We start from the raw sequence: 72,089 nt of genomic DNA, 5'->3' as shown, positions 1-72,089 counted from the left end.
TTTTCTAGTTCCAGAAAAGCTAAATAATCTAAAATGAAGTACTCATTGTAATAAATTTATAGTGACCCTAACTATTAAAATAACATCACCCATTATCATCTATAACTAGCTGCTCTGTCCCCTAATGCCTGAATGTTGGGTATGTCACTTTTGTCCTATTCCTCAGGGTTCTCTGGTACTCTTAAAGGGATTGGGGGGTTTAAGGTTCTCTGCTGATGACTCTATCAACCACTGATGATGTTACCCCAAGTTTGGGGGTATCCCCTGCAGTTTAGTTCCTTTAATCACCAATAGAAGGATTAACTTTATTAATTTATTTTTTTGTGGGGCAATGAGGGTTAAGTGACTTGCCCAAGGTCACACAGCTAGTAAGTGTCAAGTGTCTGAGGCTGGATTTGAACTCAGGTACTCCTGCCTCCAGGGCTGATGCTCCATCCACTGCACCACCTAGCTGCCCCCTGGATTAACTTTTGAGAAGGATAATGTATTTACTTCAACAAATATACTATTTATTCTCCCTGTATGTGGGAGGCTTAATTCCTCTCCTTGCTTATACCACCTCATTCTCTGGGGAGGGTATTAGGTTCATAGTTTAGTTCACTTCCTACATAGCACAGCTATAGTTTCAAGTCCAAAGTCACCCTCCTAATTTAGGTTCAAGTCCCAGGCCCCCTGGCTTCTCAGAGTTTGCCTGTTAAATCTGGTTGGGTGATTTATTTACTGTGTCAGAGAGATGCTAGTTGGACATATCTGTGGTAGCCACTAAAACGTGGTTTTATTTGTCATGTCTCTTTCTTCAAAGAAAAGGGGTCAAAATGTTCTGGAAGGATCAGGGTACAACTCTTTATTTGCATTTATTTTGAAGGTTTACATGGGGAGAAAACTAGCTACCTCCTCTCACCTTCCCAGGGAATGAGTCTAAGCCATTACTCACTAACTTATATGCTTGTAAGTTAGCAAAATAAATAGTAAAGCCAAGAGAAATATGCCTTTGCTTATTAGACCTGTGATGTATTCCCTTCTAGGTACTACCAATGAACAAAAGAGACCCAGAAATAAGAATTTGGTTGGAGAGATACCAGAAGATTTATGACTAGGACAGGAAGAGAAACTTCACAAGGGGATGGGTGGAGAAAATGCTTTTTTGTTGGAATAGGACCAAACAGAGCATATAGGACTATGGCCAGAGTTTTCAGCAAGCTTTAGCCTTGAGATCTCCCATGGGATGAGAGAGGCAATTATAAGCTTCTTGGACCTTGAAGTCCAAAGGGGAAAAGATATCAAGAAAGGCATGTGTTTCTTATCTAGGAAAGCAAGAACAAGGAAATCTTGTAGGTAAGTGGGCTTGTCAGGAGAAAAGAAGGAAGGAAAAAAGAAGAAATAAATAAAAAACAAAGGTAGAAAGAATGGAAGGAATAGAAGGAAAGAAGGAAGGAAGGAAGAGAAAGAAAGAAAGGAAGAAAGGAAGGAAGGAAGAAAAAGATAGAGAGAAAAAAGAAAGAAAGAAAGAATTGAAGAAAGAAAGGAAAAGAAAAGATTGGAAGAGAAATTAATCCTTGGCATCATGACTCAAAGACATGTTGAAATTATAAGCACTACAATACTAGGAGCTGTCACAAAATACGGCCCCAGAACCCTTAGTGTAACTTCAACTGAAAGAACTCTGAAAAGCTTCTCTTTCTACCCTGACCCCTATTATCTCATGGCCTCTAGGCCTCAAATTATGACTTAAGAGGTGGAGGAACAATTCCATCAGGGTCTACAGGCTTCTTGGAGACTTCTTGGAAGAGTGGACAAGAGTCTCTAGCAGCAGTATCAGAAGCCATGACTAGCACTTTATCACTCGTTGCCATAGCAACAAGGGAGCACCCTATCTTTATACCTAGCAAATTAAAATAATTTTAGCACAGGCTCCAGCCAGGTATGGTTAGGTTGAGGTCATAAGAGCTGGCAACTTTGCCAATACCTGTCCTTTATCTCCATTTGTGGTTTGCCCTGGGATCATTGATCTGTGGTTGCTTGTCTCCTGTAAGGGGAACCTAGGTTTCTACTACCTTAATTACTTAATTAATATTAATTAAAATAATATTAATTCAATAATAATTTAACTATTTACCTGGCATTTCTGGAGAACAATCCTATTTTTGGCTAAATTGTTCTCCCCAAGAGAGAGTATAGGAGGAAGAGGTAAAAAGGGTATCCAGAATACAGACACAAATCCTGTTTTGGGACAAACTGTTTTGTTCCCATGCACAGAAAAGGGAATACCAATTAATTTAAAAAACAACAACACAGAGAATGATTATATTGGGTTGAGAGGCCAGTGTGTAGACCTAATTGGGATATTTATAACAGTGCTACTCATGACCTGTTTCATACTTTAGTGCCACCGAATACAGCCTAATTAAGGTCAAATGGCTTTATTTATTTTTTCTAGTGGTTTTTCTCTCCACGGGTTACTTTTTTCCCTTCAGACAGTTTGATACTGCACTATCGCTGTTACCACATTGAATTCTCGAGGAGCTGATATCTAACTGCTCAGGTACCCAGAAAAGGGGAAAATGCCATATGACTTTCAAGATCTCATAAGGCCATGTACCAAAGGAAAGAAGAAATAAATAGGGGGTACCCCATGTCAGACATAAGGGATAATCAGTACAAAGTCACAGAGAGGAGAGATGGATTGCTGTGTGGGGTTCAGTGTTTGAGATACAAAGAGAAAGTCAATGGGCCGGATTATAAAGTGCAGTAGGGTTGCAGTAGTAATGTACAATTAGTCTGGCAAGACATGGTGGGACCAGGGTAATTGTCTCACAGATGAAAGGTGGTATGGTGGAACTAGAAATGACTTTCTTAAAGATAAAATCTCCAGCTATTTCAATCAATTAATAAAGAACTAATTTATTTATTACCTATTTATGTCTTGGCCTTTTTACCTTAAACATCTCTTATGAACTAAGAACAAAATTTTGATATTGTGAATGAGTTCAGTCTTTGAGTACACATATGGAAAGTATTGATTTTCTTTTTCTAGGCCAAATATATAAAACTAGGGGATAAACATTATTTTGGGGGATAGTTAGAGTACTGATGTTCCTAATTAAGTTGTGGGATCCTTTCTGGTTTAAGATAGCTGAGCATATTTTCCTTGGAGAATGAAGATATTTCTATAAATACAAATTCTAGCTATTTTAAAGCTGGAAGAAAACTTAGAAATTATCTAGACGAACCTCATTATTTTACAGATATGGAAACTGGAACTTAAAGAATTAAAGTAATATGCCCAAGGTTAAAGAAGTAGTGCAAATTAATAATAATAATGGATGCAAAAAGTACTTTGAAGTTTATATTATCTCAATGAAGCCTCACAACATCCCTGTGAGGGAGGTAGTACACAGTTATTTTTGTCCCCATTTTACAGATGAGAAAACTGAGGCTTAGTGAGATTAATTGACATGACCACGGCCATATGGATCTTCTAGTTATATGGGGAAGCTAGATGGCATAATTTATAAGGTACTGGCCCTGAAGTTGGGAGGACCTGAGTTCATATCTCACTTCAGACACTTACTAGCTATGTCACCCTGGGCAAACCACTTATCTACCACTGCCTCAAACATCTGGGGCCATCTCCAGTCATCCTGATGTATGTCTTGCCAATGGACCCAGATGGCTCTGGAGGAGAGATTGAGGCTGGTAACTTTGCACAGCCATTCCTCACTTAAATCCTATTCATTGCAAATCATGATAGCTACCATGGTCTTCTTTGAGATTGAAGGACAAACAACAACAACAACAACAAATTAAGTCTCAAAGACAAGATTTGAATCCTGGTCTTTTGTTTCTAACTCCAGTATTATTACCTCTAAATAATTCTGCCTCCATAACAGATTTATATTCTATTAATAATTCTATTTTAATTCTATTTTATTAATAATTAAGCTTTAAGTGCATTGCAAAAAATGTAACAGAGAAACAGATTTAATGTCACTCACCTAGTGTCTAATGAAATTACTGGATCTTCTTCAGTTAAGAGACATCTATGCCTGTTTGGTTTGGGCTTTATTATAATGTTCATGGGAGAGATTGCCAAGTTTCATCTATGAATGTGTAGCTCTTAGTTAAATCTGTTTTTCTTTAACATTCTATTTCCTTATAAAGGCAAATTTGGCCTCCAATATTCCCTTATGCAACTTTCTTTGTGAACAATAAAATAAAGCAAAAATTAATCTATTCCACACTACAGTTCATGTGGGGTTCAAATACATTGTTGGCCCTTTTGAGCATCAGACTGCACAGTAGAGATAACTGGAGTCAACCAAATGAGAGGGTCACAATTTTTAAAATAAGGAGATCTTTGAAAAGAGATGAAAAAGCTTTAGAGATAAAATCAATGTCAAATCCCTTTATTAAGCTGACAGAATGATGCATTTAGGGCACACAATTTAGAAAGCTTAAGTAGGTTTGTTTTTACATGAAAGAAGAAAGTGTTAAAGTACTCAAGAGTGGATGAAAATGTCTTAACCATTAAAAGACAAAGAAACTTCTTGTTAATTTTTCATTCTTTCTCAATGACATGTAATCCAGAAATTGCTATAAGTTCATCTTGGAACACATTTGTTGTAAACTATTTACAACATGGGTTGACCCTGAGTAAACCACAGGACCTTGTTGGACCTCTCATTCCCAATATTTAAATGAAGGTTTTGGACCATGTGATCTCCAAAGTCTCTTTAAATTCTAAAAGAGAAGGAAATTGTGTAGGTGAGGAGAGTGCTAGGCTTAGAACCAGTAAGATCTGGGTTCAAATGTCACATCTGAAACTACTTGAGCTACTCAGTCATGGAGAGCAGGAGCAATGATCTACCTTGATGAAGGGGACCCCTCACAAGCCTTATGGTATTCTTTAAAAAATCTCCATTAAAACACAAGGATAATACAAAAATATCTGGGAAGATAAAAGTTTAGGTGTCTCATAATGAATGCCTCTGGCAGCACATAGTATGAAAATGAAAATCCATGCAACTGGATGGGCACAAGGTAAAGAATAATCTAACAACTGAGAAACCTTTGTTCACTTTTGCTGACACTTGAAAATAGATTCATCGTTGGCAACTGACCCATATTACCTTCAAAATAAAACAACAACAACAACAAAACTTTTATATTTCTCTCAAAAGGCATTACAAGTTATCCCAGTTTTCAATCCTGCAATCATACTTGACTCTTCACTCTCTCTCTCATTTCCCAATATCCAATCAACTGTCAAATCTTTAATAATTCTACCTCTGTGATATTCATTCTTTTTTCTCAATTCATATCATTAACATTTCGATCAGGTTTTTGTTACCTCCCACCTGGACTAAATGCAATGTTTTCTTACCACTCTCCCTGCCTCAAGTGTCTCAGGTCCTTCTGAATCCAGGGCTGTTGCCTCTATTCACTGCACCACCTAGCTGCCCCCACTAAACATTTTTGTGTTGTTGTTGTTGTTAGCTGTTCAATGACTTAAAAGGACCACATTTTATCTCAAAAGAGAACCTGAATTATAGGCCTCTATTTCAGGCTTGCCCCTAAAAGCTCCTAATTAGCTTCCTTGCCTTCAAGTTTCTCCCTTCTCTAATCTCTCTTCCACAAGGTGGCCAAATGAACATACCTGAAGTCCAGTGGTTTCTATCATGTTACTCTCCTACTCAAAGAGGGGCGTCAGTGATTCCTTGTTTCTCTGCCTGGAGGCTGAAACCAATCCTATCATTGTCAGGCTGAAATAAATGACACTGGGCTTAGAACCAGAAGAAGTGCATTGAAATCCCAGCGCTATCACTTTATTGTTCAATATCAGATCATTTACTTTACCTGTGTGGGATTCAGTTTCTCTATCTGTTAAATGTAAGAGTGGGAGTAAACTATATCTTTTTGTTTGACATTTAAATCACCCACAATCTAATTGCGAGTTCTTAGTCTCTAAAAACTCCAGACTTTGTCTGGAGCCAGTTATCTGGGTCCAGAAAAACATGTTTTTAGTATTATTTCACATTATAACCTCCTTATGTACTCTGTGTTCCAATTACATTAGGCCTCATACATCACATTTCATAACCCACCTCCATGCCTTTGCTTAGCCTGTGCCCCCATGCTTGGAATTCTCTCTTTTCACCTCTCCTTGGGGTTTGTAGCTCTCTTCAAGCTTTGGCCCAAGTGCCATCTCATACATGTGGACTTTCCTTATCCCTATAGTTGTTAGAGCTCTCCTCTTCCCTCTAAATTATTTATATTTAACATCTGGACCTATAATTTCACTGGTAGAGGTAACTCCTTGGTGAGAAAACATTTAGAAATCTAAATCAGCATCTTCTCTTCAATGTATTGTTTTAGAGAGCTAATTTATGCCCTGAGAGATTAAGGGATTGCCCATGGAGATGTTACCAATAAGTGTCAGATGTGGGGAGAGTGAATCTAGGTGCCAAAGTTACTGAGGCCTGTTCTTGCTATACCACACTATCTTTCTACTTGTTTTTTACATTGTACATGTTTTATATTAATGGTTTGGGTCTTTTTAAAAATTTCCCTGGTTGAAACTAAGTTTCTTAAGGGCAAGGGGTTACTTTATTATTGTCTTTTTATCTCTGATTCCTAGCATAGTGCTTTGTACATAGTAATCATTAAGCAAGCATCTAGTATGTTTCAGGCACTGTGCCAAGCTTGGAAGTTAAAAGAAAAAAAATGAAATCTACCCATGTCTGACCTCAAGGAGCTTACATCTATCAGTGGAAACATCATGTTGTTGTTGTTGTTGTTCAGTTGTTTCAGTTGTATCCAGCTCTTTGTGACCTCATTTGGGGTTTTCTTGGCAAAGAGACTGAAGTGGTTTTCCATTTCCTTCTCCAGCTCATTTTTACAAATGAGGAAACTGAGGCAAACAGTTATTTCCTTAGGGTCACACAGCTAATATCTGAAGCTGGATTTGAACTCACAAAGATGCATCATCCTGAATCCAGTCCTGGCACTCTATCCACTGTGCCACCTAGCTTCCCCAGAAATATCATACATACATGTAAATAAACAAAACATAGGTGAAGTAATACAAGAAAATTTCTGAAGGGGCTGGGTAGGAGAGAAGCACTAGAAAATCATAAATGCTTATGAATAAATGATGGAACAAGTAGATTAAAGTGGTGTGGCTACTCTTTCCACGCATTCAAATCACAACCTAGCCACACATTCTTATCCTACCTTGTTTTTGAGTCTTGTCTTTCCATAAAGCCTCCATACAAAATATTCTTCATGTCTCTGAAGCCTTCTAGTAGGATAATGTCCTCTCATATCTAGCTCCCAGGTGTAAAAATGAAAAGTCTTATGGGCAGATAGGACATTGATTACTGTTTAGCATTTGTCTGGATAGAAAGGGCATGAATAAAAATTTTCAAGTGCTCATTTTTTTTACATCCTAACAATTATGTGATTGAAAGCTTTTTGAAAACTTTTAAGTGTTAGACTCATTTAAATTAAAATGTATAATTAGAAAATCCATTATTCTTCAGCTTAGTTTCTCTTTCTTCCATCTGATTTCCATTCTAAAGCACCCAAATCATCAGCTATTTCCATTTTCTTGGAAAGCATACATTTGCACAAGAAACCATGGAAAAATGAGTTTGCCATGTAGAAGGAAATTTACAAGGATTGCTTCTAATGTTTTGCAAAATAATGGGTTTTCAAAAGTCTCAGTGAAGTTTTTAAACTACTAAAGTTTAATTTATTTAGGCCATCAAAGCTTTTGTTGTTGTTCAGTTGTTTTTTTAAGTGTTCTCCAACTTTTTGTGACACCAGTTGTTTTTTTTTTTGTTGTTGTGTTTTGTTTGTTTTGTTGGTTTGTTTGTTTTTGTTTTGTTTTGTTTTTTGGTGAAGAGACTGGAGTAGCTTGCCATTTTCCTCTCCAGGTCACTTTACAGATGAGGAAACTGAGACAAATGAAGTTAAGTGACTTGTCCATGGTCATACAGCTAATAAACCTCTGAAGCCACATTAAACTGGGGAAGATGTTTTCCTGACTTCAGGCCTAGAACTTTATTCACTGTGCAACCTGCTGCCCTATTAAATTTAATTAAAGTTTAATGGCAGTAGAGGCAGCATGTCATAGTTCATAGAGAGTTTGCCTGGAAGCCATGAAGACCCATGTATCTGGCTAAGTCACAACTTCTCAATCAGTACTAGAAGCAATTCTTTAAGACATAAATGTGGAGAAGGTGCAATTTACATTAGTAGAAGGTGATTCCACATATGGTTGTTTCCTATACCAATGAAATCATGGGTCTGACAAGGTCCTATTTCTTTGGTATAATAATGAATGAAAATCTGAAATCTGATGAAAACAAAGACCTTATTGTACTTATTTTTGAATATGTTAATATATGATTAAGTGCTCAGAAACAGGTTTTAATTAGCCAATACTTGTTGTAATATTTCTATAATTTGAATAAAGTTTTTTCAGGTTTCTGCAGATGTCTTTGCTTTTTCCTTTAGTGTATTTTCCCCTGGGCTTTCTGTGCATAGTATTGGGGATTAAATTTAAAAATTAAAATAAATTTTTAAAAGGGTTCAGCCTCCAAGCATTTCCACATCTGTTTTTAGTTATACCAACATACATATCTAATAAGAACATTTTAACAAAGCTGATCCAAAAAAGAAGAAAATACAAAACAGAATATATTAATGATCACATCTACAGAATCTCAGAGCAATGCAGCAAACTGCTAATATGGGTCTCCTCTGTTAAATGGCTCCATTTCATATAACCATGGCCTAAAACCACTAAGTTAATCAGAACAGAATAAGAATGAGATAATTAAGCTTTCATAGATAGATTATGATGACACATCGTATTTTTTGATTAATTTTCAATGGCTAATTCTTAACATTTCTATCTGGCACTTTATGTGCTTATTTAAAGAAAAATCCTGACAAGAATAAGAAGTGTACAGAAGTGCTGACTTGGGGAGAAGATGGCACCTACCCCCAAATGGCATCAGTTGAAGGACTGATATCTTCTTTGGTTTGAGATTTTCTTCTTTAATAGGCAGTTTTTAGAAGGCAGAATAAAAGTTATTGTTTTGTCATTTCAGTTGTTTTTCAGTTATCTGACTCTTTGTGACCACCCATTTGGATTTCCTTGACAAAGATAGTAGAATGGTTTGCCATTTCCTCCTCCAGCTCATTTTATAGATAAGGAAACTGAGGCAAATAGGGTTAAATGGCTAGCCCAGGGTCATACAGTAGTGACTGAGACAAGGTGGTTTAACTTAGGAAGATAAGTGCTTTTATAGATCATCCTAGAGGTTTTCTTTCAAGGGCATTACTAGTGTTCTCCAGCCAACTTGAATATGTAATAAAAATAGGAGCTGGAGAGAATGATATTCAGTTTGCTATTGATTTTTATGACATTGCTACCCTCAATGGGAGACAATCTGTTCAATATCAACTATTTTGTGGCCCTTGACTAATGACAGTAAAGCAAGCAATGAAAGTAACAGAGAAATTTCTCTTCCATACAATGTCCCTTTAATGAATTTGAAGATTATGATCATGTTACTCTTCTTTAGGTCAAATATTCCTAGTTCTTTCACTGATTTCTTTTATGACACAATTTCAAATCCTATTGCTATGTTGGTCACTTTCCTTTAGACTTGCTACAGATTGTCCTATTATTAAAATATGGTACTCAGAATGGAATACAATATTTCAGGGGATGGTTTGGCCCCTTTTAAAGAAAACATTTTCATTTATTGTTTTCCTCAAAGCAGGGCCAATTCCCATGTACTGTAGCATCATGGGCTATTTAGGAGGAAGGAATACAGTCTCCTACTGCCCCCAGTGTATTACCCTAAAGCTTGAGATCAATAGGTGGGTCTGGTCATATGCAGAATATAGGACTTGGGCTCCCCTAACTCTCTTCTTGGGGTATATAGATGGTTTAGTGGTGTCTCAAATCAAGAAGACCTGAGTTTCAATATGACCTCAGACACTTGCTAGCTATTCAACCCTTGGCAAGTCACTTAACCCCATTTGCCTCAGGTTCCCTCATCTGTAAAATAAGAGCTGGAGAAGAAATGGAGAATGACTCAAGTATTTCTGCTAAGAAAACCCCCAAATGGGGTCATGAAAAGCAGGACAAAATGACTGAACAACAACTCTCTCCTTAATTATTAAAGTACTCTTCTGTTCTAGGTCCACTATTATTCCCTTTGCTTAGTTTCTGACCCAAAGTCCTCACTATGGGCTACTCTTTGCCCTGCATTCTGATTCCAACTCTGTGCTGCTGATTTTTCATCTTCTATGCCAAAAATTTAACCCATCAATTACACTGGTCAAACATTTAGCTTTTTTTACAAATCAACATTTAGTTACAATATTTAGAAAAAATGAGCTGTTAATTTTCACTGCACATTAGTAATAAGTAGCATCACATAAAGGAAAACTGGACATTATTACTACACAGTGATATATCATAAATTATGAATCTTATTTAGGTAGAACTAATGTTGAGTTATATGTGTTGAAATTGGGGCATTTTCCCCAAGATAGTGTTGAAGGCATTAAGAAGGAAGTAGTTGTTCCCCTCCAACCCAGACAGAAGCCACAGTCTGAGGACATAAAGGCCTAGAAGTCAGAGTTGAAGGGTGTCCAAATGACAAAAAGAAGATCCAAAAGTCCCCTTCTGGTAACCCTAGACACAAATAATTTGGAAGCAGCCCAAATACCCTCATAAATTGCCCCTATGAGAACAAATGTATATCATTATGCTGTCCTTAAGAGTATGCTATAAAGAATATTGAAGAAAGCATACTCATCTTCATTGTCGATATCAAGACCATCAAACATTAAAATCAAGAATGGTGGTAAAGAAGGCTATATGACATCAGTATGGCCAAAGTCAACACCATGATACAGCTGATGAGAGAAGGCCTAAATCTAATTTCCTCCAGATTATAATACTTTGGATGTTGCTAATAAGATTAGGATAATCTAAATGGCATTTAGCTATCCTGCTCCACTTATAATAAAATGTTTTCTAGTAAAAAAGAAAAAAAAAGGAATTGGGGAAAATATAAGAGAAGTAGGGGCATGGAGGCTGAACAAGATGGCAGAGAGAAGACAACAAGCTGCCTGAGGCTTTCCTTTGGTTCCCTCAAAAAGAACCATTGACTCAAGCTCTAAACAGATTCTGAAACTACAGAACCTACAAAAAGACAGAGAGACACAAATTCACCAGCCTGAGAAATTTAAAAGACTTGAGGAAATTTGGTCTCACTCAAGCGGGGTGGGAGGGGGAGCAACCTCAGCACAGTGCAGGTTGGAGAGGGATGGGGCAAGTCAGGAGGAAGCAATAGGCCATAGCAAAGCAACTGAGGCCCCTTGATCTTGGCTTGGCGGGCTGGTAGCATAGTGGGACAGTGGAGAGATCCACCCCTAACCACCTGAGAGGGCAATGCTTCCAGTCTAGGGGCCTCCCATAGGATGGGTGCAACCAGGCCTGGCCATCCCAGCACACATCAGGAGCAAGCACAGGGAGCAAGCCCAGGGCAGTGAGAAATCGCAAGCCATAGAGGTCTCAGAGTAGAAAGCCAGTGACACAGGCTCCTATCTCCCGCTTGAAACAGTGACCCTAGTGCCCAAGAAGTGGACCTCACTTTAAAAAAATAATAATAAACTGCAATGTGAGTAAGAAACAACAAAGAGCTCTCCCAATTGAGAGTTTCTGTGTCAACAGGGGAAGAGCCAAACACAAACTCAGATGAGGACAATACTTTCAAAGTGCCTACATGTGAAGCCTGAAAAGGGAAGATGAATTGATCCCAAGACCAAAAAGACTTCTTAGAAGAGCTCAAAAAGATTTTAAAATCAATTGAGAGAAGTAGAAGAAAAAATGGGGAGAGAATATGAAAGCAACATAAGAAAATTATGAAAAAAGAATTAGCAGATTGGAAAAGGAAGGACCAAGATTAACTAAAGATAACAATTCCTTAAAAAAATTCAATTGGCCAAATGAATAAGGAGGTGTATAATCTGAATGAAGAAAACAATGCTTAAAAATTTGAATTGACAGCTAGAAGCTGTTGACACCATGAGACACTAGGAATCAGTCAAACAGAATCAAAAGAATGAAAAAATAGAAGAAAATGTGAAATATGTCATTGGAAAAGACAACTGACCTGGAAAACAGATCCAGGAGAGACAATTTGAAAATTCATTGGGTGCCTGAAATCCATGACCAGAAAAGAGTTAGACTAGAAACCATATTCCAGGAATTTATTAAGAGAACTTGCCCTGATATTATAGAATCAGAGGATAAAATCATACTGAAAGAATCCACCAATCACCTCCTGAAAGATACCCCAAAAGGAAAACTCCAAGGAATATTGTAGAAAAATTCCAGAATTATCAGGTGAAGAGAAATTACTTCAAGCAGCCAAGAAAGAAGCAATTTAAATATCATGGAGCACTGTCAGGATTGCTCAGGGCCTGGCAGCTTCAACATTAAAGGATCGCAAAGCTTGAATAGGATATTCCAGGAAGGCAAAAGAGCTTGATTGCAGCCAAGAATCTATTACCCGAAAACTGATCATTCTCTTTCAGGAGAAAAGATGACATTCAAAGAAATAGGGGACTTAAAGGTTTCCTGATAAAAAAGGCCAGAACTGAATAGAAAATTTGATTCTTAACATAAAAGACTCAAAGAAATTTAAAAAGGTAAATGGGGAAAAAATGGTTATTCAATAATGTTAAAGTGTTTATATTCCTACATGGGAAAATAATACTTATAACATAAGAACTGTATATATATTGGGCAGACATAAACCATTATACAGAAAGGGTATAAATATAAATTGTGTATATATGACGATATAAAGAAAATAAAGGGGTTAAAATTAGATTAATGGGGAAAGAGGAAAGGGGAGGTAAAATGGGGTAAATTACACCATATGAAGAGTGCAAAAAACCTATTACAAGAGAGGGAAGAAGGGAGGGGGTGAACATTGTTTCAACCTTACTCTCACTAGATTGATTCAAAGAGGGAATAACGTATATGTTCATTTGGATAAAGAAACTTAGCATATTCTTTAAGGAAGTAAAATGGAAAGGGGAAAAGGGGGGACTGATAGGAAGGAGGGCAGAAGCAGGGGAGAAAAGGGTAAAGAAAAGGGAGTGGGGCTTATAAAAGGGAGGGCACTTTGGGTGAGGGAGGGGTAAGAAGCAAAATGTTGGTGAGGAGGAATAGGGTGAAAGAAGGGGGAAAAGTACAAAGGGGGTAAATAGCTAATAATAACTGAGATTGTGGATGGGATGAACTCTGCCATAAAATGGAAGCAAATAGCAGAGTGGATTAAAAACCAGAATCCCATAATATGTTATTTACAAGAAACACATTTGAAGTGAGAGATACATTACAGCGTAAAGGTAAAAGGTTGGACCAGAATATATTATGCTTCAGCTGAAGTAAAAAAATAGGGGTAGCAATTCTTATCTCAGACAAAGCAAAAGCAAACATAGATCTAATTAAAAGAGATAAAGAAGGAAACTACATCTTGCTAAAAGGTACTATAGATAATGAAGTAATATCAATACTAAACATGTATGCGCTGAGTGGTATAGCATCCAAATTCTTAGAGGAGATGTTAAATGATTTACAAGAGGAAATAGACAACAAAACTATACTAGTGGGGGATCTGAATCTTACCCTCTCAGAATTAGATAAATCTAGCCACAAAATAAATAAGAAATTAAAGATGTAAATATAATGTAGAAAGGCAGAAATAGCAAATGCAGCCTTCTAAGATCATGAGGCAATAAAAATAACATGTAATAAAGAGCCATGGAAAGGTAGACTGAAACTTAATTGGAAACTAAGTAATTTCATTTTAAAGCATGAGGGGATCAAACAACAAATCATAGAAAGAATCAATAACTTCATCCAAGAGAATGACAATAATGAAACAACATACCAAATCCTATGAGATGCAGCCAAAGATTGCTTAGGGGAAATTTTATATATTTAAATGCTTACATCAATAAAGAAGAGAAAGGAGATCAATGAATTGGGCATGGAACTTTAAAAGCTAGAAAAAGAACAAATTAAAAATCCTCAATTAAATAGTAAATTAGAAATCCTGGATAATAAAGGAGAAATTAATAAAATTGAAAGCAGAAAACTATAGAATTAGTCAATAAACCCCAGAGCTGGTTTTATGAAAAAAAGAAAATATATAAACTATTGGTTAATTTGATTTAAGAAAAGAAAGAAGAAAACCAAATTACCAGTATCAAAAATGAAAGGGGTGATTTCACCACCAATGAAGTGGAAATTAAAGCAATAATTAGGTACTATTTTGCCCAATGTATGCCAATAAATTTGACAATCTAAATGAAATGGATAAATATTCACAAAAATACAAACTGTCCAGGGTAACTGAAGAGGAAATAAAATCCTTAAATAAGCCCATATTAGAAAAAGAAATTGAACAAGCCATTAATGAACTCCCTAAGAAACAATCTCCAGAGACAGATGGGTTTACAAGTAAATTCTGCCAAACATTTAAAGAACAAATAATTCCAATATTATTCAAATTATTTAGAAAAATAGATGAAGAAGGAGTTCTACCAAATTCCCTTTATGACACAAATATAGTGGTGATACCAAAACCAGGCAAACTAAAAACAGAGAAAGAAAATTATAGACCAATTTCCCTAATGAATATTGATGCAAAAATCTTAAATAAGATAATAGCAAGGAGATTAAAGCAAGTGATCATCAGGATAATACACTATAACCAGGTGGAATTTATACCAGGAATGCAGGGCTGGTTCAACATTAGTAAAACTATTAACATAATCAACCACATCGATAAGAAAACTAACCAAAATAATATGATTATCTCAATAGATGCAGAGAAAGCTTTTGAAAAAATTTAGCACCCATTCCTAATAAAAACACGAGAGAGTTTAGGAATAGGTGGAGCTTTCCTTAAAATAATAAGCAGTATCTACCTAAAACCATCAGCAAGCATTATATGTAATGGAGATAAGTTAGAGGCCTTCCCAATAAGACCAGAGGTGAAACAAGGATGTCCATTATCACTTCTATTATTTAATATTGTACTAAAAATGTTAGCTTTCGCAATCAGAGAAGATAAAGGAATTAATGGAATTAGAATAGGCAAGGAGGAAACAAAACTATCACTCTTTGCAGATGATATGATCGTATGCTTAAAGAATCCTAGAGAATCAACTCAAAAATTTCTTGAAACAATGAACAACTTAATCAAAGTAGCAGGATATAAAATAAATCAACATAATTCATCAGCATTTATATACATGACCAACAAAGTCCAGCAACAAGAGATAGAAAGAGAAATTCCATTTACAGTAATGGTATACAATATAAAATACTTTTGAGTCTACTTGCCAAGACAAACTCAGGAACTCTAGGAACATAATTACAAAACACTTTTCACACAAATCAAATCAGAGCTATGTAATTGTAAAAATATCAATTGCTCAAGCATAGGCCGAGCTAATATAATAAAAATGACAATTCTACCTAAATTAATTTACCTATTCAGTGCCATACTATTCAGAATACCTAAAAATTTTTTATCCAGTTAGAAAAAATAATAAAAAATCATCTGGAAAAACAAAAGGTCAAGAATATCAAGGGAAATAATGGAAAAAAATATACAGAAGGTGGGTTAGCTGTACCAAATCTGAAGTTTTACTATAAAGTGGGAGTCATTAAAACTACCTTGTACTAGCTAAAAATAGAGTGGAGGATGAATGGAATAAGTTAGGCACAGGAGACACAGTAATAAATGACTTTAGTAATGTACTGTTTGATAAACCCAAAGACTCCAGCTTCTGGGATAGGAACTCAGTATTTGACAAAAACTGCTGAGAAAACTGGAAGAGAGTATGGCAGAAACTAGGCATAGACCATCAACTTATACCTTATACTAAATTAAGGTCAAAATGGATACATGATTTATACATGAAAGGTGATATCATAGGTAAATTAGGAGAGGAAATAATAGTTTACCTCTCAGATCTTTGGAAAGGAGAATAGTTTATGACCAAACAAAAAATAGAGAATATTATGAAATGCAAAATGGATGATTTTGATTACATTAAATTAAAAAGTTTTTGTACAAACAGAAGCAATGCATCCAAAATTAGAAAGGAGGAAGAAAGCTGGGAAATAATTTTTATAGCCAGTACTTCTGCTAAAAGCCTCATTTCTAAAATATATCAAGAACTAAATCAAATTTATAAGAATCCAAGTCTTTCCCTATTGAGAAATGGTCAAAGGATATGAACAGGCAGTTTTCTGATGAAGAAATAAAAACTATCTATTGCCATATGAAAAAATGCTCTAAATCACTATTGGTTAGAGAGATGCAAATTAAAACAACTCTGAGATACCATCTGACACCTATCAAATGGGCTAATATGACAAAAAAGGAAAATGATAAATATTGGAGAAGTTGGAACACTAATGCACTGTTGGTGGAGTTGTGAACTTATCCAACCATACTGGAGAGCAGTTTGGAACTATGCCCAAAGGGCTATAAAGCTATGCATACCCTTTTACCCAGCAATACCACTAGTAGGTCTTTTTCCCAGGGAGATCATGGAAAATGGAAAAGGACCCATGTGTACAAAAATATTTATAGCTGCTCTTTTTGTGGTGGCAAGGAATTGGAAATTTAGGGGTTGCCCATCAATTGGAGAATGGTTGAATAAGTTGTGGTATATGAATATAATGGAATGCTATTGTGCTGTAAGAAATGATGAACAGGCATATTTCAGAGAAACCTGGAAGGACTCCCATGAACTGATGATGCGTGAGATGAGCAGAACCAGGAGAACATTGTACACAGTATAAACAACATTGTGTGTTGATCAACTGTGATAGACTTGATTCTTCTCAGCAATACAATGGTCCAAGATAGTTCCAAAGGACTCATGATGGAAAATGTTCTCCAAATCAAAAAAAAAAAAAGAACTGTGGAATCTAGATGCACATCAAACCATACTATTTTTATTATTTTTTGTTTTTTCTTTTTGTTGTTTTTCTTTTTTGAGGTTTTTCCTTTTGGCTCTGATTCTTCTTCATAATATGACTAATGTAGAAATATGTTTAATGTCATTGTACATATATAACCTATATGTACTTGGGGAGAGTGGTGGGAGGGGAGGAAGGAAGAAAAATTTGAAACTAGAAATCTTATAAAGAGAACTATCTCTAAATGTAACTGGAAAATAATAAAATATTTATCTGGAAAACATGAAAATGTCTATTCAAAATCTATAAAGATAAGATAAAAAATTAACTTAGTCAAGTAATGTAGGCAACTTAAATTTTTTTTTGTTTTTTTTTTTTTTTTTGTGGGGCAATGAAGGTTAAGTGACTTGCCCAGGGTCATACAGCTAGTAAGTGTCAAGTGTCTTAGCCCTGGTTTGAACTCAGGTCCTCCTGAATCCAGGGCCAGTGCTTTATCCACTGCTCCATCTAGCTGCCTCCACAACTTAAATTTATGAATACACCACAAATGGCTACAGTACTGTAACCATTATCATTAGAATAAATCCACTATCCCAGAAAAAAATGTAGTCATTTTCATTTGAAAATCCCAGATAAGTAAAATGATTATGACTTCATATCATAGAATGCTGTAACCACAGATCTGATAGTATTCTAAATGATCATCTAATCCTATATAGCAGAAGTTTCAAACTGAATGTTTATAACCATCAAACTCCTGAATGTGGCTTGAACCAAATTAAATTGTAATTGGGGAATTTTTAGCAAAATAAATAAAAATATAATTCAATATAGATAATGTTAATCTGTGGCTTTCTCAATAATTATTCTGATTTGACACAATTGCTATAGAGAATGAAATAATATGAGCCAGTTTTTCTACTTAATATACATGTGACCGTGAAACAAGTTGGCCTCCCTAAGTTTGAATTTTCTCATTTGCAATGATCTAAAGGTAGCTAGATGTATTGGACAGGGGCAGCTAGGTGTCACAGTGGATAAAGCAGTGGCCCTGAATTCAGGAGTACCTGAGTTCAAATCTGGCCTCAGACACTTGAGACTTACTAGCTGTGTGACCCTGGCCAAGTCACTTAAACCCCATTGCTCCAAAAAAAAAAAAAAAAAAGATGTATTGAACAGAAAGCCAGCTGTATAGCCAGAAAACCTAGGTTCAACTCATCCCTCTAATCTAGCTCTAATTTCCATAATCCTGGGCCAGTCACTTACTCTTCCAGTATGCTCAGGAAGCTCTTTCTAAAACTTTGTTATAAAGGAGATGCTAAAGTATATCAATGGAGGGAGTTTCTCAATTAGTGAGTTTCCAATATGGTGAAACCATACATCTAGGAAAAAACAAAACAAAACTTAAATTATGTAGTTCCTTCATGGGAGCATCGGGGGAGTGGATAAAGAGTAGAAATTCCTTCTTTGACTTACTGATTGTATGATACTGGACTATAAATTTCAGAACAGTTGCTGATCAGCATCTGTAGAGAGTTTCCTCATTAGGAACTCCATAAATGAATCAAATCATAGGTTCAGACAGACACATATTTTATACATATATACATATATGCACATATTGCTTTTCTTGGTTCTCCTTGATTATAAAAGAAGACCAATGCCATCACAGGGTGATATCTTAACTTATGTGTGAATTGGATTTAAGTAAGGCAGAGTTGCACAAATTTGTCAGCCTCAATCTCTCGCATGTGGCAAAACAAAAGACAGAATGATTGGGAATGGTCTAGGATGTAGTGGAATCTTTGATGTCTGACCAAGCTCTAAGAATTCCACAGTGCCTGCTTCAGCCACCTTCATGACAATTGGAAGAAATTGTTTTCATCCAACCGTTCCATCATGGAAAGTATTCACATGCTTGGCTAGACATCCTCAACTCATTGACAATTTTGTGGGCTGTTGGTTACCCTCAACCTGGTTTAGCCAATCTACCAAGATGGTTTTATCAGAGTGTGGCCACTGTGCATGCTACAGCATTGTGGAGCCACAGGTAAGAGTTGAGTACCAGGTGGCCACCAAAGATGGATAAGCAGCCCTGAAAAAGCCCTCATGCCAAAGGTGCTAGTCCTCCATGGGCACCTATATCCCCATCTCCATACACACATTTATATATGTATATACCTACAAATACACATATATGTATATATTATATTATACATGGTTTAACTGGAGTCAAGCAGGATTGACTTGCCCCTTTCCCCTACCATCTCTGAGAACCTTTTGCTCTTCTCAACATTTCCTGAAGGTGCCCTATTTCAAATATTGCTTTTGCTGAACTGAGACAACTTAGGGGGTAAAAAAGCATGTTTTTCTTTCTATTGTTTTTGAAACTGGAACCCTGATGTTCCAGGAGCAAAGAATTATAGGATTTTGTTAGGAAGCAGCCATCTGGAGTAAATAGTAGCAAGAAAGTGTATTTCAAAATTTGTTTAGTAAATTTGAATCATTACAGTTTTGTACTTTAAAAAAAGCCACACACTGAGAACCATTGCTTATCTCTATTTAGTTATTCTTTTGAACTGTTTGGAGATGTAACTTTTGCTGGTCTCCTAGAAACTAATCTTTTCTGCATACTTAATGTCTGTTTTCCTTTATTGTTTTCAAGAAGTAATCTTCATTTTTTCTGTCTTCTATGTAACTTCTCTTGTAGGTTGGCACCGGAGAAGAATGAGAAAAAAAATCTGCAGGGTGGATGCTTTTCCAAAATGTAACTTCCTATATCTGGAATTTCATCCCTTTTACAATGGACGTTATTTGAAGGCACTTCATTTATCAGAATCACTTTATTTAATAGTAGAACAGAAAAAAGGCTTATGTAGAAATGACTTGAAGAGATTCTTTGCTTTGCTTTGGGCACAAAAGAGGAAACTATGTGTCTTTCTCAGTTGGCTTGAAAGGAACTTTTACAATTTAAATAGCGCCTTTCCATTTGACTTCCGTTTAGGCTTCCAGAAGCATATACAGCAAATGGAAAAAGCATTTATAAATCATTTACCCTCTGCCTAACTCCCTGATTCCATAAACTCCTTTTTATGCAAGTGAACTTATTGTCCACTAAAGTGAAAAAACTGAGACTATAGACTATAATTTCCTCATTTATTCTCCTCTTTCCGTTTCATGATTCTCTGTCTTCATATAATACACAGGTTCATCATAGGTTGATATTTTAAGAAATGTAAGAGTCTTTCCATGTTATTTTGGTAACTCCATCTTACAGACAGAGGTATCAAAGTCCATAGAGGCCAGTGAGTTGCTCAAGGTAAAAGAGGAAATGAGTGGGAGAGCTGGTATTTGAACCCATGTAATATGACTACAAATTCAGGACTTATTCCCTATTGTTCCTCTAACTACAGAGGAACAATCATATCATCATGAATTGGCCTTATTGGTCTTCTAGGATAAGTTCTTTATATTACAAATGAGGAAACTGAAGTTGAGAGGTATTGATATACTTTCCCTACGTCATAGAGTAGTAAGTGTCCATGTCTGGTTTTGAATCCAGGTGTTTTGATTCCAAACTAGGATGTTCCCATGAATTACAGGATACCTCTGCTCTTCCAAGCCAATTTTTTCAACTAATTCCCAACCACTTTTTCTCTCTTGGTAACTCCTTTCTTATTTATCCCTCTGTCTTTCATCATTTTAGAACTTTCCTTTTTTTCAATGGATTCAAACACATGCAAATCTCTATCTGAAAAGCAAAGATTCACTTGATCTCATCTGTCACTATATTGTCTAGTTTTATACCACTTTAATAACAACTCACATTTACATCATGCTTTTTTTTTACATATAAGGTATTTTATTTTTTCCATTACTTGTATAGATAGTTCTCAACTTTTGTTTATACATGCTTTACAATTTCAGCTTTTTCTCCCTCCCCTCCCTCCCCCCTCCCCTAGACAGGAGGTAATCTGATATAGGTTATATCTATATATCTTATATTCATATACATATACATTATATGTCTATACACACACACACACATATATATATATACACACATAATAACATTAATCCTATTTCTGCATTAATCCTGTCATAAGAGAAAAAATCAGAGCAGTAATGCCAAACCTCAAAATAGAAAAAATAAAACAATAGCACCCAAAACAAAAGAAATAGTAGGGTTCAATCAGCATCTATACTCCACAGTTCTTGTTTTTTCCTTGGATTTGGAGATCCTCTTCCATCTTGAGTTCCCTGGAACTCTTCTGTACCATTGCATTGGTGAGAAGAATATAGTCCATCACAGTAGGGTCAACACCTCAATGTTGATGATACTGTGTACAATGTTCTTCTGGTTTCTGCTCATCTCACTCATCATCAGTCATGAAAGACCTCCAGGTTTCTCTGAACTCCTCCTGCTCATCATTTCTTACATCACAATAGTATTCCATATATTCCATATACCACAACTTGTCCAGTCCATTCCCCAATTGATGGGCAACCCCTCAACTTCCAATTCCTTGCTACCACATAAAGAGCAGCTATAAATATTGTTGTACATGTGGGTCCCTTTCCCCCTTCCAAGATCTCTTTGGGAAAAAGACCCAAAAGTGGTATTGCTGGGTCAAAGGGTATGCACAGCTTTATCGCCCTTTGGGCATAATTCCAAATTGCTCTCCAGAATGGTTGGATCAGTTCACAGCTCCACCAACAATGAATTAGTGTTCCAATTTTCCCACAGCTTCTCCAACATTTATTATCTTCTTTTTTTGTCATTTTAGCCAATCTGATAGGTGTCAGGTGGTACCTCAGAGTTGTTTTAATTTGCATCTCTCTAATCATTAGAGATTTAGAGCATTTTTTCATATGGGAATAGATAGCTTTGGTTTCTTCATCAGAAAACTGCCTGTTCATATCCTTTGACCATTTCTCAATTGGGGAATGACTTGGATTCTTATAAATTTGATTTAGTTCCCTATATATTTTAGAGATGAGGCCTTTATCAGAAGTACTGGCCTCAAAAATTGGTTTCCAGCTTTCTGCCTCCCTTCTAATTCTGGATTACATCATGCTTTTTAAAAAAATATTTTTCATTAACGATTTCCCAATTACATGTAATTAGAAAAATAGTTTCAAATCCTTTCCTTCCTTTCCTCCTCTTACTCTAAAAGGCTAGCAATTTGATATCCATTATACATGTGAAGTCATGCAAAATATATTTCCATATTACCTATGCTGCAAAAAAACCCAAACACAGAATAAAACATAAAAACATATTTAAGGTATACTTCAGGGATAGCTAGGTGGTGCAGTGGATAAAGCACTGGCCCTGGATTCAGGAGGGACCTGAGTTCAAATCTAGCTTCAGACCCTGGACAAGTCACTTAACCTGTATTGCCTCATGAAAAAAAATGTTTTATAAAAAAGCATTCTTTGTCTGCACTCGGGTCATCACTTCTCTCTCAAAGAGCCTGGCTTTTTTTTTTTTTTTTTACCATGAGTCCTTTGGGAATTTTCTTTGGATTGTTGTCTTGATTAGATAGCTATATCTTTCACAGTTTGACATCCTTACAATATTGTTTTTAACCGCATATAATGTTCTCCTGGTTCTTCACTTTGCATGGGTTCATAAAGTCTTCTAAGGTTTTTATGAAACCATCTTTATTGTCCTTTCTTGTAGCAAAACTATATACCATAACCTTTTCAGCCATTCCCTAATTGAGGGGTATCCTCTTGATTTCCAATTCTTTGTCACCTCAAAAAGAACTACTATAAATATTTTTGTACATGTGGGTCCTTTCTTTATTAATTCCTGCATTAGATACAGCCCACAGATTTTGGAATTGTTTCATGTTGTCTTTCACTTTAATGAAATTATGAATGGTTTTATTGGTTTGTTTTTGACCCACTCATTCTTTAGGATTAGATTATTTACTTTCCAATTTACTTTTAATCTATAGTCTATACTTTCATGGTTCTTTATTTAATGTAATATTTATTGCATTATGTTCTTAAATAGATGCATTTAATATTTCTTTTTTTGCTATTTTATTATGAGATTTTTATGCCCTATTACATGGGTCAGTTGTTTGGGGTTTTTTTGTGAAGATGCTATGTGCAACTTGAGGAAAAGGTATATGTCTTTCTATTCACAATTAGTATTCTTCAGAGTCTATCATACCTAACTTTTCTTTCTTATTCATTTTGTTTAGATTTATCTACTTCTGAGAGGGCAAAGGTGAGGCCACCCATTAGTTTAGGTTTCTGTCTATTTCTTCATAGAATTCATTTAACATTTCCTCTAAGGATTTGGGTGCTAATGCCATTTGGTGTGTATATGTCTAGTATTTATATTATTTCATTGTCTATGGTTCCTTTAGCAAGATAGAATTTTTGCTGCTTATCTCTTTTGTCTTTTTTCTTTTTGCTTTGCTTTTTATGAGATCATGATTGCTACCCCTGTCATTTTTATTTTAGCCGAAGCATATATATTCTCCTCCAGCCCTTATTTTAACTATGTGCTTCACTTTATTTCAAGGGTGTTTCTTGTAAACAACATATTTTTTGGATTCTGCTATCTGCTTCCATTTTATGGATGAGATCATCCCATTCACATTCACAGTTATGATTACTAATTGTGCATTTCCTCCATCCTGTTTTCTTCTGTTTATCCTTCTGTTTATCTTTTAGTATCCTCTCCATCCTTTAAAGTCTGTTTGCTTCGGACCACTGCCTTCTTTTATCTGCCCTGTTATTGGTCACCCTCTTTTTCTATTATCCTCTTTCCCTCCAACTTTCCTGTTGTATAAGGTAGAATTCTATTAAGCCCTTGCAGATGGTTATATGTGTGTATGTAAATATAATTTCCCTCTTTGAACTAATTTATATGTGAGTGAGGTTCAAGCACTGCCACATCTGCCGGTTTCCTCCTCCATTGTAAAAGTTCTTCAATGTTTGACTTATATGTAATTTAATTTTTCCAATTCTTATCCCTTCTCCCCTTCCCAGAACATATCTCTTTCTCACTTATTTTTTTCCTTATACCAACACAATTGACTCACTCATGTACTCTATTCTTTATAGAATCTTTCTAACTGCCTTAATGAAGATAGAGTTCTTAGAATTACAGTTATCATCTCACCATATAGAAAAGTAACCTGTTAACTTCATTGGTTGCATTATGATTTATTTTTCAAATTTACCTTTTATGTTTCTCTTGAGTCTTACATTTGAAAGTCAAATATCTATTCATGTCTTTTTATCAGGATGATTGAATATTCTCTATCTTATTAATTATTCATTTTTCTTTCAAGAGATTTATACCCAGTTTTGTTGGGTAAGCAATTCTTGTTTATAATACCAGATCCTTTGCTTTCTAAAATATAATATTCCAAACCTTGAATTCCTATAAGATGGTGGTTGCTAAATCTTGTGCAATCCTGACTGTGGTTCTACAGACTGAATTGGTTTCTTTCTGGTTGCTTGAAGTATTTTTCTCTTTCACCTAGTAGCTCTGAAATTTGACTATAATATTCTTGGGAATTTTCATTTTAGGATTTCGTTTCAGGTAGTGATCAGTGGATTCATTCAATTTCTATTTTACTCTCTCATTCTAGGATATTGGGCTTTTCTTGATAATTACTTGAAATATGATGTCTAGGTTCTTTCTTTGTTTATAACTTTTAGGTATTCCAATAATTCTTAAATTAAATCTACTTGATCTATTTTCCATGTCTTTGTTTTTTTTCTGATGACATTGTTCACATTTTGTTCTATTTTGTTCATTTTTTTGATTTTTTATTGTTTCTTGATATATCATGGAATCAATAGTTTCAGTTGCCCATTTCTAATTTTAAGGAATTATTTTCTTCAATGAACTTTTGTACCTCTGTTTCCACTTGGCCAATTTTGGTTTTTTATGGTGTTATTTCTTCAGTAATTTTTGTGCCTCTTTTAACAAGCTATTAATTATCTTTTCATATTTTTCTTCATTTGCTTTCATTTCTTTCCTTAATTTTTCTCTACCATTCTTAAATTATTTTGAAAATCATTTTTAGCTCTTCTGGGAATTCTTACTGGGTTCATCTTTAATTCAGAGTTTCCTTTGAGGCTTCACTTGTAGTTGTTTTAGTTAATTTTCTTCTTCAAGTTTGCATCTTTATCTTCCTTGGCACCACAGTAGATTTTTATAGTAAGGCTATATTTTTGCATGCCTGTTTTCAAAGCTAACTTTGGTGTGAAGCAGCTAGGTGGCACAGTGGATAGAGCACTGGCCCTGGATTCAGGAGGACCTGAGTTCAAATCCGGCCTCATACACTTAACACTTACTAGCTCTGTGACCCTGGGCAAGTCACTTCACCCAATTGTCTCACCAAAAATAAATGCTAATTTTGGGTGTATGGAAGTTTTGGGTTCTTCCAAGGTGGTATGATCTGGTGAGAGATATAACCTCTGCTCTCTTTGTTTATACTCTTATCTTACCCAAGGAAAGCCCCTGATCCTTTGGGATTATAAACAATTATGCTCCTCAGTGCTCTCTTCCCATAGAACCAGAAATTATTCTATTCCTCAGAGTCACTGATCACTTTGAACTAGATATTGCCCCTCAGAGCTTCCACTCTTTCTTGACGTAAAGTGTTCTTCTCTACCCTTGATACTATGATGCAGAAGTGGGTATGGGCCATGAGAATCACCAAACAGTTGCCTCTCAGTTCTCCCACTCTCTCTTGACTTAAAGTCCTCCTCTTTACTATTTTTTTGGTGAGGCAATTGGGGTTAAGTGATTTGTCCAGGGTCACACAGCTAGTAAGTGTCAAGTGTCTGAGGCCAGATTTGAACTTAGGTCCCCCTGACTCCAGGGCTGGTGCTCTATCCACTGTGTCACCTAGCTGCCCTTCCTCTTTACTATTGAACTTTGACCAGAAGTGGAAGTTGCCAAATAGCTTCTGGTCCTGCATCCAGTGCTAGCACTGGACCAGTTGCCAGGTCCCCTCACCATCTCTGGCTTGAGAGTTCCAAAAGTTACTGTTATTTCTGTCATCACCACCTTGTCCACAATTGGTGTTTCATCCATGTGGGCTGTGGTCTGGCCTCTTCCCCTGCATCACAGATCTCTCTTTCTGACCTCTTATGTTGTCTGGCTGATAAAATATCTCAACTTTGACCTTGTGTTGACCCTACCACTTCAGAATTCAATTTGAATTGTTATTTAAAGTTGTTTGGAGGTGAATATTGGGAGAATTTAGCTGAATACATTTTCTAATACACAATCTTGTCTCTGTTCCAGGAAATGTATGCGTTATATTATATTCTATTTAAAAATCATTTCATAATGGCAATGTGGTAGGCTAAGTAGTGGATATATCCCCATTTTACAAAAGAAGCTAAGATGCAGAGAGATGATATCTCCTGCTTATGGTTGTAGAACTTATAGATATCTCATCAAAGACTCAAACTTAGGCCTTATGATGTTCAATTCTAGCTCTTTCTACTGCAGCATGCTACCTCCTCTACTTTCTAGGGTCATTGAGTTTTTCCAATTACTAAATCAGTTCACTTTTTCCAATTTCATTTTGTAATAGCACTTTTTAGCACAAAGTGCTCTAGAAATTCAAGCTGATATTGGATGTGCAGGTATAGAAGGAGAGGGAGAATATTTAAAAAGTTGGAGAAAGCATCAATAATGACATGTATTTCATAGGTCTCAAAAGAATTTTGAAGGAAATAGCAGGGGGCAGCTAGGTAGTGCAGTGAATAAAGCACTGGCCCTGGATTCAAGAAAACCTGAGTTTCAAATCCAGCCTCAGACACTTGACACTTACTAGCTGTGTGACCTTGGGCAAGTCACTTAACTCTCATTGCCTAGCCAAAAAAAAAATAGCATGAACTGGCCTGGAGATCAGCTCCTGAAAAATAGTGGAAAGTAAAGTTGGACAGCTAGATGAAGGCAAATGGTGCTAAATCATTTAAAAAAAAATTATTTTTATTTTCCCCCCAAATACATGTAAAACCAATTTTAACATCCATTTTAATACTCTTTTTTGTTCCAAATTATCCTCCTCCCTCCCTGCCTCCCCCTTAAGAATGCAAGCAATTCAATATAAGTTACATATATGTAGTCATGCAAAACATTTCCACATTAGTCAGGTTGGAAAGAAAACAGACAAAAAAACACCATAAGAAAAAGAAACTAAAAAAATATTCTTCAATCTGTATTCAGACACCATCAATTCTTTCTTTTGAGATGGAATGCATCTTTAATAAGTCCTCCCTGGGATGTTTGCATTGCGATAATAGCCAAGTCATTCACAGCTAATCATCTTGCAATATTGCTCTTACTTTGTATACAGTACATCTCACTTTGCATCAGCTCATTTAAGTCTTTCCTGGTTTTTCTGAGAGCAATCTGCTCATCATTTCTTATAGCACAATGGTGGTTACATGATAATCTCATATCACAATTTGTTCAGCCATTCCCTGATTGATGGACATCTCAATTTTGAATTCTTTGCAGCAGAAAAGGGCTTCCATAAATAATTTTTTGTACACATAGGTCCTTTAACTTTTAAATTTTTTATCTCTTTTGAATACTGAAATAGTAGCAATATTACTAGGTGTGAGTTTTTCCTCACCCCTTCGTTATAAGAGATTTAAAGTGATTTAATTATGATAATAATCAGCATATAAACTAAAAAAAATGTGATTTATTATTTTTAGATATCTTATTTTAATTGTATTTGTAAATTAAGTTCTTTTCTTACTACTTAATAATGTCAGATGATACTTTCCAATGTCAACCATTAAGTAATATCAGAAGATAAAATAGTCAGCAATACTATATTTTAGAAACCACAAGTGTTATACTTGACTCAAGGCGGTCATGCAGCTCACTATGATATGCTTGACTAGAAGGGGTCATGCAGCAGAATTAGACCCTGTTGCCAAAAAAAGACTGATAATAGTATTGGAAAATGCTGACCTTTGTCATGCCAGCAGTTTCAATATTTCCTAAGAAGATGCATTAATTTTACATATTTTAATTAGTATGGTATAGAAGCATTCAAGCTCTGCAGCGGTTATAAAATCCCACTGATTCTGTAACTCGGGGTCCTTCCCATTCCAACCCCTGACTGACAGGCTTTATTGTGAGATAGGCCCTCTCTCATTAAACTTATTTTCTATGGCTTGGAGACTTCATTGTTTCTCTTCCTCCATCCGACTTAGAAATTTTCCCAACATAGGTCAAAGAGTATTCAGGGTTTTATAGTCCCATTGGCCATAGTTCCAATTTGCTCTACAGAATGTTTAAATCAGTTTATAACTCCACCAATGTGCATTAATATCTCATTTTTTTGTCATATCCCATACAACATTTGTCATTTTCCTTTGCTGTCCTATCTATCCAATCCAATAGGTATTATGTAGTACTACAGAATTGTTTTGACTTACATCTTTCTAATCAATAGTGAGTTAGATCATTTTTAAAAAGATGGTTATAGATAGCTTTGATTATTTCATCTGAAACTCTTCCTTATCTTTTGATTATTTCTCAGAATGGCTCTTATTTTACTAAATTTGACTCAGTTCTCTACGTGTTTGAGAAATGGGCCTTTGTCAGTCAAACTTGCTCTTCAACATTTTTTCAGTAACTATTGTTAAATGTATTGATATCAGAAGATAAAATAGTCAAGCAATATATATTTTAGAAACCCAAGTGTTATACTTGACTCAAGGCGGTCATGCAGCTCACTCAGTGATATGCTTGACTAGAAGGGGTCATGCAGCAGAATTATGACCCTGTTGCCCAAAAAAAGACTGATAATAGTATTGGAAAATGCTGACCTTTGTCATGCAGCCAGTTTAATATTTCCTAAAGAAGATGCATTAATTTTACATATTTTAATTAGTATGGTATAGAAGCATTCAAGCTCTGCAGCGGGTATATAAAACCCACTGATTCGTAACTCGGGGTCCTTCCATCCAACCTCTGACTGACAGGCTTTATTGTGAGATAGGCCCACTTCCTCTCCTTGTCATTTACTCTATTCTCTATCTCCTTTCACCCTTTCCCTCCCCTCAAAGGCCTTTGCTTCTGACTGCCCCTCCCCCAATCTGCCATCCCTTCCAGCACCTCCCACCGTTATCCTTTTTCCCCTCCTACTTTCCTGCGGTGTAACATAGATTTCTATACCCAAGGTGTATGGTTACGCCTTTTTTGAGCCAATTCTGATAGGAATAAGGTTAACTTACTCCCTAGCACCTCACCCATCTTCCCCTGTATTCCATAAGCTTTTTTGGGCTTCTTTTATGTGACATTACTTTACCCATTACATTTCTCCCCTTTCCCTTTCTTGCAGTGTATTCCCCTATCACCCATTAATTTCCTTTTTAAAAATATCATTCCTTCATATTGAACTCACACCTCTATCTTCCTGTCTAAATATTCTCTATCCAACTGCCAGAGTAATGAGAAAGTTCATATGAGTTACAAGTATCATCTTCCCCATGTAGGAATGTAAACAGTTTAACCTTTGAATATCCCTTATAATTTCTTTTTCCTGTTTTACCTTTTTATGCTTCTCTAGAGTCTGGTATTTGAAAGTCACATTTTCTGTTCAGTCAGGTCTTTTTATCAAGAATGCCTGGGGCAGCTAGGTGGTGCAGTGGATAAAGCACCAGCCCTGGAGTCAGGAGTACCTGAGTTCAAATCCTGCCTCAGACACTAACACTTACAAGCTGTGTGACCTGGGCAAGTCACTTAATCCCTATTGTCTCACTAAAAAAAGAACAAAAAACAAAACCAAGAATGCCTGAAAATCATCTCTTTCATTGAATTCCCATTTTTTTTTCTCATGAAGGATTATACGCAGTTTTTCTGGGTAGGTGATTCTTGGTTGCAATCCCAGTTTCTTTGCCCTCTGGAATATCACATTCCAAGTCCTACAATCCTTTAATGTAGAAGCTGCTAGATCTTGTTATCCTGACTGTGGCTCCACAATACTTGAATTATTTCTTTATGGCTGCTTCCAATATTTTCTCTTTGACTTGGGAGCTCTGGTATTTGGCTATATTATTCCTAGGGGTTTTCATTTTAGGGTCACTTTCAGGAGGTTATCAATGGATTCTTTCAATTTATATTTTACCTTCTGGTTCTAGAATATCAGCTTAATTTTACCTGACAATTTCTTGGAAGATCATATATAGCTCTTTTTTTGATCATGGCTTTCAGGCAGTCCAATAATTTTCTTTTCTTATTCATTTATTTATGTATTTATTTATTTATTCATTCACTCATTTATTTATTTATTCCTTCATTCATTTATTTATGTATTTATTTACTCACTCATTCACTCATTTATTTATTCATTTATCTATTTATTGATCTATAATATTTTTTAAAGTAATTTAATATTTCTAATCACATATAGGGATAGTTTTCAACATTGTTTTCACAGGATTTTTAGTTCCAAATTATTTTTCTCCCACCCTTCCTTCCCCTCCTTCCTCCCAAGAGAGAAAGCAGTTTGATATAGCTTGTATATGTACAATCACATTAAACATATTTCTACATTAGGCATTTTGTGAAAGCAGAAACAGAGTACAAGGGAAAAACCTCAAAAAGAAGGGGAAAAAACAGTTCAAAAGTGGAATCAGTATGATTCAATCTGCATTCATAATTCACAGTTCTTTTTTCTAGATGTTGAGAATATTTTCTATCATGAGTTCTTTGAAACTGTTTTGGATCATTGCACTGCTGAGGAGAGCCAATTCTATCCCCATTGTTCATCACACAATGTTGCTGTTACTGTGTACAATGTTCTCCTGGTTCTGCTCCTCTCAGCCAGCATCAGTTCATGTAAGTCCTTCGAGGTTTCTCTGAACTCCTTCTGCTCATCGTTTCTTATATCACAATAGTATTCCATTACATTCATATACCATAACTTGTTTAGCCATTCCCCTATTGATGGACATTCCCTCCATTTCCAAATCTTTGCCAAGACAGAGAGAGCTGCTATAAATATTTTTGTACATGTGAGTCCTTTTCCCTTTTCTAAGGTCCTCTTTGGGATACAGACCTAGTAGTGGTACTACTGGGTCAAAGAGTATGAACATCCCCATAGCCCTTTGGGCATAGTTCCAAATTGCTCTCAGAATGGTTGGATCAGTTCACAGCTCCACCAACAATGCATTAGTGTTCCAAATCTTTTTCCATACTTTCTCCAACATTTATTATTTTCCTTTTTTGTTATATTAGCCCAATCTAATAGGGGTGAGGTGATACCTCAAAGTTGTTTTATTTGCCCTATTCAATAGTGATAACGAGCATTTTTTCATATGGCAATAGATAATTTTGACTTCTTCATCAGAAACTTGCCTGTTCTTATCCTTGGTAACAATTGGGAATGATGCTACCTGCTGGAGAGCAACTGTAGGAAAGCTCCTCTATGAGGAGAAGGCATCTGAGGGCAAGCCCATTTGCTTGTGGGTACTTTCTATCTAAGCTACCAGCCAATCAACCTGAGAAGCCTCCCATTTCTGAGAGCAGGATATAAAGTAGGAAGCGGATGCTGGTGGAGGGGTTAGTGCTCTTTTTGTTCCTGATCTTGCCATTGCGGGTCGGATGATGGGGTCTCTTAGAAATGGTTAGATTTTTACCTTTCTCTCTGATCCTAATGCTCTTTAATAAATACTTAAACACTTAAATACTCTTGCTAAAGATTCTCATTTATTGGCAATGACTCATTAGATTTTAGATAGTATAGCTAGAATTTTAGCCACTTACACCTTTGACCATTTCTCAATTGGGGAATAGCTTGGATTCTTATATAGTTGATTTAGAACACCTATATATTTTAGAAATGTGGCCTTTATCAGAAGTACTGGCTATAAAAATTGTTTACCAGTTGTCTGCCTCCCTTCTAATTTTACATGCATTGCTTCTGCTTTTACAAAAACTTTTTAATTTAATGTAATCAAAGTCTTCCATCTTGTATTCAATAATATTCTCTGTCTCTTGTTTGGACACAAATGGTTTTCTTCTCCATAGATCTGAGAGGTAAACTATTACTTCCTCTCCTAATTTATCTATGATATCACCTTTATGTCAAAATCTTAAACCCATTTTGACTTTATTTTGTTTGTAATAAGGTATAAATTGTTGGTCTATGTCTAGTTTCTGCCATACTATCTTCCAGTTTTCCCCAGAAATTTTTCTCAAATCCTGAAAGTCCTATCTTAGAAGCTGGAATCTTTGGGTTTCTCAAACAATAGATACTATAGTCATTTACAGCTGTGTCTCCTGTGCCTAACATATTCCTTTGATCCACCACGCTATTCTTAGCCAGTACCAAATAATTTTTGATGACTGCCACTTTAACTGTATTATACCTTCAAATGTGGTTTATCTAGGCTACCTTCCCGTGCATTTTTTTTTATCAGTTCCCTTGATAATCTTGACTTGTTGTTTTTCCAGATGATTTTGTTATTATTTTTTCTAACTCTATAAAATAAATTTTTGGTAGTCTGATGGTATGGCACTGAATTAAAATAAAAAGAAATAGTATGGTTCAATCAGCATCCATATTCCACAGTTCTTTTTTTCTTGGATTTGGAGAGCCTTTTATACCATGAGTGTTTTGGTACTTTCTTGTACCATTGTACTGGTGAGAAGAATCTAGTCTATCTCATGTGATCAATACATAATGTTGATGATACTGTTTGCAATGTTCTTTTGGTTTTGCTCACTTATCATTCATCAGTTCATGTAAGTCCTTCCAGGTTTCTCTGAACTCCATCTCATTGTTTCTTACAGTGCAAGAGAATTCCATTACATTCATAACCACAACTTGTTCGGCCATATCCCCAACTGATGGGCAGTCCCCTTCAATTTCCAATTCCTTGCCACCACAAAAAGAGCCAACTATAAATATTTTTTGTATATGGGGGTCCTTTTCCTTTTTATGATCTCTTTGAGAAAAAGACTCAAAAGTGGCATTGCTGGGTCAAAGGGTATACACAGTTTTATCACCCTTTGGGCATAATTCCAAATTGCTCTCCAGAATGGTTGGATCAGTTCACATCTCCACCAACAATGCATTAGTGTTCCAATTTTCAAGCTTCTCCCAATATTTATTATTTTCCTTTTTCCCCATATTAGCCATTTTGACTTCATCAGAAATATTCCTGTTCATATCCTTTGGGAAATGACTTGGGTTCTTATAAATTTGATTTAGACACCTATATATTTTAGAAATGATGCCTTTACTAGAAGTACTGGCTATAAAAATTGTTTCCCAGTTTTCTGCCTCCCTTCTATTTTAGATGCATTGCTGTAGCTTGTACAAAACATTTTAATTTAATATGATCAAAGTCTTCATTTTGTATTCATAATATTCCTCTATCTGTTGTTTTGACCCCATTTATTATCTCCTGTGCTAGCATATTTCATTATATTCTCTATCTCTTGTTTTGACCCGCTTATTGTTTAGGATGAGATTGTTTAGTTTCCAATTAATTTTCAGTCTACATTTTTCATGGCTTTTTACTACATGTAATTTTTATTGCATCATGATCTGAGAAGGATACATTTACTATTTCTGCCTTTCTATATTTGACTATGAGGTCTTTTGTGCCGATACATGGTCAATTTTTTAATATATGCCATGTACTGCTTGGAAAAAACATATATTCCGTTCTATCCCCATTCAGTTTTTCTCCAGAATCCTATATATCTAACTTTTCCAATATACTATTCACCTCTTTAACTTCTTTCATATTTATTTTGTGGTTAGATTTATCTAATTTCTGATAGGGAAAGGTTCAGCTCCCCCACTAGTATAGTTTTGCTGTCTTCTCCCTCTTGTAACTCAATTTAAACTTTCTCCCTTAAGAATTTTGATGCTATACCACTTGGTGCATCCTTGCTTAGTATTGATATACTTCATTATTTATCATACCTTTTAGGCAAAATGCAGTTTCCTTCCCTATCTCTTTTAATTAGATCTATTTTTGCTTTTGCTTTGTCTGAGATAAGAATTGCTACCCCTGCTTTTTTGATGTCAACTGAAGCATAATATATTTTGCTCCAACCTTTTACCTTTACTCTGTTTGTATCTCTCTGCTTCATATGTGTTTCTTGTAAACAACATATTGTAGGATTCTAGTTTTATCCAGTCTGCCTATTCAACTTCTGTTTTATGGAAGAGTTTATGCATTCACATTCACAGTTAAGATTATTAACTTTTTATTTACCTCCCATTTTCTTTTCCCCTTTGTTTGTACTTTTCACCTTCTCTCACCCTATTTCTCTTGACCAGTGTTTTGCTTCTGACCACTGCCTCCCTCAGTCTGCCCTCCCTTTTATCAGGTGCCCTTCTTTTTCTTGCCCTTTTTTCCATGCTTCTGCCCTCCCCTTCTATCAATACACCCTTTTCCCCTTCCCCTTTTGTTACTATAAAGAGTAAGCTTAGTTACCTTAATAAAAATGTGAATGTATTTATTCCCTCCCTGAACAAATCTGATGAGAGTAAGGTTGCAACAATGCTCACCCCTCCCTTCTTTCCCTCTATTATAATGGGTTCTTTTTGTGCCTCTTCTTATGATGTAATGAACCACATTTCCCACCTCCCCTTTACCTCTCCTCCCCCTAGTCTTCTTTTATTCCTGCCCCTTAAGTTTCTTTATATCATCACATCAAAGTCAATTTATAAATAATACCTCGTATTTGGATATCAAATTTTCTTCTTTAGTCTGGTCTTTTTCTCAGGAAGCCTTGGAAGTTCCCATTCATTGAATATCATCTTTTCTCTGAAAGAGAATGATCAGTTTTTTTCTGGGTAGTTGATTATGGGTTGAAATCAAGCTCCTTTGCCTTCCTGAATCATATTCAAGCCCTGTTATCATTTAATGTTGAAGCTGCCAGGTCCTGTGCAATCCTGGCTGTGATTCCATGATATTTAAATGGTTTCTTTCTGGCTGCTCTGGTTATTTATCTTTTCACCTGATAATTCTGAAGTTTGGCTACAATATTCCTGGAAGTTTCCTTTTGGGGTTCCTTTTCCAGGAGCTGATCGGTAGATTCTTTCAATGGATGATTTTATCCTCTGATTCTCCAATTCTTCAGGGCAGTTTTCCTTGATAATTTCCTGGAATATGGTGTCTAGATTCCTTTTCCTTGATCATGGCTTTCAGGTAGTCCAATACTTCTCAGATTATCTCTCCTGGATCTATCTTCCAGGTCAGTTATTTTTCCAATGAGGTATTTCACATTTTCTTCTTTTTTTTCATTCTTTTTGATTCTGCTTGACAGGTTCTTGTGTCTCATGGAGTTATCAGCTTCCATATGCCCCAATTTTAATTTTTTAGGCATTATTTTCCTCAGTAAGCTTTTGCCTATCTTTTCCCCATTTGGCCAATTTTTTTCTCTCATTTTTCCAATTTTTTCCTCCCATTTGGCCATTTTTTCCTCTCATTTTTCCAATTGTATTTCTTAAGGAATTGTTTTCCTTCAGTCAGTTTTGTGCTTCTTTTTTTGCAGTGTAACTCTCATTTCTCTCATTTCTTTTCCCATTTTTTCTTCTACTTCTCTCATTCGTTTTTTTTTCCCTTTTCTTGGGGACAATGAGGGTTAAGTGACTTGCCCATGGTCACACAGCTAGTAAATGTCAAGTGTTTGAGGTTAGATTTTTAACTCAGGTGCTCCTGAATGCAGGGATGGTGCTCTATTCACTGTGCCACCTAGTTTCCCCCTCTCATTTGGTTTTTAAAAGCATTTTTTGAGCTCTTCCAAGAAGTCATTTTGGTCTTGAGACAAGATAATCTTCCCCCTTGTGTCTTCACTTGTAGGCATTCTGACAAACTCATCTGAGTTTGAGTTTTGGTCTTCCCCTTTCACCATAGAAGCGTCAGTGGTAAGGGTCTTTTTTTTTTGTTTGTTTAGTTTTTTGTTTTTTACTCATGTAACCTATTTTTAAACTTATAAAGTTGAAGTCTGCTCCTGGGGCACAGGGTCACTGTTGCACAAGATTCTTACTGCTCTCAGCTGCACCATGGGTCAGCAGCCCATTCTCAGTCTTGTTGAGTTGCAGCAGTGCTGAGCTGCTTATTGAGCTCACCGTTGCTGAGACAAGAAGTGTTGAGCAGCCCTCCCCTTTCACCACAGGTGAGACAGACCTTTCTGAAGTCTTCTAAATTATCTCAACTAAGAGGATTGTGTCTCTCTTTTTGTAGGTTCTGTAGTTCCTAAATCTGTTTAGAAGCCTGATTTAATGTTGTCTTTGAGGAAACTGGGAAAGCATCAGGCAACTTCCTGGCTCTCTCTGCCATCTTCAGTCCAATCATTTTTAAATTATCTCTCCTGCATCTATTTTCCAGGTAAGTTGTTTTTCCAATGAAATATTTCACATTGCCTTCTATATTTCATTCTTTTGCTTTTGTCTTATTGTTTTTTACTCATAAAGTCATTGGCTTCCACTTTGCTCAATCCTAATGTTTAAGGAGTTATTTTCTTCAGAGAGCTTTTTTACATCCTTTTCATTTGGCCAATTTGACTTTTCAAGGCATTCTTTTCCCTCTTTGTCTTTTTGTATCTTTTTTACATTTGACCTAGTCTGTTTTTTAAGGTTTTCTTTTCTTCAGTGTTGTGTGTGTGTGTGTGTGTGTGTGTGTGTCTCCTTTACCAAGCTATTCACTTTTTTCATGATTTTCTTGAATCAAACTCATTTCTCTTTCCATGTTTTTCCTCTACCTCTCTTATTTTATTTTAAAAAATCCCTTTTTGAATACTTCCATGCCTTGAGACTTCTACATATATTTCTCAGAAGCTTTGCATCTAGGAGCCTTGACTTTTTTATCTTCTTGTGAGGGTTTATTTTGATCTTTCTTGTCACCATAGAAACTTTCTAAGGGTCAGAATTTTTTTTTTTCTGTTTGCTCTTTGATAATGTGGGGCACTACTACCAGGTGAAGGGTGCACTCTTATAAGCTTAGGGGTTTTGTGCAGCTGTTTTCAGAGATACTTACAGGAATTTGTAAGTTTTTTAGTTCTTCAAAAGTGCTATGATTTAAGGAAAGGTATGTTTGCTACTCTCCTGGCCTGTTTTGAGAGAGAAGATATATTATCACTCTAGACTCTGTTTAGGGTGAGGTCCCTAAAGCGAGAGACAGATTTTGGGAAGAAGAAGACATGTAGAGTAGCAAGCACCTTGATAGTGTCCCTCTCTCTGTCTTGCTACACTAAAGATTTTGGGGAATTTCTCTTTCAATGAAAGTTAAGACACTCTCAACTGAGATGAAGATCTGGCTCTCAATGGGAGAGCTTTTTCACTCTGTGTATTGTCTGATATAATTTTATCCATATATCTTATCTAATTTCTGTTTGCTATAGGCTTGTATAAATTTGTTTATTTGCTATTCACTTGCTACATGAGCTTTGTATGGTACTGGTGATGGAGGAGGTCAGAAGGGTTAACAGATAAAGTGAGGTGGTTTGAGAGTTCTTATCAACAGTAGCCTGAAAGGATTACCAGAGAATCTAATGTCCCTGAGTTCTTATGAACCAGAGGAGTTTGAATCCTTATCAACAAACAATGACAGAAGTTTAAGGAACCAGGGACCATAAACCATTAATAGCCATTAATATTCCTAGATGACAGGAAAGAGAAACCTGTACCTAGACACTAGATTTTAAAGTAAAGAGATATCATAAACAGAGAGACCCTTGGGATGTGACAAGTTTAACCATGTTTTAGGAACATGAGCAGAAGGATAAACTGTTTCCCGAAGTTCACCTTATGATATTTAAATCGCAAAAACACATCCCTTGTGAAAAAGGTACCCACCTTGGGGGATGTCTTAAGACCCCAGGAATTCCCAAAATAGGATGTGAACCTCCCACAAGGAGGAGATTAAAATAATGGTGAAGTAACCTACAATTTTTCACTATAAATATAACCATTTTCATTCACCATTTCCCTATTTGAGACACTTTTCTCCTTGGTTTCTCCCCGTGGTCACCACTACTTTTAATAAAACTGTGAGCTGAGTCACAGAGTCTTGTAATTCTTTGGGATGCCTCATGATCAATTTGATTAATTAATCCATCTCCATATCACTGGTATTTGATGAGAAGGGAATCAACCTTGTTTATATGACTTGGGACACCTCTTCCCCATCAAGAGGGATCAGGAGTACATTTGGGAACTAAAAACAATTTGCCAAAGACTAAAAATATTTAAAAAGGGGAAGACAGGCATATTTCTAACCTGATGTTCTTTCTCTGAGGAGAGTAGAGTGGCCAGCTTCTTGCCCAAACTTCTGCTTACCCTCTTGGACAGAATCAGTCTTTTGAAAAAACAGTGGCTGGAGGACACTCTGGATATATCCCATTGTAAACACAGATATCTTGATTTGTTTGAGCCCCACAATTATACAGGTAGCCAGAACAACTGTATCTTTATTGGTTAACACACCAACCATCCTTTGTGTAACCCAGAGTAAACCTTAGCTGGACATGTAGGGAATGAATAACCCTGAAGCCAATCAAAGACTTATCTGACAGCAAGATATGTAACTGTGGATATGAGTCTTATCTTCAGCTATTCACTAACTTTGGACTAATCCTTTTTCTTTTTGGAAGAGATCTCTTTATCAAGACATCTCCTAATCAAGCCTTAACAGAACTACCTCCTTATCAAAGACCACATAGTCCTCCCTGGAATTCTTTCCACACACACACACACACACACACACACACACACACACACACACACACACACGTCCCTTTGGGAGTAGAGTTTCCCTAAACCCACCTTTTCTATAACCACCTTTGTTTAAATTGTATATAACCCTTGCAATCTATTGCAAGCATCCTGTTTGACATAGGCTGCATAAGAACCCATGATCATGTTAGATTTTCTTCCCTGGTTAATAAAACTTTCTTTTAATTTTATAGGGCATTGTCTTTCTCTGGTTTCCTTCCCTTTTAGGAGCACTGGCCTTAGCATTTTTTGGTCTTCCCTTTTGAGTAAAGAGAGATCTAAATTCATAAAGAGAGCATTTTGCATAGTTTAAAACATGTAGACAGACAGTTCCATGTGGACAGATATAGCTTACCGTGAAAGAACAGGACTGTTCCTCCACTTCACCTCTCTAATGTCATTGTCCCCCAAATAATTCTATGAGCTAGCTTTACTGATTTTCACCTTTGTCCACATTTTTTGCCTCACTGAAGTGTTCCTCTTATTGTCTGCCTATGCGATATTCTAGCCATAATATATGGATTACCTCAAGTCCCTACCTCCTTCATGATACCATCTCTGACTAACTAGCAATCTCTAACTACCCCATTTCTCTAATAGTTATTATCTGAACCATTCATTTAACACATTTTATACATGGATTTCAACTCTTTAAAGGCAGGGAACTTGACTTTGTGTCTTCACAGTACCCTTACACATAGTTGGGGCACAATGAATAGCTTTATATATATTATTGATTCTGTAACGATTGGAATGACGCCACCTGCTGGAGACTTACTGTAGAAGAGTTCCGCCCATGAAGCGTAGGTCTTTGAGGCCCACGACCAGGAGTCTTTCTTTGGAAAAGGGAAGTGACGTGGGCTAGTGGGAGGAAGAAGGAAGAGGACTAGGGACTCTGTCTGGCTCTCTTTCCTCTGGACTTGGTGGACAGAGGAGCTAGAAATGTGCTCTCCCTTTAATAGATAGACGAACTGTTAAAGAGCAAAGAGAGGTCAGAGGAAATAGGCCAGTTCCCCTTTGATAATCCCACTGATCCAGTTAAATGCTTTGGGACTCAGTCTTCGTTAAAGTATCAGGAGACGGAAATTGCCTTTTTTAGGACTTTAGCAGACCAGCTAGAAGGCCACTGAAGAAATTCATCTCAGACACAGACAAGAAGCTGCTTCTTATATGATTAACCATAGGACAAGAGTTTGAGTCTTTTAGAGTATAATGACTTCCCTTTTGAAGAATATGTTGACAAATTAAAGAAATTTGGAAAGTGGGGAGGAAATGATACAATTGTAGCATTTGCTAAGCAGCATCAGCTGAATGTGTCGATTCATTAGGTAAAATCAGCCTTTATTGAAAATCAGTGGCACAGACAAAGCTGATGCTAGAGAACTCCACATTTTTACCATAAAGAACATTATGACAGCCATTAGAAAAGACCAATGACAATTCAGAAACCCCTGCCACTTTGGCCATTGCAGAGAATTGGGGAACCAGTTTAAAAAACAATGTGGCATACCCCCAAACTCTAGAGTTAATACCCTTAAAATTTAACAAGCATTTCCTTCTCTCCTGGCTGCGCTGCACAGACGCCGGACTGGAGTTTTACTCGGCCTGGCTCTCGGTTAACAGGCGCTTGACTCGGTCTCTCGCCCCAAAGATGGCCCTTCCGCTTATGGTGAGTTTTATACAGAATATAGACTAAGCCTAGACTTAAGACGCATTTGTATTGTATTTTACTTTCCTATCCTTCTAATCACATCACCTTGTGACTAAAATACAATAAAAGGTCTACTCTAGAGAACCAGAAGCTTCTTCCCATATTACTAGTCTGGGAGATAAATTAAGGGAAAGGTTAAGTAGGTAGAGTTTATGATCTAAATATCCAATATTAATCTCACAATTCAATTAATTATAAAGAAATAGGGGGCAGCTAGGTAGCACAGTGGAAGAACAGACGATGGCCCTGGATTCAGAAGGACCTGGGTTCAAATCTGGCCCTCAGAAACTTGACACCTTACTAGGCTGTGTGACCTTGGCAATTCACTTAACCCCCATTGCCCTGCCCCCCCCCCCCAAAAAAAATATTTATATCTATGGACTGAGACTGGACTTATGCCTTTCATGGGCACATGCACTCTCAGAAGAAGAAACTGCCTCTAGCAATGCAGTTTAACAACTTCTCTGCAAACTTAATATCTCAGTGTTATCTACAGCACTGAGAAATCAAGTAACTGAGGCCAGGGCCACACAACCCGATATGTGTCACAAATGAATTCGGATCTCTAAGGTACTGAGGCCAGCTCTCCCATTCACTATATTATACTTACTCTAGTATTTAATACTCAAGATTAGTGTAACACACACACAATATTTATAGGCATACCTTGGAGATATTATAGGTGAGGTTCCAAAGTACTGCAATAAAAAGGAAATATCGCAATAAAGTGAGTTACATGATTTTTTTTTTTTGGTTTCCCAGTACTTATAAAAGTTATATTTACACTATACTGTAGTCAATTAAGTATGCAATAACATGATGTCTAAAACATACATGCCTTAATTAAAAAAATACTTTATTGCTCAAAATTGCTAACCAACATCTGAGCCTTCAGTGAGTCATAATCATTTTGCTAGTAGAGTATATTGCCTTGATGTTGATAGTTACTGACTGACTATGATGGTGTTTACTGAAGGCTGGGGTAGGTGTGGTCATTCCTTAAAATAAGACAACAATGAAGTTTTCCCCATTGGTTGACTCTTATAATCATTTGAACACTTAGAGGCCATTGTAGGGTTATTAATAGATCCAAATTCAATATTGTTATGTCTCTGGAAATAGGGAGACCTGAGAAAAGGGAGAGAGAGAAGGAACGGCTGGTTGGTGGAGCAGTCAGAACACACAGCATTTGTATATTCAATTCACCATCTTGTATGGACATGGCACATGGCACCCCAAAACAATTATAATAGTAACATCAAAGATCACTGATTACATAACACTGATCACCATAACAGAAATAATTACAATGAAAAAGGTTGAAATACTTTATAATTACTAAAATGTGACACAGACACATGATGCAAGTATATGCTTTTGGAAACAATGGAACCAAAATACTTTTTTGATACAGCATTGCCTCAAACCTTTCATTTGTAAAAAATGCAATATCTGCAAAGTGCAATAAAGCAAAGTTGAATAAAACTAGGTATGCCTGTACACTCCAAAGTCTTGCTTGTTTCATAAAACCATTAGAATAAGTTACTATTTTTCCTTTTTTTCCCCCATGATTGAAAAGAAAAAAAATCATATGAGGTAGGTACATGTTAAGAGGAAGATAGGTGACAATGTTGGATTCAAATGTCACTGATTTTTAAAATTAAAAAAAAAATATTTAGGAGCTGTGAATGGAATTAAAATTTATTTGGAACACAAAAGACTACTTGTTATGAGGCAGCAAGTTTAAGCATATAGTTATGTGAAGGAGGTTGAGAGCAGTAGAACATTAAATGACTCAAGAGAATCAAGTTTAGGCAGGCAAATGGTCCTGACTCATAGGTTCCTGAATATTTTATTGTTTTATGATAGTTCCTTGATGTCGTTTTCCATATGCATACCATTATTTATAGACATGGTTATTTGGTAACTTTGTGCAAGTTTCTTCATCTGATATGATCTCGTACTTCCTTTTATGTTATAGTTGGGAAACTGAGACCCAGATGGGTCAATTAATTATTGACTTTGGATAATCAATTCACTTCCCTGAACCTCAGTTTCTCTAGTTTAAAAAACACAGGGAGTATACCATCGCAGCTCTACGGTTTCTTGAAGATCTGAATTTATATTGTATGATTTAAGATAGGAACATAATTGAAAGTGGAAGGAAAATTAGAGATCTTTTTTCCCAGAAAGAACCAGGTTCAGAGATGTTAAGCAATTTGCCCCAACATCACACAGATAGTATGTGGCAGAAATAAGACTTGAACCCAAATTTTCGGCCTCTATTCCACACTGCTTCTAGTACTATTTCCAAACCAGTTGCCGTATACTCTGGCCCATATCCTCATTATCCCTTATCTTTCTCACCCCTCTCCCACAAGAACCTTGGCCTCTGTCGTGGACATACTCTGGGTTTGGATAGGTGAGCTTTACTTATCTCCACTCAGAATCAAGCCTCCATGTTTCTTCTTGGCCATTTCCAAAACAATTTTCTTTTAGGTGCTACCTTCACGAATAGGATAGAAGCTCCTGAGGGCCTGTGCTGTCACAGTCTTGTTTTCTTATATTTCTATTCACAGGCCACCCACAGTGCATGGCATAGAGTGGGTGCTTTAATAAGCTTAATTTTTTGGTGGTGGGAGGGGCAATGAGGGTTAAGTGATTTGTCCAGGGTCACACAGCTAGTAAGTGTCAAGTGTCTGAGGCTGGATTTGAAATTAGGTCCTCCTGAATCCAGGGCCAGTGCTTTATCCATTGTGCCACCTAACTGCCCCTAAGCTTTACTTTTTTTTTTTTTTTTTTTTGCAGGCAATGGGGGTAAAGTGACTTGCCCACGGTCACACAGCTAGTAAGTGTCAAGTGTCTGAGGCCGGATTTGAACTCAGGTACTCCTGAATCCAGGGCCGGTGCTTAACCACTGCACCATCTAGCTGCCCCCTTAAGCTTTACTTTTAATAAATTAACTTTAATTCATTGAGTTTTTTAATTTTAAAGTTCTTTCCAACAGACAACCTTGTGTGGTAGGTAGTGAAGCTATTATTCTTCCTTTTTGATTAATCAGGAAACTAAGATTGAAAGGGGTTAAGTGACTTGTCCAAGGATGTACAGCTATGGGTCATATTGTTTCTATCAGACAATAACAAATTTAGTTTCCTATAGCAAGATTCATTCATATATGCATATATATGTTTATATATATGAATGTGTATGTTTTTGTGATATGTGTATACTATATGTATGTATGTATATTCCTAAATTAAGTAAAGTAGACATGTCAATATTTGTGTATTTTTCAGTTGGAGTTAAACAAAATATTGTAGAGGACCAGGCTAATGGAATTTGGAGTCAGAAGACCTGGGTTCCAATTTCTGTCTCTGCTTCCAGTTTCTGGGGGAAATATCCCACTCTGAATCTTAATTTTCTAAAACCACCAAAAGATGATCTGTAAATGAGGATACTAGGATGGTGTTGTAGATAGAGCAATTGGACTTGAAGTCAGGGAGACTATCTTAGCTGTGTTCAAATCTGGCCTCAGCCAATACCTAGATGTCTGGGCAAGTGATTGGGCACGTGCTGGGCAAGTCAGTTAACCCCTATTTGCCCTAGTTTTTGCATTTGTGAAAAAAAATGAGTTAGAGAAGGAATGGCAAACCACTTGAAGTCTCTTGCCAAGAAAAACCCCAAATGGCGTCTCAAAGAGAACATAACTAAACAGAACAAATGCCTTTCCAGTTCTAAATCTATGATCTATGAAATATATGTTCTGTCTTCATGTACCAGTGATTGGAAAAGATCTCTGATTTACTTAAAATTCAGGCCCAGTATTCTCAGTATTCTATTGACTCAACCTTCTTTTGTAGTTTTACTTGTTAGTTTTCTTCATATTCATTTCAGGCTTTGGGTATATTCTAATATTTATTTATCTATCTAATATCTTCATGGGCTAATATGTTCAAACAAATAGGTTGAAGTGTTTATTAGAATTTTCAGTTATTTTAGAATTTTATAGATCCAGATACACTACCATGGGCTGAACCAAGATTTGAACCCAGAGCTCTGGCTTATACCATACTTTCTTAATATTTGATCATTATGACTTGAAAAGAAACCATACTTAATCAATGATTTAAGCCCTCAGTCTCCATAATGTCCTTGTGTTATAAAATTTTCATTGTTTGCTAATTTGGTGTATTTGAAAGAATGACATATGGCTGTTTTATCTTGTCTTTATATATTACTCTTAAGAAAACTTTGTAAATCAGTGAGTCAATTTGCAACTATTTATTAAGTGCCCAATTATTATAAGGTGATTCTCTCAGTAGTAAAGATAGAAAGACAGAAATGAAGAGTACTTTTTTCCCACAAAGGCCTAATTTTCTTTAGTCATTCAGTTGGACAACCTAGAACTGGAAACTATCAGCAGCAAACCAGCCACTTCCTAGCTACCCTGAACAGACAATAAAAGAATAGAAAATGGTCTAAGACATTAATAGAATTCCAGTCTAATGTTTGGGACCTGATGTATATTTCATCCTTATGGGGAGCTCTAGGTAGAGACAGATGCATATTGGAAACTTCTCTGTAATTTACAATCTTACTGAATCTGGCTTTAAACTGATAAGAAAACTCAGACCTCTAGTCAGTCTGCTATTACCTGCGCATACTGTCTCTCTCAATCTAATTTAAAAGGAAAAAAAAATACTTTCCTGTTATGACTAAGACACTGTGCTACATGCTATAGGATATTCTCCCAACACTAAAGCCTTCATTGAATCTACCAATTATTATGTAATTCATAGTATTTCCTGTTTTCAGTTTTCTCAGATTATTCAATTTGCCTGGATATGTACTGGGAAGTTCCCTCAATTCCAAAAGAATTTAGGCTACCTTGCACTTTACCATGAGGGAATATTCTCCCTCAACCACATCCATGTTTTTCCTATTGTTCAATATTTTCTTTGACTGTCAGACACATTGGGTTTAGCTTCTGTTGAGACTCCTTTTCCAACTAAATACCATCAGTGGATCAGGAATAAGGAAAAAGAGCACAAAGAAATAATTTTGCGAAAACAGTGCTTGTTTTACTGACTTCATAGGCCAAGTGTGGGTTGGCTGCTGACACAGAGAATCTGAACTATCACCAGCATTCAGTTCCTCCTAGGCAGCAGAATCCAATCAACACTATCAACCAATTACAGTGGAAGGTACATGGAGTCCCTGGAGTCATAATAACTCCTGTTGCCAAACTTCAGGCACTTATTAGCTATTATTAGTAATTAACAAAATAGCTATCAATTTTGGCTATTTTTCATCATTGAAAAAAAGGCTGAGTTGGGTTGGACGGCAACAAGACAGGTTACAATTTCTACTTTTCTACAAGGCTTTCAAGAGGTTCATGAATATTAGTTTTTTAAAATTTTGTTGGGGAGCTAATTGGGGCAGTGGCTCCTAAAGGCACTGGTCCTGGATTCAGGAGGACTCAGTTCAAATCTGGCCTCAGACACTTGACACTTACTAGCTGTGTGGTCCTGGACAAGTCACTTAACCCTCATTGCCCTACCACCCCAAATTGTTGAGACAGGTTAATACACCCTTCCCCCACCAGGATCACCCCCCACCCCCAAAAAAATCTGACATCTCCTTTTAATGAGTTTTCCTGACTTAGGTCAATATACAGTGCTGCTCTCTCGAACAGTAGTAAAGTGCCCCAAACTAAGATTAAATACATTTTTTAAACTGATTTTCTGTTTAGAGAATCTAAAGCATATTCCAAAACCTGTTTGATGTAGGCTAGAAAATTCTTTTTAACTTCCATTATTTCTGGATTGCCAAACCTGTAGTCATTCACCCTCATTTCATGAAATGTGGCAAAAGAAAGGGTTAATGGTATGAGGGAAGGTGGTTTTCTTCAATTCCCTGACTCTTTGGATTTTGTTATTTAAATAAGGTTAAAAAGTTTAAAAAAAAAGAGGAGAGGAGAGAGAGAGAGAGAGAGAAGGCTAAGCTAGGAACCCTATTACTGTGCCTCTCAAATAATTTATTTTAATTCTTGACTTTTATATGCACATGTGGCCCAGCAACAACCTCCCAAGCATTCCTACATAGTCCAATAAGTTAAAACAATATGGTTACATTATTAGGAACATGCCAGAAAAAAAAAAAATGTTAAAGTGTGTTTAAACATGTATTTGAAAAATCTGTATTTTTAAGGGAAGTAATAATCTTATAACCCCCCCCCTAAGATATAATTGAATATTGGGAGAAGACTGCCCATAAATATAAAGAAAAAGTGGATTTGAATCATTAAATTTGTTACATTTTTCAATTCAAAATACAAATTTTCAGTGGAAGAATTAATGATAAAATAAAGATAAAAAGTCATTTTATTGCAAAAATGGGTATGCAAATAAATTAATGCACAGAATGAGAGAAACCTTAGGACGCAGGTTGTATACTAAAGCTAAATTAAAGCATATCCTGAAAGTTCTTCAAGAGGAATAGGAGAGTATTAACTTGGGGCCCAGGGAAGGCTCACCAAAAGACTTCATATCGAAAAATTTTATACTAGCTGTGCTTTGATTTCTAAGAGGCAGAGGTAAGGAGGGACAGCTTTTCCATGCATGGGCAACTGACCTAATCTAAATGACAAGTGGGTGGGAGAATGGAATGCCCATGCATAGAGAATAGTTAACTAGCTACGATCGATCAGATTAAATAGTATATGAAGAAGAGTGATGCGCAATAAATCTGGGAAAGGTTGCTAAGCTATAAATAAAATTGTGGGATTGTTTTTGTTCTTGTTTGAATTTTTGTCTTTCTTGGAAGGAAAAGAGTTCTAGTGAAGGACGTTTTGATTTTTGGTTTTGTTTTGTTGGTTTTTGTTTTTTTGAGTAGTGATAATGACATAGTGAAACCTGTACTTTTAGAAACATCAACTTGGCAGTTGTGTGGAGTATGAATTTGTAGATGTTGCTATCATTTCGGGTGAGAAGTGATGAGGGCCCACATTAGGGTATAAAGGGTACACCACACCACACACACACACACCACACAACAGATATACAGAGTAATACACATATGCACACATAATATGAAGAAAAATGATGGATATGATGCAAGAGATATGAACATATAATTGACAAAGTTTGATAACAAGAGATGGCAGGGAGGATGAAAATCTGGATAATTGAAAGGATGGTGATACCCTGGACAAGGTAAGTTTTGAGGGAAAGATGAAGAGATATTTTAAGATGTAAATTTGAGATGCCTATAGGACAAAGAAATGAAAAAATGAAGTAAATAGTTAGGAACATGGGGCAGTTAGGTAGCACAATGGATAGAGTACCAAGCTGAGGTCAGGAAGACAAATTTCTGAGTTCAAATCTGACCTCAGACACTTACCTAACTGAGTGACTCTGGGCAAGTACACTTAAGCCTTTTTGCCCAAGCTTCTTATCTGAAGAATGAACTAGAGAAAGAAATGGCAAAACCCCTCCACTATCTTTGCCAAGAAAACCCCAAATGGGGTCACAAAGACTTGGACATGACTTGAAACCAATTAACAATAACAACAAATTTAGTATGATGTAGAACTGGGCTTCCTTGATTTGTGAGTCATCCCCTTCCACAGAGATCGATAATTCAACCCATGTATACTGATGAGATCACTAAAGGAAAGTATGTAGTGAAAGAAGACATGATGGTTTAGGACATAGCCTAGAGGTCCCAGGACAGAGTCTGTATGAAGATGTATAGAACAATCTTAACTATTGATCACAGCCTGGACATTTCCAGCTATGCTTTCTTTACTCAGTATATCTTCTCCACAGGTGAGAGAAATGATTATTAATGAATAATAATTTGGGGGAATTCAGAGCTCTCCCATTCTTCCAAAGTCCTGATTTTAAAAGTTCAGTCTCTTGAAGAACATTACTGATAGTGAGATTGGAATAACTTTCTTGTTCAAGAACCCATCCTGTTGGAAGCTATTGTCTTCAGCTCAGGCTTGGGTGGGGTATACATTCTTTGAATAGATAGCCCAAAGCTATGGGTAGTATAGAGATTGTTTCTGTTTCCAAGGTGACATGATATCACTCTCAGCCCCTCACTTTAATATACCTCACTTCCTATTGTGTTATCCAATCAGAGGTTGATTGCCACCTCTTCAGAAATACCTACCTCTTTAGTGGGTATATAAATAGGAATGTCTTTAGTTTGAGATGTCTAAATGATCATCCTTTTATTATTAACCATGCTAGTCTTAATAAAATGATTAAAATTACCCAGTAATTATGTTTCTTGAACCTTTTTAATCACCACACAAGAAAATTGGACTTTTCCCCTAGACCCAGCCCTGACCTTTGATAAGCCAGTTTGGGCCTTATCTTGCTTGATTCCAGATCTTGATAGCACTTTATAAACATCCCTAGCCATCATGCAATACCTACAGTATATGTTGTCTTTCTCCATTAGAATGTAAGCGTTTTAAGGGAGGAGACTATCTAGCATACTTTTATTTATAGGGCATGACACATAAGTAACAATTGTTTTCTATTCTGTGCAGAAACTTGAAACTTTTCCTCTCCAAGACTGATTTTTTGAGATGGCAAATAGGGCCATCTTTTGTCTCAATTCTTATCTAGCCCTTAGTGATTGAATGGACATGGTCTCAGATAAACTGGGAAAGACCTTAATTTAGAAAGGCCAAAGTCACCCACCACCTCCTAGACCATCATCAGTTGTCTTGATTTATGTCTTGCCATTGGACCCCCATCACTCTGGAAGAGAGAGTGAGGCCGACAACTTTACACAGCTCTGCCTCACTTAAATTCAATACATTTGCAAGTCAAAACATCACCCTTCTGATGTCATTGATCATCTTCAAGAACAAAGGATGAACACCAACACAAAGTAAACATTTTCTTTATTCATATGTATGTGTGTGTGTTTGTATATATATACACACACATATACATATATATTTATATATATATATGTACTAGACCACTAAATAATGACCTATGCCTTTCTCTTCAAGTCTCTTTGTAAAAAAAGAGGAGCAAAAGGGCAAGATTTGATTCATACATAGAAATAGTTTTCAGGTACCATTTATGATGATGATTGGTTACAAAAAATTTTGCTTTATCTCTCTTGAACCAAAGAAGCAGTGAAGCTAAGTCTTTGATGCTATCACATTGGTTGAGTTTCTTGACAGTTTGAAAGTTTTCAACAAAAAAGCTGTTGAAATTCAGAATTCCCTACAGTTCAATCACTGTATCTGGAGGCTTTTTTTTTCCTTTGCCAAGTAAAGGGAGAAATTTTACCCTGACTGTGTTCCTGGAGGCCATGGATAATCTAATTTATTCTCAGTGGAACTCCACAATGAGCCTTAGTGGAGCCTCTTAGGCAGGCCTGCTGTCTTCATTACATTCAACAGAAGGTCTTGCCACCTTGAAAGTGCCATGATTCAACTCTGTTGGAACAGGAGCATCATGCATATGAAATAAAAGAATGGTGACATTAGTTGAACAACCCTCAAAATAAATATTGATTATTTTTACAGAAATACTACCCAGTTATGGAAAAAATATCACTGTCTAAAGGGCTTTCATTGAGATAGTCCACAAACTTCTAGCCCAGCTCTGGCATGGGTAGGGTTTGACTTATTTCTTACATTTGGAGTACAAATTTTAAAAAAGGGAAAACGGAAATGTACAAGACATAACGTCTTTAACTGTAGAAGCAGAAAACACATTTAAAACTCTTTAGATGCTAGCTTCATTTTATCTTTCTTGGCTCCTTGAACATTATTCCCCTTGACATACTCTATAGTTCAGCTCTTCTTCACAGATGACACTCCAATTCCATTGTCCATGTTTTTGCATTGGCTCTTCCATGCCTGGAATTTTCTTTCTCTTTACCTCCAGTTTTTAGAATTCCTGACTTTCTTTAATATGTACCTCAAATGCCCCCTTCTGCAAGAAGCCTTCCAGATCCCCTCAGTTATAGTGTTCTTCCTTCTAAGGTTACCTAGCACCTTCTCTGTATATATCTTGTATTTTTGTACATTTTTTCCTCACTAGAACATAATCTCCTGATGGCAAGTGACTTTGCTTCCCTTCCCTTCCATTCTTTCTAAAGAGAAAAACTACCAGTTCATCATACATGGTCTAAACTATGTAGACAACCATAGTCTCTTTTCATACATATGTACCTTTGAACATACTTACATGATACAATATTTACTCATAACATCACAGGTTTAAGCTTGTAAAGCTATCATTTCACAAGCCCTTTATCACTTAGGTGCTATAACTGAAAGTCAAATAACTGGCCTAAGTGAATACTTGTACATTACTGTACTTTGTTTTGATTGGATGGATCTATTGCCTAGGATTTCCCTCAAGTATACTGGCTTTCTTTTAAGTTAGAGTATGTAGATTTTTTGCTTTTCTATTAAAAATATTAAACTATTATTAGACTAACAAATCACATTTTAAACTAATCATTAGTTGTTATGTACTAAGGAAGTAATGTACAACTTTAGAACAAGATTTTAAGAAAATAAAACCAATTGGGAAAAAATGTGCATCTTTGTTACTGATGAAAAGTTCAATTATTTTTAGTGATTGTTTAATCTAACTACAATTTCCCACCAGAATGTAACAGGAAAAAATGTCCAATTATCCTTAGTCTTTTCTTGGGACTTGGGAATTGTTGCATAGCTATCTAGGTCTCTACTTCAGTCCTTCAGAAACTAGTTGTTTGTTCTGAAGTCCTTTAATGTGGTTTACCCGTTATCAACAACTTGCTCACCAATTTATGAGGAAGAAGACATTAAGTGACCTCTTAGTGTGACCATTTCTTTCCATGTATTCTATTGATTGATCCAGTTCCTCCTTGGAGAAAGTTACACTTGATACTTCACATGGCTTAACTTAAGCTGGAAGAAGCAAGCTTTCCACATCCCTTACCACAAGCAGGAGTCTGCAAGTAAAACCCTGTGATGGGTCTCTTTCAATCAGGAACAGATTTTCTGGCAACCATGGTCAAAAGAGTGCTATTCTCCTTCATGATGAATGACAATCCCCCCCAATATATTGAATGTATTTCATTACAAAGCTTTGCCATTTTATAACTTGAGTTGTTGTTGAGTCATTTTTCAGTAATGTCCGACTTCTTGTGACCTGACCCTCCACCAAAGCTTTGCTTTCAAATTTTAAATGGACCATTGTTTTTATCCCTTAAGAACAATTTAAAACATATTTGAACAAGAGAAACAAGAGTTGGTAAACAGAAATTGAGACAGGGCTGTCTCATACATGTAAAATGCATGAAAACAATCCTAATCTACAAATTGACAATAGACTTTGAAAACAGATGATTTACTCATATAATTTCTTAGTTATAATCTGCATATCACTCTATATAAATATTCTCACATACAAGTAATTGGGTAAGGCATTTAAATATAAAGTATGAACACAGAGCAAAATTTGTTTTTACCTTTAATAACCTTTTCATCACTTGGTACAATATAGCACACACCTGTGAATGGCTAGCCCAGCCTCCACTTAGTTGGCACCCTACCCCACACACTGGTGCTAGTGGAAGACCCAACATTGTTCCATTTTCCTATAGACAGGACAATGATTATAGCAGTAACTTCTCCATTTATAGATTCAGTATCTCATTAATAGTTTGGGTTATGCTAGCAATTGAGGACTTATCCCTAGTTCCTTATCTAAGTCAGGATTTTTTTTTCTTTTGAGTCATATACTTCTAAATAGAAGCTTGGACAATTCATATGACTTCAGTTCATTTCATGTCAAAAAAACATTGATCCATGGCTAGGCCAAACCTAGGTGAGCCACTTAAACACTGGCAGACTTTTTCCAAGAAAGTCTGGAGACCATGCTAGCTTTCAAAAAGCTTTCTGTTCCCCAGCTATTTTCTTAAAGCAGGCTCTTTTCTGGGCCTGTTCCAGAAAGTAATGGACTACTTTCCACTGGCAGTAGAGTGCCATGAGTCTATTGAATTTACTCATCCAATCTCCAGACACCTGGGCTCAACTTTTTGGTTTCTTTTACTTAATGGGTAACATGCAATTCCCATGATGCATTTCACCATTTCTTTTGCCTCTTGGCACATACATCTGGAGGTGCTAGACCCTGAAAGCAGCATTTGTGCCATCTTGTCTATCACCCTTTCAAGTCAGCTATGTAGCTCATGTCTTCCAAGATTTAGACTACTTCTGATATTAGTGACTCAGGTGAAAGAACTACTAACACTGCTTCTTTTGGTAGAGGGTAGAGGTCAAGGCTTGGCAGATCAAGCTCTTAGGGTTTTGTTCTTGCTTACTTTACCCTTGTTGTTAAAACTCAAGCAGTCATAAAAAAGGGGCTAACTGGCCCTTAAATGTTTATAGTTGTGTTACTATTTAGTTGAACTATTCCCTTTATAATTATTTCTGGTTTTTAATTACTCTTAATTTTTTCTTTTCCTTTTTCTTCTTTTAATTTCTTCCTTTCTCATCTTGTCTATTAATGAGATGCTCATGCCTTCCTTTAATGTTACTTTCAGATGAATATTTTATTAAAAATAGTCTTGGCTTACATAGAACTTTTTTTCCTTTGTAGAGTTAGTGGCATCATTTATTCAGATCAGCCTTAAACATAGAGGTGTGGTAAAAATTATGTGTGGTAAAAATAATATTGCAGTTTTTAGCTTACTCATTCGGGAGAGGCCACACGTGGCCCACCCTGAGGTTGTGTATGCTACTCTCCCTGAAGGGAGACAAAGGGCCTTGCTTCTGGAATGCTAGGTCTCTTCTGGAATGCGAGCTTGCTCTCAGGTCTCCTCTGTCTGGTGAACCCTTGTGGTGGCCCATGCTTCGTTTGTATCGGTGTGACATGAGCAACTGTAGACTGTCCGGAGTTGGTGAGTTAATTACGGAAAACCCCAAATTCCTTTGAATTAGCTAAATTGGAAACGGTCTGGGGTTGCATAGATTAAATTTAGACTTAAGAGTATTTATCTGTATTTCTATTTTTCTATTTCTTTATCTTTGATTTTTATAAGTTTTATGTTTCTTGTTTAATTAATTCCCAAGTAATAAGATCTGATCCTTATGTGAACTAAAGCTTAGAGGCTCCTTTCTTATTGGCCTGGAAGAAATACCTAAAAAGGGAGGGTAAACCTAAAAGGTCCCTCATATTTCCAGGACCCCAATATTAAGGCAAGTCACCCAAATAACACTCTGTATATCAAATTTTGGCCCTCACAGAGGAGAATGTAGATGAATGAAAAAATATTAAATAGATATTCTGTGGAAAGCACTGGGAATATAAGAAATGTAAGCCAGATTTTACTATAAAGGAACTTTCTCCTAACAAAGAAAACCACATGTATAAGAATCATTAGTTATAAATCAGATAGACAAGCCCATTGGTCCTTAGGATGTAGCAAAGCAAATGGTGATTCATCTTCTTTAATGTCATTTCCTTTCCATTGATAAAATGATAATGATTTTCTTTATTGAATTATTCAACAGGGCCAATGTTTGTGGTAGAGATTTGAGGGGCAAAAGGTTTCCTTCTACTTGAGTATTGCCCATAACCACAAAATTTCAGTGTTGGAAATTCTAACAAGGGTTCTTTTCTTTGTTTTTTTGTTTGTTTGTTTTGTTTTTGTTTTTGTTTTTGTTTTTTGTTGGGCAATGGGGGTTAAATGACTTGCCCAGGGTCACATAGCTAGTAAGTGTCAAGTGTCTTAGGCTGGATTTGAACTCAGACCCTCCTGAATCCAGGGCCAGTGCTTTATCCACTGTGACACCTAGCTTCCCCAGTTCTTTTCTTTGGATTCAATCAATCAACACAAATTTATTGAGTACCTATTTGTTGCCAACACTGAGATTAAGTTTGGATTTTTTCCTAAATACATTTAACTCATGATTTCATAAGGAGGATAAATTTTCCAGAACCCTTCAAATTTTACTTATAACTAAATTCTTTAAATCGCTATGAAAAGGGAATGGGGAAGAATACACATTTACTTAAGTGACTACTTGTGCCATGCATTATACTACTTTAAAAATCTTATCTTATTTAATCCTCAAAACAATCCTGGGAGGTTTTTTTTTATTATTCTCATTTTGCACTTGAAGAAAATGAGGCACAAAGTTTAATTGACTTGTCAGGGGCACATGATTAGTAAATGTCTGAGTCCAGATTTGAACCCTTGAGTCCAGGCCAAGCACTGTATCTTTTATACTGCCTTTCTTTCTTAAAAGTATTAATGTGAATATTCTCTATAAAAAGGGGATCTAGAATGAATTATATGTTTCATATACAATTATTGACCTTGCTTAATGCCAGTAGAACGTAAGGCCTCCTTGAGGACAGGTAATATCTTTTTTTTTTTCTTTTTTGGTAGTACTTGTACCTGGCACATAGTAGGTGTTGAAGTGAAAATGTGGGTTCCATTGAATTTTTAAGTTTTCAATCAATTTCAAAGGCAATAACTATGTTTTAAATAAAGAATATATTTGGTAATAGTTATAGCTATAGTTAGGTCAATTCCATAGTGTTTTGTGTTTTTCCTAGAATCATTTTTTAAAAATATGTTTTTATTTGTTCCTCTAAATATTTCCATTTTATCCCTCCCCACTCCTTGAGAATTTGATATCATTTACACATGTGAAGTCATAGAAAACATATTTCTATTATTAGCCATGTTGTAAAACAAAAATCGGTTTTAAAAATAAGAAAACTAAAGAAAATTTTCAAAAAAGAATACTTCAGTGTGTATTCAGAGTTCATCAGTTCTCTCTCTGGAGGTAGATATAATTTTTTATCATGGGTCCTTTGGAATTGTCATTGATCATTGTCTTAATGAGAGTAGCTAAGTTTTTAACAGTTGAGCACCCTTACAATATTGATATTATTGCTTACAGTGTTCTTCTGGGAATGCTTACTTCATTTTGCATTACTTCACATAAGTCTTCCCAGGTTTTTCTGAAAACATCTTGCTTGTCATTTCTAATAACACAATAATATTCCATCACAATCATATACTAAAAATTGTTTAGCCATTACTAAATTTCTAATTCTTTGATCCTACAAAAAGAGCTGCAATAATTCTTTTGTACACTAGGTTATTTTCCCTTTTCTTTGAACTTTTTGGGATATAGACCTAGTAGTGGTATTTCTGGGTCAAAGGGTATGAATGATTTTATAGCCCTTTTTGGCCTATAATCTTAACATGTGCATCTATGGCTACAATTAATTCAATACTTCATGTATATACCTTTGTCAGTCAGTGAACAAGCATTTATTAAGCACCTACTGTGTGCCTGAGATACAAAATTGTTGAAAGACAGACCCTGCTCTCAAAGAGCTCATGGTCTAATGATTGAAATATCATATAAACAACCATGAACCATATGAAAAAATTCTCTAAATCACTACTGATTAGAGAGATGAAAATTAAAACAACTCTGAGGAAGAAACCTGACACCTATCAGATTGGCTAATATGAAATGAAGGAAAATAATAAATGTTGGAGAAGCTGTGGAAAAATTGGGACACTAATGCACTGTTGGTGGAGCTGTGAACTGATCCAACCATTCTGGAGAGCAATTTGGAACTATGCCCAAAGGGCTGTAAAGCTGTGTATACCCTTTGACCCAGCAAGACCACTATTAGGTCTTTTTCCCAGGGAAATCATGGAAAACAGAAAAGGACCCATATGTACAAAAATATTTATAGTTCCTCTTTTTGTGGTGGCAAGGAATTGGAAATTGAGGGGTTGCCCATCAATTGGGGAATGGCTGAACAAGTTGTGGCATATGAATATAAGGGAATGCTATTGTGCTGTAAGAAAAGATGAGCAGGCAGATTTCAGAGAAACCTGGAAGGATTTGTATGAATGGATGATGAGTGAGAAGAACAGAACCAGGAGAACATTATACACAGTATCAACAACATTATTTGTTGATAAACTGTGCTAGATAATTCTTCTCACTAATACAATGGTCCAAGATAGTTCCAAAGGACTCATGATGGAAAATGTTCTCCAAATCCAGAAAAAAAAGAACTGTGAAATCTAGATGCAGATTAAACCATACTATTTCTATTATTTTTGATGTTGTTTTTTTTATTTTTTGAGTTTTTTTCCTTTTTGCTCTGATTCTTCTCTTATAACATGACTAATGCAGAAATGTTTAATGTGATTATATATACATAACCTATATCAGATTACTTGCTGTCTTTGGGAGGAGGGAGGGGAGTGAGGGGAAAAAAGGAAACTAGAAATCTTATAAAAAAACAAATGTTGAAAACTCTCTAAATGTAACTGCAAAATACTAAAATATTTATATGGAAAAAAATCTTGTTTCAGATACTTACTATTTCTTTGACCCTGGACTTAAGTGTTTTCCCCCATGTCCTGTACTATAAATTGGTGATAACAGCACTGACCTCACAGGATTTTTGTGAGAATCAAATGAGAAGATATTTGCACAATTCTTAGCATAGCACCTGGTACATGGCAGGAATTGTATAAATGTTATTTCCTTCCCTTCCCTTCCCCTTTTCTATTCATTGACTTCAATGAATCTATGATCTGTAAGTTGTATTTATATACTACTTTAAAGAGAGATTTACTCACAATAAACCCATGAGGTTGATTATTGCAACAACAGTAATAGATAACATTTATATAGTACCTTATACTTGACAAAGAATTTTCTTTACAAAGTAAGTACCATACAATTTATCATCATTATCATCATCAATCAATAACCTTCGATCAATCCTTGTCATCATCATCAACCATTTCTCTTCTTCATAAATCCATCCTCCTCTCCTCAATCAATCCTCATAATAAATCCTCATCTTCATTCAGTCATCATAAATCCATCCATCCATCAATCAATCATGGTGTTGTTGTTGTTATCATCATCATCTTCTTCTTCTTCTTACATTGCTTTTTCCCTCTGCTTCAATTTTTTTCACTTACTATTGCTAACTGGACTTCCCTCCATCCTATTCCCTCCACATAATATTTACTCTATTTTCTATCTTCTTTCAACCCTATCCCTCCTCAAAGTGCTTTGTTTCTGACTGCCCCCCAATCTGCCCTCCCTTCTTTCACCCCTCCCCATCATCCTTTTCTCCTACTTTCCTGCAGGGTTAGATAGATACTCTACCCAATTGAGTGTGTATGTTATTCTCTCTTTGAGCCAATTCTGATAAGAGTAAGGTTCACTCATGCCCTCAGCACCTCTCCTCTACACCATAAGCTTTTTCTTCCTTCTTTTATGTGAGATGCTTTACCCCATACCATGTCTCCTTTCCCCTTTCTCCCAGTGCATTCCTCTCTCACCATTAATTTATTGTTTAAAAGATATCATTCCTTCATATTCAACTCACTTCTGTGCCCTCTGTCTAAATTTACTCCATCCACCTGTCTTAATAATGAGAAAGTTCTATGAGTTACATGTATCTTCTTATGCAGGGGATTCAAACAGTTTAACCTTTTAATATCCCTGTGATTTTTTTTTCTGTTACCATTTTATGCTTCTCTAGAGTCTTATATTTGAAAGTCAAATTTTCTATTCAGCTCAGGTCTTTTCATCAAGAATGCCCCAAAAGTCCTCTCTTTCATTGAATTTCTGTTTTCCCCCTGAAAGGTTATACTCAGTTTTACTGGATAGGTGATTCAGGACTCATTAAATCTATCCAGGAACTCCTTGGAGGTCCATGGACCCAGTTTAAGAATCCCTGATCTAGATTCAGTCTAATCTCCTACACAATGATCATTGTTATCAGCAATTATCTCCTAAAGGCCCTGCAATATCTTGAATCATAGATTACATAGATATATTTAGCGCTATGAACTAAGGCAAAAAAAACAAAACAAAACAAAAACAAAACAAAAAAAAAACTCCCAAAAAACAAAAGAGGCTACTACTCCAACCTAGAAAGTTTTCTGTAACTAGGTTTGAAACAAACAAATTAAAAAAGGAGGTTTTTATTAATCCTCATTTAAGCAGCAAATTAAATTAACGGTAATCACTCCCCCCTCCCAAAATGTTTCCATTAGTCTTGGTTTTACTAGTAAAAGTACAAAAATACCCACACATTTTCCTTCAGTAGTTCTGGCAGAGCTATGGAAAAAAATGAGTTGGAAAGAAATCATGGTAGGTACTAATTAATTTTTTTTTTGGTTTCTATTTTATATAAGGAAATAATATTTTTGTAAGCTGGATCCTCCCTACCCCCATCCCTGCAGTAAATAAAACCAAGGAGGTTTGAAAGTACTCCTCTACATTTCTTCTTTGATCCAGTGACACTAGACTCTTGGCTGTCCTATAAACAAGGCACTCCATCTCCTGGTTCCAGGAATTCTCTCAGGCTGTCCCTCATGCCTGGAATGTTCTCCGTCCTCTGCTCCAACTGCTGACTTCCCTGGTTTCTTTTAGTCCCAGCTAAAATTGTGCCTTTACAGAAAGGTTTCCTCAATCACTCTTTTTTTTTTTTTTTTGGCAGGGCAATGAGGGTTAGTGAACTTGCCCAGGGTCACACAGTAGTAAGTATGAAGTGTCTGAGGCCGAATTTGAACTCCGGTCCTTAGGCCAATGGCCCTGGATTTCAGCGGATCTGAATTCAAATTGCCCCACCAAAAAATAAAACAACAAATAAACAACAAACAAACAAATAAATAAGTAAATAAATATATACTCTGGTTTCTTTTCAGATCGCATAAATCTTTTGCCTCAATCACTCTTAATTCTGGTGCCATCCCTCTGCTAGTCACTTCCTATTTATCCTTTATATATTTTTCCCCTTGTATATATTTTCTTACACATTTTCTCCCTCATTAGATTGTAAGCTCCTTAAATGAAGAATGGTCTTTTGTCTCTTTTTGTGTATGGAGTACTTAGCTCAGTACTGACACAATTGTTGTTGTTGCTAAGTTGTGTCAGTCATTTCACTTCTTGGTGGACCCTATTCGAGATTTCTTGACAGTGGTTTGCCATTTCCTTTTCCAGTAAATGTTACTTATGAGCAAATTGGAGGACAACAGGGTTAAGTGACTTGCCCAGGGTCACACAGCTAGTAAGTATCTAAGACAGATTTGAATTTAGGAGATGAGAAGTATTCCTGGCTACAGTCCCTAGCACTCTATGCACTGTGCCATCTGGCTGCCCATACCATACATATCACATACTTGGTACTCAAATGTTTATAGATTGATTGATTTGTATTATTTGAAGCCAAGATAAGAATAATTGAGTGAGAATAAATTGAATTTTCTGAAGAATGAGTCACCTGAGAAAGGAGGGACAGTAAGGTAAAAACGATGGAACCACCTGCCAGGATAGGGAGGGGTGTTCTTATCTAAGAGATGTAGGCAAAAGTAATGAGGGACAAGTAATAAGAGGAACACAGCAGAAAATGGGATAGTGAATAGAGATCTTGACTCAGAGTCAAGAGGACTGCTACCTTTGGAAAGCTCCATATGGGCTATGCATATCTCTGGGAAAGTCACTTAACTTTTCCATGCTCCAGGCAACTCAGTAAAACTAAGCTTTAGAGTAGGTGCCAATCTGCATTGGTCATGGGGATGACCCCAGCCAGAATTCCCTAGCTCAAGGAAATCACAGATGTAGTTTGTAAAAAAAAGAGGGGATCTGAGTTGAATTCAGTTATACCTGAACCCATAGTATAGGAAAGTGATCTGTAATGGTGGCTCTATTGTGAATAACAGACCATTTAAAATGACCTACATGTTTCTGGCCCAGATTCACAAAGTCTGTGAACTGACTTTTGCCTCAGTTTGTACAAATTAACAAGATAGCTCATATGGTTTCTAAAAGATGATTGAAAGACTAAAAATCAAGGTATTTCAGAAGAAATATAGACATCAGATGCATTAGGGTAAGCCAAGAAAAAATCTTTAAGAAAAATCTTAACTTTAACAAGTCTTAAGGACTATTTGGGAAGAATATTTTATTTATCCATTAGATGAGAAAGAGTGATTATTCCAAGACTGCAAGAGTGATCAAGTTGGGATCTAAGAAAAGCTCTCTGTAGTATAGTGCTAATCTTTGATTGGGCTTTTAAGTCTTATCTCCCTTCCATTTCCTGGGTAGGGCTTGGCTTGAGGGAATTCCAGCTTGGTTTCTGCCTTGTGGGAAGTGATGCTCTAAGCTGCAGAGTGGGGAGATCCCCCCTACACCTTTTAATACCTGTCTTAGGTCTGATTTTGTAAAAGAAAGACAACTACACACTCTAATTGAAGGAGAATTAAAGTTTATTTGTATGGCAAATGGAAAGACCCAGAAATCTATAATGCATCCATGGGAAATGATGGCAAGGCCAAATGATCCTCTATGACACACTGTGAATAGAGTTGTTGACTTTGACTTATCCATACCAGTGAGTAGTCAGGAAAGTGGGCAAAGTGAGAATGAAAGGGCAAAAGTCACCCACAGTGGTGGCATGTCTTCTTATCAACAATATCTGGATGAATACTATAGGGGAAAGGGGTTGGAGGTTTCCAGGGTGGAAGTCTACCTCACTTGATCTAGGTTAAATCCACCTTCAGGACCCCAAAGGAACCCAAGCCACATGACTCTCCATGCAGAAAATAAAGTTATCTTTTCCCATCTCTAGGGCATTTCTCTCAACTTTATTATTTTGGCAATTTTATTCTTGTGATCGAGATGGAAAGGATAAAAGGGGGGTTTTGACTTGAAATCAAGGGAGACTGTAGCTCAAATCCCTTTTCTCAGATAATGCAACTAAATTAGTGACCTTGAGCAGACAGATAACCTTTTATTTTCAGTTTATTCTCTTAAAAAGAATAGTAGTAAATGCCTCATATGAATTTGTTGTGAGCATCACACTCATATAAACATATGAAAATACTTTGCAACATAAAGTACAACATAAAATGTTGTTGCTATTGTTATTGTTGTCATAATGGTTCTAGAACCTTGACCCAGAAATCTCAGTCTACTACTTTAAAGAATAGACAAGAAAGTCAATTGTATACTAAAATACACTGATGATAAGAATTTTATTATAAATGGCTGTCTCAAAAGAGGCCAAAATAAAGCAAGAAGGTTACTAAGTATATTTTAAATGAACTTTATTTATGATAAGTTCATGAATGGAAGGAAGATGGAATATCCTTTTCATTTAAAGCTTAGTATGGCATGTATGAGGACACTAATAATCTTCATTTTTAGTTAGGAAAAACCCTATTTTAAGTTTTGCTTCAGATGGAGCAGCCACTACATACAATTTTGCAAAGTGTGGTAGGTCATGGAGTCTGGCAGAACATGAAAACCCATCTTGGAGCGGGGTCATATAGCCAGAATATAATCCAAGAAATTTAAGTGGTTCCTGAGAGTCATAAACATTCTTTCCTTCCACTTCTGATACTAAAGATCCAAAAGCCAATGTAAAACTAAGACGTAATGGCAATGTCCATAAGACATTTGCCTGTGATGTTTGTTTCTGCAAAGGAAATTCAAACACTCTCAAATGTCAACTTTTGGAAAAAAGGTAAAGCAATACTTTCCTTTGAAGGAAAAGCCACCTAGATTGCCTCAAGCACACAGATATGTTAAACCCATTGAAAACAGAGAAAGATTAGGGGGATGAATGGGAGGAGGTGAAGATTTGTCTGTAATTAGCCAAAATCATACCTGGGCATATTCAATTGTAGTTCAGAGGGATGTAGTGGTGGATATAGAGGATAATTCTACAATTACCCTTGTATGGGTGTGGTCATATTAGGAGGAAGTGCTTTGTCTCCCTCTCTACCACAACCTGGAGAGTTTTAGCCTTTTCTTCCACTGGATTTGAAGAGCAAAGCGGGCCCTCAGAGAGGGATGACATCATAATGAGAACTTGAGGTGACAGCCAAGAATAGCTGTATCTCCTTTCACCCTTACCACCCCACCCTACCACAATCTTGGAGAATGAAATGAATATCAGGAAGTCAGTCACCATCAGAAGGAAGAAATCAGTCTTCCACTCTCACCTTATACTATGTTGGTTCCCTGGGGGCAAAATTCCATTCAACCTTATGCTAGTTATAGGTCTCCTAGAAGGATCTATGCTTGTCACATTCTAGAGACTTCTAAAAATCTAATTTTATTTTATAACATCAAATTAGGCATTCTTGCTTACAGAAAGAACACACAAATGGAAGATTACCACATTTTCTTGGACAGCAAGAGAGAAAAGTTAAGGATGTGTTTTGAGGTCTTTCAGAGCAAGTGTTGTGACAGTCTGACTGTTAACAAGGACAAGGAAAGAAGATGAGGATATAATTTGTAGAATATTTGGGTAGCTGGCTTATGGTATATAGTCTGATTTGAGGGGAAACCAATAATCTCTCTACTCTCAGACATTTTTCTTGAAAGACTACTGTGATTAAACTCTCTTTATGAAAGTACATTCTTTTGTGGTTTAGTATGGTTCACTGAAAGAAACATCTTAAAATGGAGTTACTTGACTTCTGGCCAATATGGCAATGTGGAAGTTTCTTAGACAAGTGAACAACCCTGAGAAAAAGTACAGTAAAATATGAAATACAGATGCAAATGAAATGAAGATTAAAACCAAATAGAAACATCAGGAAGTTCTTATATTGAGTCCAGTAACTGCATAAAAGAGCATGAAATGTACAGGTGTTTTGGTCAGGTGCCCTTACCTGGAGGTCTTAAGTCAGTGCATGACTTAATCGCTCAGAGCCTCAGTAAAGGACAAGCCCAATTCCCAGGATATAAGATACTGAGGGGAGTATATTGAGTTGCTCTAAGATGTCTTATTGTATCATAAACAATTATGAGGAGGAAGGAAGGTGATATCATTCACAATACTTCATGAGACCAGAAATTATTAATTAATCAAGGGACATATATAACCACAAAAAATACACAATTTAGATTACACAAAGTTGAAAAGATTTTATACCATCAAAGTCAATATACTTATAATTAGAGGGTAAGTAGATATAATCTTCATAATTTTTTTCTGATGAAAACTAACATACAAGATTTATTCACCAATATATAAATGACCAAAGAATATGAAAAGGCAGTTTTAAAAAAAAATAGAAATTACCCACTACAGGCAAAAACCCCCAACATCTCTAAATCACTAATAATAAATAAAAATTAAAACACCTCTGACATTCTATCTCACATCTAATCAACAAAGATGACAGAAGAGGGAAAGGACAATTGCTTGAAGGAGACTAGGTCTACCAACATATTTGTTGGTAGGGCTGGGAATATGTCCCTCAGTTCTGGAAAGGAGTTTGGAATTATAGTCAGTAAATAATGTGACTAACTCAGTGATACCACTACTAGTCAGAAAGAAAGCAAAAGGGACCCATATGAATAAAATATAGCGGTCCTTTTTTATACATACAAAGAACTGGTAAAAAAAAGTAGGATAAAGTATGTGTCCATCAATTGGAAAAGTGGTTGAAAAAATTTTACCATAGGAATGTTAGGTATTATTGTTTTACTATAAGTAGTGATAAAAGAAACTTGCAGAGAAAGCTGAGAAGATGAAGGGTAAAGGGAGAAGAATCAGAATAAATTTGTACAATATACAAATTATCAGAATAATGCCACAGAAATATAAATTTGAAAGTTTTCAGAAGTCTGATCAATATCATAAATGCTCATGACCTTTAGAAGGATGAAGATAAAATATATGTCCCACAAGATGGGAGGGTAGTGATCCAATAAGGAAGAATGATATGTATTTCAGATTTAGCTAAAGTGCTGATTTGTTTTACTTGACTATAGCTATTTGTTACAAGGGATGGCTTCTCCGGTTATGAGATATGCTTAATGAGTAGAATTATAGCTGTAAAAATATAAAAAAACCCCAAAAAAACCCAATACCAATAAATTATTTAAAATTTGTACAGATAAATGCAGGATAAAGTTCATAAGAGAACAAAGAAAAGCAATGAAGTTAAATTTAATATATACAAGAAAATGTTGTGTATAAACACAAATTCGCATTTTCAAATGCAGTATTCTTTTTCTATTAATTTCAAGTAACATTATAGGGATTAATACCTTGTCATTAACAATTTAAGATCCTTAAATGCCTGACAATAGGTTTAAGAAGTGGGGAATCAGAAGCAATTTTTGTAAAATTACTTTTAAATTGTGGGGGTCACATTTTCACAATAGAACTCAGACTAGAAAGAGAATCCAACAAAAGGTTCCAAGTTCCCCTTAGTGACCACCAAAATCCATCATATGATGACTCTGAATACTGAAAAAATGTATACAAAAAAAGAAAATCTTTATCAGGTCCGTCTAAGCTTAAAAAGGCTACAAGTACAGACCTCCCAATTAGAAAATGATAATTTTCTTTTCTTTCCTTTCTCATTTCTCTCATTTCCTCCCTCCCTCTTTTCCTTCTTTCTTTCTTTCTTTCTTTCTTTCTTTCTTTCTTTCTTCTTTCTTTCTTTCCTTTCTTTCTTTCTTTCCTTTCTTTCTTTCTTTCTTTCTTTCTTTCTTTCTTTCTTTCTTTCTTTCTTTCTCTTCTCTCCTCTCCTCTCCTCTCCTCTCCTCTCCTCTCCTCTCCTCTCTCCTCTCCCTCTCTCTCCCTCTCCTTTCTCTCTCACTCTCCTCTCCTCTCCTCTCCTTTCATTTTTCCTCTTCTGGGCACAGAAACTTAGGAAACAATAAACTTTCATTGAAAGACAGAATTGTTTTTCTTTTATTTGTCATATCCTCAATTCCTATTACAGTTATGACACCTAGAAGATATCTTAATAAAGAAAATCTGTGATGGGTTGCTGTGGTATGAATAGCACATTGGTTAAAATCATGAACCTTTGAAGTATCAAGGTCGTAAGACCAAAGGGTGCTAATAAATCACACTTCTATATGAGAAAGAGATAAATCCTCATAAATTTCATAACTTTCTTGAAAATAATAATTTTCTTTGGATTTTTAGTATAAGGCAAGCTTCCCCCCTTTATATTCCTTAAATTCCCCTAAAGGGATTTTGTTTTCCTAACAGCAAAGAATATATTACTCGAAAAAAAGGAATGTATTTTTCCATTATTTCTTTCACCTGTACTCCCAACCTACAGGTCCTGTAGTATTATCTACCCTGTTGGGGTACAGTGAATGCTGTAGGGCAGCTTGGGTGTTTATTAGCTAAAGTGGAATAAAAGTACACCTGCTGCCTTTTGCAGATTGAATATTCCATCCAAATTTTCTTGAAATACTGAATTGTGTTTTGTTGATTGTGAGTGTTATTTTAAATTGTATTAATCCATGAAAATATGTTGTGTTTTTTACTGAAAACCAAAAAAGATCCAAGTTTAGTTGAACGAGCAATATGATAGAAATATGCTAAGGAAAAAAGATAAACATATCTTCCCTTTCTTAACTCAAGTTTTCCCAATTTGTTCTCCATTGGTGTATTATTGGGGGAAGAGTGGTTTAGAGGGAATCTCAAGACCATACAAAATAGAACAGATAATTTTTATATTCTTTTTGGAAGGAAGGGCAATGGGGGTTAACTGACTTGCTCAGGGTCACACAGCTAATAAGTGTCAAGTGTCTGAGGTCAGATTTGAACTCAGGTTCCTGCATCCAGGGCTGGTGCTTTATCCACTGTGCCACCTAGCTTGCCCTCGAACAGATAATATTTTGACATATTTTTAAAATTAAAGAAGGGACATTTTCCCAGTAACAGCATCCCACTTAACTTTCCTCACTTCATGAATTGGATAAATGTCACTGACATTTAATTAATTAATGTTTTTTGTTTTTTTAAAAATTCCTATTTACAGAAAAAGATAATTTTTCCCTCGCACCCATGATTATAAAAACAAACAAAAATAATAAACAGAAGGCTGTTAAGTTGCCCTCTTTGGTTCACAAGATGTAGTTATCCAAGTACTATCCTTGTTATTCACAATTTTTCTGTATACACTCTGGTTAAGCATTGGTATGTTCTAGACAAAACAAGAAAATTCCACAACTTGAGGCATGCCTGGATACCAACTTTGGTTTAAAACAGCAAATCAGGAAAGTCTTTATTCTTTACTCATTAACAGAGTATCCCACATCATTAAAGTGACTGACCGCACTCTTTGGATCTCTTAGGGTCATATTGCTATTCCACACACCATAGGGAGTTTCCTCCAGTTTGATTGTATAACAGTAGACAAAATGTTCCAGTAAAATGGGAAATAGCATCCAACTACAAACCTAAAACACATGTATTAAACAGAGTAAGTCCAGAGAGAGCACATGGCTTTAAGGATTAGGTGGGTATTGAGTCCAAATTGGAAAAGAACAGCAGGGTCTAATGTGCTGGGTGACAGATCAAAGTGAAGAGGAAAGCTTCCCAACCTTAGCTTCACCCTTAAGACTGTACAATCTTTTGAAATACATTTAGCCTCACTTCCTTTCTGTTTTCTTATCTACTGAATGGATAGAAAAATGCACACAGCATAATGCTCTTCTTACTTGCCTTAATTTTACATGGTAGGGGCAGGTTGAGAGTGGTCCAACGAGAAATTTTGAATTGGAAAATGCTTTAACTGGAAAGCAACCCAAAAAACCAATACTTCACATTTTATGCAGCACTTTGAGGTTCATTGAGTACTTCCCTTGCAACAACAGTATGGGAGGTAGTGAAATATTATCATCCCTATTTTATAGATAGGAAACTTAGGCATAGAGGGATTTGGTGAAGTCACTGAGGTCATAGTGACAGCATTTATGACAAATGGGAATTGAACCCAGGTGTCCTCATTCCAAATCCAGCAACTTTTTATCTATACCATTCTGCTTCCTCATATTATGGCCAAGGAGATACAACCCAATGATGTCTGAGGAATTTGACAAGGATATTAAACAATAAATATATGGCAGGTTAAGTAACCAGAATCAAGGTTGCTTAATTCCCAGGCCAGTGTTTCTCAATGATATTTCAATGTTTCCCTTAAAGAAAGAGAAAATATAATTTTAATATCTAAACCTAAGACTACCTGGTAAATACCATTGGCTCTTTGTTAGTTCTGTATTCATTAAAAATATTTTTCAAATATAGAAGATTGGCCTTCGAGTAGAAGAGTTGTTTGAAAGCCAGTTCTGTCACTTAGCAATTATGTGACTTTGGGTGAATTACTTTACCTTTTACGGACTCAGTTGTAAATCATGAGTTGAGCTAGAAGGTTTTTAAGATTCCTTCCAGCTGTACATTGATGATATCTATGATGATATGCCCTGGTGGTAGGGACATAAATGGAACTAAGGAGGTAATAAAATATTATTTTGAGTAACTACTTGTAAGGCATGCTATATTTTTTTAATAAATATTTTCCCCTCCATTCTGATTTCCATGTTACCAAAACTGAAGCAAAGTTTCTCAGCTTTAATTTGGATCTTAAGTCAGAAAGTTTAAATAACTGATCATCAACTCTAGCATAAATTTTACTATAAATATTTATTACCAACTCCAGGTAATTATTGCTGTGCTACCTGCTGGGCCATTCTTTCTCTTAGATTTTCTAATCTAAGACACCAGTGCAATTGGATATGTTTTAAGCTTTAAAGTATAAATATTAAGTCTAGTGAAAAATGACACACATCAAATATAAATATTATTTTTCTTTTGTTTTACTTTACCCAGTTGTGCATCCCAGAGCAATTTCTATTATCTGTGAGAAATATCGGGTGCTCAAAAGTAAATATGTAGTCAACGAAATCCACATTATGGAAAAATAAAAATAAGAAATAATGACAATACTGCGGGTTTTTCCTGCTTCTTGTGTAACATTTATATGTTATTGGCAAGCAGAGGTATAAAGAGACTAAACTGTATCTAGGGCCAATTCAGAGGGCAGTAGGAAGCTCCGAATATATTCATATTCCAAATTTACTTGAGTCAGGTAGAATTTGCCTGGATAATAGGTGGATTCTTGGAAATGGATGTTATGGTGATTGTACCCCCACAGATGTCATGGTTGGGTGATTGTGTCCTGTTCTGTTGATAATTATATTGTGAAGCAATTGTAGAATTCTTGCCTCCTTAAAAGGAAGGGTCACTACACTCTAGATTCTGCTTTCTTGGGCAAAGAGAACTTTGCCCAATTTAATTACATCTCTTCTATGTGTTGAAAAGACTGGTGAAAATTTAAAGGCATATTTTTTTTTAATCTATGGGTTTCTGTTATAAAATGTGGATGAAATTGAAGTGGCTCCTTTGACTCAGCAATTCCACTACTAGGTCTATATACCAAAAAGATCATAAAAGGGGAAAGGACACACATGTACAAAAATATAGATGCTCTTTTTGTGGTGGCAAAGAATTGGAAATTGAGGGGATGTCCATGAATCAGGGAATGGCTAAACAAGTTGTGGTATATGAATGAAATGGAATACAATTGTGCTATAAGAAATGATAAGCAGGCAGATTTAAGAAAAATCAGGAAAGACTTACATGAACTGATTCTGAATGAAATGAGCAGAAACAAGAGTGGATTGTACACAGTATAAACAATATTGTGTGATGATCAACTGTGATAGATTTAGCTCTTCTGAGCAATTCAATGATCCAAGATAATGCCAAAATGACGGAAAATGTTCTCCACATATAGAAAAAAGAACTATGCCGATTGAAGCATAATATTTTCACTTTTGTTGTTTCTTTTTTTGTTGTTGTTTCTTTTTTCTTGTATTTTTTCTTTTGTTCTGATTCTTCTCTTACAACACGACTAATGTAGAAATATGTTTAACACAATTGCAATGTATAACCTATATCAGATTGTTTGCTGGCTTTGGGAGGGGGTAGGGAAGAGAGGATGGGAGAAAAATTTGGAACTCAAAATCTTACAAAAATGAATGTTGGAAACTGTCTTTACATGTAATTGGAAAAAAATAAAGGTCTGGAGATAACTTTAAGAAAGTGAAGTGTTGTCCACAGCATACAGCCATATAAATAAGTCTTTTTTTGTGGAAAATATGGATGTTTATTATATCTCTGAAGGAGAGAACCTTTTCTTTTGGATGAAAAGAGGGAAGTGGTTGGAAAACAACAGATATGGAAGAGAATTATTGAAAAATTGGAGAATGAAGACAGATTTCCTACATAATAAACAGGAAGTGTGTGTTTGTGTGTGTGTGTGTGTGTGTGTGTGTGTGTGTTTGGGAAGGTTAGCATGGAAAATGAAGACAGTATATCAATACCAGCAATTTAACTTTAAGGTGGATATCAGTGAAAATATGGTAGAGAGACCAATATGTGGATAGTATTGATAAACTAATGGGTAACAAAAATGAACTTTGGAAACAGCATACGGAAAAAATGAAAGATGGGAACTGAAGGAAAGGACCACCATTCTCTCCTATTCTAACATTATTAAAACAAACCTTTCCCCAACATCATTTTACTACCTGTAACTCATACTATAATGTTACTTAGTTATGCATGCCTTGTCCCAGGCATCATTTCTGACCATGACGAATTCATTCTAAGTGTTTAGGAGTCTATTATGAAATTGTGTGTGTGTGCATGTGTGTGTGTGTGTGCATGTGCGGGTGAATGTGTGTCTGTGTGTGCGTGTGTGTGTGTGTGTGTGTGTGTGTGTGTGTTGGGGAAAGAAGAGAAAATCAGATGGTAACATAAACAAGTTGTAGAATCATGTGTGCCATATTCATATAAATGACAGTAGAAACCTGGAGAGAGAAGATAGAGTTTGCTACAAAGGATAAGAGGCAGTAATATTAGACTTAATTTAAAATATTAATACCAGCATGGGCTATTTTTTTAGAGGCAGGCAATAATCTCCACAAAACCTAAGCATCTATCAGTACTAGAGATACATAAAAAAACCAGTGGTGCTAATGAGGGAAGCTTTCTTATAAGGAGTCAAGAAGACTAAGTCTATACAATCTCAAGATGATTTGAGAGTGACAGATATGAAGTAGATGGAAGAAGGGAAGATCACTATTATATGGAAACTAGAGTAAAAAAATTAAACCCACAATGCAATGGAAAAAGTGACTCATCAGAGAGGCAGAGGACATGAATTCAAATTTTGCCTCTCCTAGCCACTAGTTGCATTCTTGCTCAACATCAGAGAATGCATAATTCAAAGAAATTTGATGAATGTAATGATGGAAGACTTTCCTACAGAATAAACGCATTGATAAAACGTAAGTTCATTGGGGGGAGGGGGACCTTGTTAATATAATTTGTTTCAGTGTTTTGGTTTTTTTGCTCTCTGTGCAATCTTGATCAAGTCACTTAAATTCTGTGCACCTCCATTTCCTCATTTATAAAATTATGGGGTTTGACTAGATGACTTCTAAGGCCTCTTCTAGCTATGCTATGAAGAAATGATTGGTATTAGGGAGATAAGTGGAGCTATGGAAGAATTGACAGCCAACATGAGTTCTCTGGATTTAGAAACTACATATAAAGCAAGATATATTTTTATTTAAAAAGAAAACTTTTTAAAATGATTTCTATGTGGCCTGAGTATGAAAAAAGATTATCCAGTCTTCTTGATTTGGATGGCTTAATGTGCTAAGTTTTGAAAGTAGTCTTTCAGCTGCTTATTATCTTCATTAATCTTTGGCTGTTTAGTCACTTTGGAGTATGGGGTTATTTTGTCCTCATCCAAAATTATTGTTATGGAAGAGGACTGGAGTTATTCTCCTCATCCAGCTGAATGGTCACTAGGCAGTACAGCTGCTGCCTTACATTTTGACACATAAGATAAAAATTTTCCATAAGCAAATCATTTGTTACATAGTGTTTTTTATTCTTACACTGGAAGAATGAATGTCTGTAGGAGGAAAAAAAAAGAACCTTCTAATCAGTGCAAGAACCTAGAATTGCTCCTTTTCATTCAAGTGCTTTGACCTCCACATGGGTCCCCTAACCCATCATTTCACTGTTTGAAAGCCTTAAAAATATCAGCTGCCTGAATCAGAAACATAAGTGGAAGTTTGGAAAGTTATTGAAATCTTGTGTACAAATTTCCTGTTTTAGGGAGCAAGTCTAAACCAGCTTTAGCAAGCAAAAGCATTCTTCAGATGATGACTTCTTGACATACAAATAAGTAGTTTTGCCTTTGCTTGCTTTGATTCTTCCCTTCTGGAATTCTCTGCTTCTTTCCCTCATCTTATTCTTCAAGATATAGGCCAAGTTGTACTCATCCATGAAGTCTCCCCAACTCTTTCTGCTCCCACTTACTTTTTACTTGAGATGTAACAGAAAGAATGCTACATGTGGAGTCAGCACAGGAACTGGCTTTGAGTCTTTGTCCACTTTTAAACTGTGTAGCTTTTAGACAGTTCCTTGTTTTTGTGGGTCTCATCTATAGAATGAAGGTATTAGAATAGATGACCTTTGAGGTCCATCCAGCTCTAGACTTATTACCTATGAACATCTATTACATTGAGTCATCATCATTCATTTCCTTTTTTTAAGAGACAGTTTTTTATTTATATCTTTTGTCTTAAAATCACAATCATTTCCAA

Source organism: Dromiciops gliroides, chromosome 4, assembly GCF_019393635.1.
Source record: "Dromiciops gliroides isolate mDroGli1 chromosome 4, mDroGli1.pri, whole genome shotgun sequence".
Lineage (NCBI taxonomy): Eukaryota > Metazoa > Chordata > Mammalia > Microbiotheria > Microbiotheriidae > Dromiciops > Dromiciops gliroides.
Note: the sequence above shows the minus strand (reverse complement) of the source record.